This window comes from Myotis nattereri (assembly GCF_964212035.1).
Source record: "Myotis nattereri genome assembly, chromosome: X".
Taxonomy (NCBI): domain Eukaryota; kingdom Metazoa; phylum Chordata; class Mammalia; order Chiroptera; family Vespertilionidae; genus Myotis; species Myotis nattereri.
In genome coordinates, this window is record NC_138078.1 from 154,463,293 (window position 1) to 154,535,381 (window position 72,089).

The 72,089-nt window shown below is 40.8% G+C and overlaps 1 protein-coding gene and 1 pseudogene across 2 annotated transcripts; one reads left to right on the top strand and one right to left on the bottom strand.

Moving 5' to 3' along the window:
- The first annotated feature begins 2,005 nt into the window (after positions 1 to 2,005).
- RPGR (retinitis pigmentosa GTPase regulator) lies at positions 2,006 to 56,618 on the top strand. Its single transcript, XM_081081536.1, has 18 exons — positions 2,006 to 2,225; positions 3,859 to 3,984; positions 4,815 to 4,907; positions 6,560 to 6,622; positions 8,933 to 9,091; positions 11,647 to 11,796; positions 14,162 to 14,320; positions 18,427 to 18,582; positions 24,350 to 24,474; positions 28,384 to 28,566; positions 30,401 to 30,569; positions 33,174 to 33,268; positions 33,595 to 33,660; positions 36,123 to 37,064; positions 48,352 to 48,609; positions 50,224 to 50,281; positions 52,690 to 52,781; positions 55,970 to 56,618. The coding sequence occupies exons 1-18, from the start codon at positions 2,063 to 2,065 to the stop codon at positions 56,174 to 56,176; spliced, it is 3,264 nt and encodes a 1,087-aa protein (XP_080937662.1). The 5' UTR covers positions 2,006 to 2,062; the 3' UTR covers positions 56,177 to 56,618.
- On the bottom strand, positions 4,201 to 4,544 carry LOC308511122 (large ribosomal subunit protein eL42-like; annotated as a pseudogene). The gene has a single exon. The product of its transcript is annotated as a large ribosomal subunit protein eL42-like (transcript).
- Positions 56,619 to 72,089: the final 15,471 nt, after the last annotated feature.

The window sequence follows — 72,089 nt, forward strand, 5'->3', positions numbered from 1 at the left end:
CATGTGGCCTGTGGGCCATAGTTTGAGGACCCCTGTCTGGGCATGGGGGAGAATGCCTCCCTTTCCATGCTACTGTCCCTCCTACCCCAGGTCCAGTGTCTTCCTCTGTTGGGAAAAGATCTAGGTGCTCAAAGGCCTGGTCTGGAGGAAAAGCAGAGCAGGTGGTCCCTTCATGGGGTGTTGGTCTCTCCTGCTGTGGGCGAGAAGGAGGGTGGGCAGGTGCACTGCATGCCAACACTCAGAGCTCCATTATTTCCTCAGCTGTAGGGTAATGGGAGGCAGGGGTATTCCCCAGTCTCAGCAGCTGAAGGGCCTCAGGGATCAGGTTTCCAGGGTAGTACCAGAGAAGCAACTAAGAGCAAGGGCTCCTGAGTGCGGCAGAGCTGCTGGGAGGAAGGGTGGACTGCAGTAAGGTTGGTCATTATGCAGGCTGAGCTGAGAGAAGTAGGTGACCATATTCTCCTCCGACAGGAACTGCTCCTGCAGGGGCTCCCTCATGTCCAGGCCTCAAGGAGCCCCTGAGGCAGCTCGCAAGGGATGTTGGGCCAATCTCACTCCAGGGGCTGCTGAAGGATCATTGGGGTTTGGGGTCCTTTTGGCAGAGGGGTGGGTATCTGGGCTAGAGGGGTGGAGCTTCGAGGGCATGGCCACACAGGAGAGGTGTGGCTTTTTAGCTGCATGCCTCAGCAACATCCCCCCTCCCGTGCTACACAGAAGATGAGCGGCTCACCTCTGGAAGGCAGATCTGCTCGACGGGATGGGGGAGGGCTAGGGTTAGTCCTGTCCTGCCTAGGGGATTATAGTCAGACACAATTTTTTGTTGAGTCTACATCCTAAAATATTTTCAAATCTGCCTGCTCCTCTCTAGTGCCAATGCCCCTTATTTCAAGCCAGTGTGACTGCTTATGTGTTGTTCCCCCTCAGCCCCCCTCCTTTCCTTGCTCCTCAGTCGTTGCGGGGCGGGAGGGAAGGGGGCGCGCCTACAGCTCAGGCTCCACTCAGGCGGCCGCTGCCAGGGACTCTTCCCAGACGGGGCGGCCCGGAGGCGGGGCCTAGCCGCCGGCCTCCCGCGGACCCTCCCTCTGGGCCTGCGGCCACTATGGCAGGCGCCACTCACCGGGCACTACTTCCTCAGGTTCCCCCATGTCGAGGGCGCTCCGGGAAATCCGCGTCTGGGCCGGGAAAATGGCAGGGGCGGTTCTGTTGGGCCTAAGGTAGTACCCCAGGCAGAATGATTCTAGGAATACACATAAGTGGTACTATCCATCCACTGCTTGAAAGCCCTCAGTGGTTCCTCATTATCCTTAGGATAAAATCTCAGGATGTGGAGCCTGACTGAAGAAAAATATAGCATCTTTGAGGAAACTCTAGAACAATGATGTTCTGCTGATGGTGAAATATCTTTGAACCTGTTCATGCCACAGATTGTACACCTCAGCCTTCTCCTGTTGGAGAACACAATGGGGCCATTCAGCATACAGGCTGGACTGGCTAAAGTGGACCCCAGCTCTCCCTTGTATAATCTTCACAGGCATAAACAGTGGTATCATTAACTATGATACAGGGCTGTAGTAGGGCTGACTTATTTAATAAAGATTTCATGAGCATTAAGTATATGCCAGGATTTGGCACAAATAAGATTTAGGATGTTTCGCAGACTAGTTAGAAATGGCGGCCATCACTAGTATTATTACAGTTGTGCGTTGATGTTTGCCTGTGTCACAGAGCTGGTGTGAGAGCAGGTGATATTCATTACATTGTCACTATTCGGACAAGGTGCCTGCAGGGCCTGGACCTCCTCTGCCAGAATTCAGCTTGATGAGCACTCCCAGGCATCGCTGCGCGGCGTGTCGCTCCTCCCCTCCGGGCCACCAGAGGGCGCGCGGGCACTTCCGACACGCCGCTGCATCTGCGCCTGCGCGCTAACTGCCGCCCGCCTCCGCCCCCCTCCTAACGGTTCCCGCCCCGCGTCGCCTCGCCCCGCCTCCCCTCGCGCTGGAACGCTCCTCCTCGGTTGCCCTAGGCTGCCGTTTGTTGACTTCCTAGAACGCGGAGACTTCAGATGCCCAGAGTGTCCCTATGGAAGCCCGAGGGGCTTCCACGGCCCCAGTCGCGGCTGGGGTACTACCTTAGGCCCAACAGAACCGCCCCCGCCATTTTCCCGGCCCAGACGCGGATTTCCCGGAGCGCCCTCGACATGGGGGAACCTGAGGAAGTAGTGCCCGGTGAGTGGCGCCTGCCATAGTGGCCGCAGGCCCAGAGGGAGGGTCCGCGGGAGGCCGGCGGCTAGGCCCCGCCTCCGGGCCGCCCCGTCTGGGAAGAGTCCCTGGCAGCGGCCGCCTGAGTGGAGCCTGAGCTGTAGGCGCGCCCCCTTCCCTCCCGCCCCGCAACGACTGAGGAGCAAGGAAAGGAGGGGGGCTGAGGGGGAACAACACATAAGGGTGTGTGTGTGTTTTGTTTTTAAAGAAGCTTTCTGTGAGTTTCTCGAAGTTAACGACAATTTTTAACCTCCCTGTAAACTGCCCAAAGGACCTCCTTAGAGGTCCTCAGGTTCCAGTTATGTACTGAGTACCTCAGAGTAGGCGATGAGGGGCGCGAGGTAAAATAGGGTGGGAAACGGCTTAGAGAAAGGGGGTGAAGAGGGAGTCCTTAGCGAGTGGTGATTTTCTTTTAAGACTTCCCCCCCGCCCCCCCCGAGCCTTAAAATACATTTGACATTGTGACGGCATACATACGTTACCGCGTACATAGTGTAGAGACATTTCATGAAGAGTACCTTAACCACTTGGGATACGCTCAGATATTTTCTATAATACCTTTAAAAATGCTTATCATGACCCACTAAACTGATATTGTAACCCACTAATCATTCACGACCAACAGTTTCAACAAAAATACTGGATTCGAGCAGAATCATGCATTCACTATAATAAGTACTGCGTTTTCTGCCATGCTCTTGACTTTAATAATTAGATTCCTGTCCTCTTGGGGTTCACAGCTTAGTGAGGGACACAAGATAAGAAACAAAATGACAGTAGATGGTCAGGGCGCTAGAACAGAGCCACCAAACCCTGACTTAGAGTGCAGATATCAGGGAGCTTTTCCTGGGAGCCACAGCAGGAAAAAAGTTAAAATTATTCATTCTACGGAAACCCCAGAGCCTGTTCTAGAACCTGGCTTACCACTTCCCAATTATCAGTTACAAATGAGATGACTCGTAATTTGTTCTCAGAAGGTTTTCCATGTGTCTAGTCTCTTTTGCATTAATATTGATTATAAATACTTATGTTCACAATTTTTCCATTCTGGTACCCATTAGTTTATGTGTGATCCTTGAGATTTCCTCCAAAGCTGGATCTGGCCTCCTGTTTGGGGTGTGCATGTGTATTTAAATGGTTATTAGTAACCAGTAGGGGTTTTTGTTCTCAGAAATGGTATTGGATCAAACATCCTGCATCCTGGTGATACTAATGATGAAACTCAATATTGTCTTGTTTCTGTGTGTGGACAAAAGCCCGCAGTCAAGGGCTACACCATTAGGTGTTAACCAGAGTGAATAGGTCTACTTGGTGACAGCAGGACTATTTGTAATTGAGGACTACCCTCCTTGTGATAGTATATGTCTTACTTTATAACACTACATGAATAACATATACTTAATTTAGTATATTTCATAATAAAATTAGAGTGAAGTCTGGCAAGTAACACTGAATGAAGGTGGAGGAAGGAGGGTGTAAACAGTGCTATACCAGAGGCAAAGTTATCATGAGACAAGGAATCTGAATAAATTACTGGAAAAAACTTTAGTAACAGCCAACTAGGAAAAGTTGTAAAATAGAAACTGTCATATATTTACAGATTCGGGTGCTGTGTTTACATTTGGAAAAACAAAATTTGCCGAAAATACTCCCAGCAAATTCTGGTTCAAAAATGATGTACCTACATTTCTTGCATGTGGAGATGAACATACTGCTGTTATTACCGGTTAGTATTAAAATCCTAAATATTATAGATGCACTGTGTTTTAAATATATTGAAAATAATAAAGTGTTATTTTTCCTTTGCCAGATAATTCTTGACAATTTGATTCATCAATTGAGTCTTTTAAATTTTAAGTTCCCTTAGTATGTTGAAATATGATTTTTTTTGAAGTGAACATACCATGATTTTATTGTCATATAATGAAACAAAATATGAAGCTTAGAACTGGATCACTTGACCCTTTCTCTTCTTACCTCCTCCCAGTTCACAATGCTTGCATCTCTTAATAGCCAGCATTCTCTTAGATCTGCACTTAGGTTCAACGCATTCAAGCCTCAGCACAATCTTCTTTGTAGTTTTAGCCTTTTTTTTTGGAAAATCAGCTTAGTCTGCCCACCATAGCCACTTTGCTTCCTGTCATTACGCCGCTTTCCCTGTGCATACAGAGAATCTTCCCCTTCTTGTACTGTGTTACTTTGTGGGGTTGTTGCTTGCCACACTTCTTACAGATAGTTCGGCGGGTTTTAGGAATAGTCACCATGTCTGCGAGAGCTGTCAGCAGGGAAAGGCAAAATATGATTTTCAATACAACTTTCTTAGAGTAAATCTATTTTAATATATCTGTATATAAAAAAAACTGTTACCATATAATCTTAGACACTGTTTTACACCCAACAGAATCTGCCTATATGTATATGCACAAGGTAACCTGTTTCAACATGGAAAATAATGACACCTTTTAAGTGTAGCATTTTTATTTGTGATGACTTCATCTCACATTACTTTATGTTTAAAATGCTTCAATTTATTATTTCTTCTTTCCTTTCCACCAGGAAATAAGAAACTTTACATGTTTGGCAGTAACAGCTGGGGCCAGTTAGGATTAGGATCAAAGTCAGCTGTTTGCAAACCAACATGTGTCAAAGGTTTGGGGTCTTTTTTTCTTTATCACTTTAAATACTTAACAAACCAAAATACTTTTATATTGATTGTGTAGTTCTTTAATATCATATTATAAATAATAAAGTATTTAGTTCTTTATTTTCTGATATTTACTTGAGCATTATTGACATTTAATTTCATTTTTATGATATGTTAGGGTCTAAAAATCATATTGATTTTAAATCCAGATGCCACAAAGAAAGTAATGATTCTACTGTATTGCACTTGAATATCCTCCCCCCCCCATTTATAAATGTACTTAAATATTACTATTCTGTATATATAGAGAGAACAAAAAATATAATGTTAGAATTTTGGGCTCTGTTTCATTTGTTAGATTTGGGGACATGGTTTTATGTAGTTTCTGGTTTTATAAAATACACTTTACCCTTCTGCATTTGGTGAGTAGATGTACTAAACAAAACATCAGGATTAGTCGTTGATTAGTACTAATGTTCTTCTAAGAACAGGACAAAATATTTTAAATCAGAACTGTCCGCCAAAACCGGTTTGGCTCAGTGGATAGAGCGTCGGCCTGCAGACTGAAAGGTCCCTGGTTCGATTCCGGTCAAGGGCATGTACCTGGGTTGTGGGCATATCCCCAGTAGGAGATGTGCAGGAGGCAGCTGATCGATGTTTCTCTCTCATCGATGTTTCTAACTCTCTATCTCTCTCCCTTTCTCTCTGTAAAAAATCAATAAAATATATTTAAAAAAAAAAAAAAAAAAAAAAGAACTGTCCCAGAGAATAGGGGGCTTATAATATCTTTACGAAGTTTTTCGCTGTTATGTGCAAAGCTTCTGTTTAGGTATAACCTGTGAACATCAACTAAACTTGAATGACAATGGAGATTCCTTGGGATATGACAAGAGTAGCATTCTTTATCTTCCTAGCCAAATTTTTAATTTTAGCCCCAAATTTCAGTGTAATTTATGATATCCATGCCATTTTATAGGTGGTGTTATGGAATTTTAAAAGTATACTAAATTGGTCAAAAAATATTTATTGGGCACAGTCTGCTAAACCCTTGTATGTATTCACAATACCTATGACTCTTACTCTCACATCTAATAGACAAGCTAGCAGGAGATCCTTGACACCAGGGATTCTTTCTTATTGTTCTTTGCAGCCACTATGCTAAGCACTTAGGATATGTTCTATAAAGGTTTTTTGAATGTATAAATGAACAGATGAACAACTTTAACAAAGGTTTATGTCTATGAATATTGGACTTAGTGTTTCTTTGAGGGAGGTGGAAGGTGAAATTGATGGTGATGATAGATTACGTAAAAGATCACATTGATATGGAGACAGCATAACAAAATGCAGTGGATCTCAGCACATATTATTTACCTGTGGAGTTTTTAAAAATATATAGAAGCCTTGGCCTTACCTCAGACCGACTAACTCAGAGTCTCATGGGGTGGAGCTAAGCTATGTGTATTTTTCTCAGAGCTACTCTGGTTATTTTGATGCATGACTAGTTCTGAAAACTTTTGTTTTAGTAATTAAGAACATCGACGTTCCACTTAGACAGGCCTGGATTTAAATCTCTGTTCTACTACTTATTTACCATTTGATCTGTATTATTTATCACTTTCATAATCATATCATATTTTAATTGTCATATTTTTAGCTTTAAAACCTGAAAAGGTGAAACATGTTGCCTGTGGACGGAACCACACCCTAGTTTCAACAGGTATGGTATTCAATCTATATGACTTCCTGCCCAGTTTGAAGACTGAGATCTCATTCCAGTACATTCATGAGTTTCTAAAATTAATAGAAGTGATACCTTGGCAACAACAGTAAGATTAGGATTTTTTAGATTGTAAGTAGTTAGTACACTTGCTAGCCTTTTGAAAATATGCAGGTAAGTGGTAAATGATTGAAGAAAAAGATAGTTTCCTTGGACTACATCAAGAGGCAACAACTCCTTAACCATGTGCACACCTCATGGGGCTGGTTGTTCCTGTTCTTGCTCTTCCTTCTTCTTTTCTGAGGGTGAGTGGGAACCACCCCCTACCTCACATTAACCCCTATTGATGTGAGTCAGCACAATTTCAATCAAAATCCAAACAGGCTGTGTGTGTGTGTGTGTGTGTGTGTGTGTGTGTGTATAGAAGTTGACAAGGTGATTCTTTTTTTGTTGTTCTTTCTTTTTTTCTTTTTGTCTTATTTTGTTTTGAGTCTTAAGTTTTTGTGAAAAAGCAAAGGACTTAGAATAGCCAAAACAATTTTGAAAAGAATAAAACTGGAGGACTAGCACTACCTGATTTCAAGACCTACCGCAAAGCTACAGTAATCAAGAGAATGTGCTGTTGGCCAAAAGACAAAGATTAACAGAATAGAATCCAGAAATAGGTGCACATGTATATGCCTAATTAATGTTTGACAAGGTGCCAAGGCAATTCAATGGAGAAAATGTAGTCTTGTCAACAAATGCTGCTAGAACAATTAGACATTCAGACCCTGGCCTGCCACCCAGTCCTCCTTACCTCCTTTCCCCTCCACACAGCTGTCTTTAGGATATTTTCACTGCCTTGGCTTCTCCTCACCTCTCTGCACTATGGAGACTTTTCCCTTGCTGGAATGTCTTTTCTCTTCCTCAGATTCTTTAAAGATGCAGTATTAGTGTTACTTCTTCCATGGAACTTTTGGTGACTATTCATTCAACTTTTTACTCATGTGGTTCTCTGAACTATGCTAACTATTTCACCAACTCTGGTTTACTCCATATGTATAAATTGTGTGGTCCAATTCCATGTGGCCTTGTAATATCTTCCATTTGAAAGCTAGTCTTATTTCATATTTTTAAAAAATAATCTCCTTTTTAATTTTTACAGATTCAAACTGATTTTGCCCTGTTTCCCCTATTTAGCAAAGCTTTAACTTCATTTGCATTTTTATGGTGGATTTCACTAACTTTTAATATGCATATGTTTCAAAAAATCTTTATTACTTCAGAGCTTACTGGCAATGTTTATTATTTAGGCATGATATACTTCTTGTTTAAATAATAAAGTAATTAACAAATATTTATAGTGCTTCTAATGAGCCAAATGCCGTTCTAAGAATTTTACAAATGTTAACTGATTGAAACTTTATAACAGCTCTATGAAGTAAGCATTATTATTATTCCTGTTTTACAGATGAGGAATAAGTTAAGTACAGCTTAACCCTGGATAGGTTAAGTACAGCTTGCCCAAGGTCTCACAGCTGATAAGAGGCAAGCCAGAATTTGCACCCAGGAAATATGGCTCTTGAGTCCTTTCTTCTAAACATAATACTATATACTGCCTTTCTAGTTAGCTATAAAATTAAAAGAATTATACAACATAGATTCTTCATGTTTCTAATTATATTCTTCTTGGGTTTATATCATTTTACTTATTGGTTACTTATTATATCTTAGCTTTAATGGGTATGGAAGTTAAAATTAATGAACCATATATTTCTTACATGGTTTGATTTAGATTTTAAACTAATTTGGAAATTACTTCCTCTTTTCTGCTCTAAGTTAATAAAGTGCTGCATGAATAAGAAAATACGTTCCACACATTCTATGCATTTTAGATGCTACTGGGACTCTGGAATGATTTCTAAGATCTTACAAAAATGTATATAGCAGGGCTCTTCAAACTTTTTAGACAGGGGGCCAGTTCACTGTCCCTCAGACTGTTGGAGGGCCGGACTATAGTTTAAAAAAAAAACTATGAACAAATTCCTATGCACACTTCACATATCTTATTTTGAAGTAAAAAAATAAAACAGGAACAAATACAATATTTGTATTTGCATGTGGCCCGAGGGCCGTAGTTTGAGGACCCCTGGTATATAGCCTTGCTTATTTTGCTTCATTTTTGACAAATGTAGCTGTGCACCAAATTATAGGATAATATCAGCTTTCAGTTTTTTTCACTGTTAATAGAAAAAATATCTTGTATACACCGGCCTATCTCATAAAGATGATGACTGTAGTATACAATGTTTTCTTTTCTGTGTGCAGAAGGAGGCAAAGTATATGCAGTTGGAGGAAATAATGAAGGCCAACTAGGACTTGGTGACACTGAAGATAGAAATACTTTTCATTTAATTGAATTTTTTACATCCCAGCATCAGTTTAAGCAGCTGTCTGCTGGATCTAACACTTCAGCTGCACTAACTGGTAAGACTTTTTTCCATTTCAAGCTAGGGCACATCCCTTTCCTTTAGAACAGGATATACCAACCAACTCAGTAAACTGAAGACAGCATTGCCATTTAATTTTCTTTCATTGATTATGTGTTTTCAGAAGGCATTTAAAATAGAACTTTAAATCATGACTTATGTTACAATTGTATGCTTATTTAGAGTTAGATGTCAACATACATTTTGAAGGTATTCCTATCTAATAAAAGAGAAACATGGTAATTAGCCGTACCTCCGCTACCCTTCCCATTGGCTAATCAGGGCGATATGCAAATTAACTGCCAGCCAAGATGGCGGCCGGCAGCCATACAGCTTGAAGCGAACAGGAGGCTTGCTTGCTTCAGTGACGGAGGAAGCCAACATTCCCCGCCGGCTGCTGCCGGCCTCTGAGCTTGCAGTTTGAAACATTGTTACAAATATAGAATCTGAACAAACTCCAGAAACCTGCTTTCAGCCAGCCAGGATCTCAGAGCTGGAGTTGAAACAGTGTTTCGATTATAGAACCCAAACAAACCAGATACCTGCTTTCAGCAGCCGAGGCCTCAGAGCTGGAGCCAAGCCTCAGAGCTAAAGCTGGCCCAGAATAAAAAAAAAAGAAAGAAAAAAAGGAGCAGTTGGGAGCTTCAGTCACCTGCCAGCCTGAAAACAGCCCTCAGCCCCTCACCCAGCCTGGCCAGGCACCCCAGTGGGGACCCCCACCCTGAAGGGTGTGTGACCAGCTGCAAACAGCCATCAGCGCCTCACCCAGACTGGCCAGGCACCCAAGCGGGACCCCCACCCTGATCCAGAACTCCCTTCAGGGCAAACCATCCCGCCCCCACCTGTGCACCAGGCCTCTGTCCTATATAGTAAAAAGGTACTATGCCTCCCAGCACTGGGATCAGCAGAGCCGCGAGGCCTCCCGGCACCAGGATCAGCATGACCGGGACAGCGCCCAAACCCCCTGATTGCCCTGTGGCTGTGTGTGACAGGGGGCGGGGCCACAACCTCCCTATCCGCCCTGCTCTGTTCGTGACAGGGGAAGGCGCCCCAGCCCCCTGATCAGCCCTGCTCTGTGCCTGATAGGGGGGAGCTCCCCAACCCCCTGATCGCCCTGCAGCTCTGTGTGTGACAGGGTATGGCGCCCCAACCCCCTGATCGGCCCTGCTCTGTGTGTGATAGTGTGCGGCACCCCAACCCCCCTCCCCCCACGGGCCCTGCTCTGTGTGTGACGGGGTAGAACCATAACCTTCCCATCAGCCCTGCCCTGAGTGTGACAGTGGCGGTGCCCCAACCCCCTGATCGGCCCTGCTCTGTGGGTGATAGAGGGCGGCGCCCCAACCGCCCCCCACGGGCCCTGCTCCCTGCTCTGTGTGTGACAGGGTAGAGCCATAACCTCCCCATCGGCCCTGCCCTGAGTGTGACAGGTTGCGGTGCCCCAACCCCCTGATCCGCCCTGCTCTGTGTGTGACAGGGGTCGGTGCCCCAACTCCCCTATCGGCCCTGCTCTGTGAGTGACAGGAGGGAGCTCCTCAACCCCCTGATTGGCCCTGCTCTGTGCGTGACAGGGGGTAGCGCCCCAACCCCCTGATGGGCCCTGCTCTGTGCGTGACAGGGGGTGGCGCCGCAACCTCCCCATCGACCCTGCCTTGAGTGTGACGGGGCGGTGCCCCAACCCCCCAATCGGCCCTACCCTGAGTGGGACTGAGGGTGGCATCGCAACCTCCCGATCCGCCCTGCTCTGTGCATGACAGGGGGCAGCGCTCCAACTCCCCAATCAGCCCTGCTCTGAGCCCGACCAGGGGCTGCACCTAGGGATTGGGGCTGCCCTCTGCCACCTGGGAGCAGGCCTAAGCCAGCAGGTCGTTATCTCCCAAGGGGTCCCAGACTGCGAGAGGGCACAGGCCAGGCTGAGGTACCCCCCCCCCCGAGTGCACAAATTTTTGTGCACCGGGCCTCTAGTCTATATATATAAAAGCCTAAGCGATCATTACGACTGGACAACCAGAATGACTGGAACTACCAGTCGACCAGTCACTATGACGTGCACTGACCACCAGGGGGCAGATGCTCAATGCAGGAGCTGCCCCCTGGTGTTCAGTGCACTCCCACAGCCAACTTCCTGCTGCCATCCAACCTCCAGTGGTCCCTCTCCCCGGCCCGCCAACCTCCCACAATCCTTCCCCCTGGGCGGCCAGCCCTGATCTGCCCTTATTGGGGCTGGCCAGCCAACCTCCCTTTGTCCCTCCCCTGGAAGGATGCTTTAAGCGTTAAGCATCTGCCCCCTGGTGGTCAGTGTGCGTCATAGTGACAAGTCAGTCTGCCGTTTGGTCGATTTGCATATTAGCCTTTTATTATATAGGATAGAAACATTTTATGCTAGAAATTGAACTGTTAAGTAGCTAACTGGTATAAAAGTCTTAGGAGTACTTTTCTTTTAATACATAATTTTTCTAAATTAAAAAATAAATGGGCTGTTGGAAATATAATACAGTAACTTCGTAGATCTGCCACTTTTTAAAACCCTTTTTCCTCCTTGTGTTTTCTTGATAGAGGATGGAAAACTTTTTATGTGGGGAGAAAATTCTGAAGGGCAGATTGGCTTAAATAATGTATGTAATGTGTATTTTCCTCATGAAGTGACTGTTGGGAAACCTATTGCCTGGATCTCTTGTGGATATTACCATTCAGCTTTTGTAACAAGTAAGACAGAACATTTTGGATTCATCATATCTCCCATTTTAAGTTATTAGTTAATCATAAAGTGATATAGTATCCTACAGTTCCATAAAAATAATGCCATAGTAGTCCATGTAATGGAATAATTTTGGTCTGTTTTAAAATAGTATTTCTTTGTTTCAGTAATGAGAGTTTATAATCTCAAACTCTACCTGACTTATTAACTTTTTAATGAATATTGGGTGTATTAGAAAAACAAAATGTATATGTTAGAAACCCTTCTAAGTTCTGGATCTCAAACTTCTTGGAATCATTTGGCATAAAAAACTTTACCTGTAGGCCACTTTCCTTTGAATCTACTTGTCTCTGTTCTTTTATGTATTCTACTCTTGTCCTGATAATTTGTTTTTATTGTTTCAATAAGTAAGGCATAGACTTTCATTGTGGGAACAGGATAAAGAGTAGATGGAAAAAGAAAAGAAGTCAGTATGGGATATGATTTCCTTTGGTGGTACTTTTCTCAGCATCCTCAATTTCTCCTTTTCCTTGGTTCACTGGCTACTGTTTCTACCTTAGTTAAAATATTTGAAATATTGGACTGTATTATAGTCTGCATCTACACTATGAACTTGGTTTTCCATCTTATTGATGGTTTTTCTAATAGTAAAACACCTAGAGGAAATAGTTTTGTGGCCCCTCAGAGACATCCCTCTAGATTTTTGCTTTATACATTTACTCCTTATTCCATGCACCTCAGATTTAGTTTTAGAAAGTGGCAATTGACTCATCTCAGTACTCCTCAGAATTACCAGTGAATTGGTAGCAGCTTGGTACCAAGAGTTGGCAAAATCTAGCTTGGTTGGTATTGTTCACCACTACATCAGTTTGTGTCTTGAACAAGCTGATAATAAACATTGTCGGATGGGGGAGTAAGTGAATGAATGACCAATTGATTGTGTTTCTTGGGGAAGTACTACCTACCAACTTATTAGTAACTCTAGGGTCCTAGGTTGGTATAGTCTGTGCTCACTTTGTTCGTAAAACAAAACAAAAAAGGGGAAAAACACAAATAGAAAAACAAACAAAAGCATTGTCTTATGGGTTTTAATAAAACTGCCAGAATCACTTTTATGACTAAACTCTGCTATAGCCAGTAGGGGAAGAGGTGGGGTTGTTCATCTTAATCAACATGTGTTAAATTGAACTTTTTGCTTTGTTTAATTGTTTTAATGCCTTTTAAAAATTGCTTTTTTGAGATATAGTTCACATGCCATACATTTCACCCATGTTAAGGTATGCGAAGCAGGAGGAATTTATAGACAGGTGGAAAGAGACTCTTCATATTCCCAGGGGTTTGGTCAGTGGTCCATCATGGTTCTCTTAGAGACATGCAATTAATAAGTAACAAGACCTGCTGTTACCTCTTTCCTCACACCAGTGGTGATATGTTCTGTGTCATTCTTTAGATTAGATTATATATTTACAAAGATTTAAAATCCCTACTTTATAGAACTCAGTTTAGTTCATAGAAATGAACAAAAGAAATTCCTACTTTCAACAAGTTCATAGTCATATTATAGTGTGGTAAGTATAATAACAGAAGCAAGTCAACAGTGTTGGTATTGCCAAGGCAGTGGTTAAATGTCAGGGGTTCCTTGATAGTCTTTCTGGAGGAAGTACCATCTAACAGTAAAATCTGTTATCTTAAGACTCATATATTTACTCATATGTAAATGAGTTTTCTGAAACAAATTTCATAAAAAGCAATTAGTCATTTATTCAACAACTATTCATTAAACACTCTGTATACTAGACACTGCTAGGTTTTTGGAATACCTTAATGAGCAAAACAAAATCTATGTCTTTATGGGGGTTTAATGTCTAGTCATTCTACTTTATTAAAAAGGGGGGAAAAGGAGGAAGTAGAAGTCAGCCGGCTGCAGTGGCTCAGTGGTTGAGCATCGACCTATGGACCAGGAGGTCATGGTTTGATTTCCATTCAGGGCCATACCCAGGGTGTGCAGGAGGCAGCCAGTTGATGATTCTCTCTCATCATTGATGTTTCCATCTTTCTCTCCCTCTCCTTTCCTCTCTGAAATCAATAAAAAGAAAGGAAGCTTTTTTGTTAAGCAGCTAAAATAATTTTCTAGTTTTTTCTTAGTAGTGATTGTTGAGAATTCTTCCTGAAGATATTGAACTAGAATAATCAAAGGGAAAATAAAATCTGGCTTCATTTCCTTACCATACAGTAAAAATATCTCAAGAAAGGTCAAATTTATTAAGTTGCCATTTTCTAAATTTTTTACTGCATATGAGAACATGTACTAAAAAGACCGGTATCTTGTCCATATTTATGCTGTCATTGATCACTGTTCTTTTCCTTTAATAGTGGAGGGAGAACTGTATACATTTGGAGAACATGAGTGTGGAAAGTTAGGTCTTCCCAAACAGCTACTGATGAATCACAAAGTGCCCCAGCTGGTACCTGGAATTCCTGAGAAGGTGATACAAGTAGCTTGTGGTGGAGGGCACACAGTGGTTCTCACAGGTATGTGTGGGCCCTGCTGCTCTGTTTCTTGCTCTCTGTGGTGGCTAATGAAAAAAATTATATTCCTTTTTTTATTGTGGTAAGAACACTTATTATTTGATTTACCCTTTTAAATTATTTTTAATTGCACAATACAGTATTATCCATAGCTTACCTTGCATACCTGAAACTTTTATACCATTGATTAGCAGCTCTCCTCTTCCCCCTCCCAGCTCCTGGCAAACCACCAGTCTAGTCTCTTGCTTCTAAGAGTTTGCCTATTTTAGATAGCTCATATAAATTGACCTTCAATCTTTTTCAGTTAAGATCCTCACCTTTTATTCCTGTAGTTAATATATATTTCTGGCCAATGGAAGAATTTCTTAAGTAGAAAAAAATTAATCTTGTTGAATTATTTTTGCTAACATAATTGGTATTTTCATGTTCTTAACACATTTATTGGCAACAAATGACATTGCTTTTAGCTAATTTTAAGGGCAAACTTTTCCATATGTGTATGGAAATATATTTTTTCCATATATATGCATATATATATATTCCATATTTATCTAAAATTGACATGTTTTTCTGAAATATTTTCTTTTGGAGAAGCTCCCTTTTCATGCTATTTTCTACAGTCATTGATAATTCTTTTCTTTGTGACATTCACCACATATAACTTGGTGATTTCTTTGTGATTTTTATTTTCCGTTGTAGTTGTTCATTAAAAAGTATTAAGATTTTCAATTCAGGTAATAAAGAAAGTTAGAACCATAATAGTAATGTCACTTTTGGCTTCTGAATTTTGTATTTGGCATGACATGTCATTTCTCATTATTCTAGTTAATACATTAAGATATACATACTCCTTAATAATATGCTTTCTAAATTGGTGTTCCTAAATTTGTATAGCATTAGCTTTATTTTAGACTAGGGGCCCAGTGCACAAATTTGTGCACCTTGAAAAGAACTGTGGGCTACAAGACTGTGGTGGGCACAGGGGCGGGTCTTGGCCCTTCCCCCGCATCCCCGCCTGGCCCCTCCTGCTGCGGCCCCTGGTTCCCGGTTGGCTGCCAGTCCTGCTCCCGCCACCACCACTGCTCACACCCACTGACAGTGTGGAGCGATTGAGGCCGGTGCTGGCTGCAGGTGCAAGAGGCGGCTACCAGCCCCCATCGCCCCTCAGGAGCAGGGGGAAGTGGAGAAGCCCTGAGGGGCAATCAGGGCTGGCAACTGGCGCTCACACCCACTGACAGCACTGAGCGATTGGGGCCGGTGCCAGGCACCAGCAGCAGGTGCAAGCAGTGGTTCCAGCGCCAGCAGCAGGTGTGAGCACCCGGCAGGACTGCGGTGCGCAGGAGCAAAGAATTTTCAGTAACCACCAGAGACTCGCCCCGATGACAGTGACCGGCGCCCCACCTTGGTCTGGCACCCCTGCTCACCTGCTCCACCATCCCACTGTGGCTGATGCCTGCCATGTTCTGCGCTCTGCCACCTGCTACCGACACCTGCCATGTTACGCGTGTGCCCCCTGGTGGTCACTGCACATCATAGCAACCAGTTGTTCGGTTATTTGGCTGTTCTGCTGTTCGGTCTATTTGCATATTAGGAGTTTATATATATATAGATGAGTAATATAGAGGTCATATAGTTAGGTAGTGAATTATGATTTTTTTGGTTAAAAAAAATGAACAGTTTCAGAAATCACCATTAATCTTCAGTAACTCAAAGTTAAAATCATTCTAGGCAAATTTTGAATAATATCCAATTCTCTTCCATATTAAATATTGATTGAACAATATTTTATCTTTAGATTTTCCTCTTACATAACTTTTCCTTAACTTCTTATTCTAGTCCTTGTCATGCTTATTAGCTATGGTTTACCAGAATTATACTTTCCATATGGAATCTTTTTCCAAGTTGGAAATAATTTTTTTCAAGATTTCCACTCTAAATTTGGAAATAATTTTGACGTTTAAGATTGTTTTGAATTTTTGCCAACAATATGAATTTTCAAAAATATTTATTTTAGGATTTAAACTTTGAAATTAATCTTTATAAATTATCTGAAAATTCATTCTGTAGGCAGAAATGCAATTTATGCTTTATGTTACATATTTTATGTAGTTTATACAAAAATTACAGAAAGAATTTAATAGGTGATTGAAAGTTCTAAAGGACACTATCCTATATAATAAAAGCCTAATATGCTAAGTGTCTGGTCGTCTGGTCCATTTAACCAATCAAAGCATAATATGCTAATGATATGCTAAGGCCGCTCAACCACTCGCTATGACATGCACTGACCACCAGGGGGCAGACAGTCGACTGGTAGGTTAGCTTGCTTCTGGGGTCCGGCTGATCGGGACTGAGCAAGACAGGCCGGACATGCCCTGGAGCCTTCCCGTGGTCCCTCCCTGGCTGGCCAACCTCCCGTGTCCCTCCCCAGCCCCGATCGTGCACCGGTGGGGTCCCTCAGCCTGGCCTGTGCCCTATCGCAATCTGGAACCCCTTGGGGGATGTCGGAAAGCTGGTTTCAGCCCTATCCCGCAGGCCAGGCCAAGGGTCCCCACTGGTGCACGAATTTGTGCACCGGGCCTCTTAATATAATAATAATGTCATTCAACCATACATTATAAAATATTTTCATGTAAAATGAGCACCAAGATCATCTGTGGTACTTTTAGCTTCCTGTGGACTTTGTTTTGTAGTTAAAAGCTATCTTGCAAGAAATAGATTGTTTTCCACAGACTTTTGCATACTTTGCGATCTCACAGACCAATAAAGCTTTTGTATTTTATGGTTTTTGTTTTATAAAATATGAAGATGAATATATGGTTGCCAGCTTTTAATTTTAATTTGACTAAATATGGACATTGCAAAAAATACAATGTTTTCACAATTATATCATAACATAAGGGGGATTTTCAGAAAAAAATTTAAAAGCTCTTAATTTTATAATAAAAGACACACCCTTAAATTGTATAAATTTATGTGTATGGTAAATTCACTACTTTGCCTATTTTTCACATTTCTCCATGAACCTGTGAGAGCTTTATTATGAGCTAGCCCTGATGAGAAACCTGTATTCTGGAGCACAGTGTGGACAGAAAGGTTAAATATTTAGTCCTAATGAAGAAATAGGCTTGGAAGAGAGGATTGACCATTAGTCTTATTAAGTATTAGATGAATACCTAGGAGTTATAGAATGCTTTGCAAGACCTTTAAGGAAAGAATAACTAACCATCTGTTCTAAACTATTCCCTTCACTAAAGGAAAGGGCCTGGATTAGATGATTCTATAGGGGCCTTCCCCAGCTTTATTTTTCCTTATGCCTATATCTTTGGTCTTAAGATCTAGTTAGGTATCATTCATTAAAATACTTCAAAGATAATTTAAATTAGTTCATTGTTGATGGATTTATTTAAACGTAGTATTTAAATGTGACTATGACAGATTAGAAAATACAACTACTGGTTGTAGTGATGGTATGATTAGTTTCTCCTTAAAATAAGGGAAACAATGGACTGCTGTTGAGAAAGTGTCAGACTGGAACTTGGACACACTAAATGAGGCAGAGTGTTAGATGTGATCTTGTATGTCAGTTACCAAAAGACAAGAAAGGCCTGGTTATAAGATGGGGTCCTCAATGAAATATAGATCCCAAGAAAAATAAGAACTTAACTTCTCTAGATTATGTTTGGACAAACTTAAGATCTCTATAGGGCAACAAGTTACTAGTCATGAAATCAAAATGTATCCTGTGAAATTAGAGTAGTATTGATCTGAAGCTAACTAATGAAATCTGTTTTTATAATATTGTATTATTTATTAACATTCAATTACATTGTTAGATTTTACAAAGGTGATGTGACCAAAAATTATATTAGTTGTGATATACAATGTTTTTAGATGAAGGAGGTTTTTTTTATAATTGTGTACCTTTACATTTTTCTTCTTCCTTCATCATTGAGAAATGCATAGTTAGGTATTCTTATTATGGGCATTCTTTCAGAGATATTTAACCTTCATTGTGAAAGGTTGAATATCACAGTTTTTCTAGATATAATGGTGACAGCATCTGCTTCCCTGCAATCCTTTTCTTGTACTTGCCCCTTCCCTTTCAGAGAAAGCTGTGTACACCTTTGGGCTGGGACAATTTGGTCAACTGGGTCTTGGCACATTTATCTTTGAAACTGCGGAACCCAAAATCATGGAATCTGTTAAGGACCATAAAATAACTTATATTTCCTGTGGAGAAAATCACACAGCTTTGATAACAGGTACAGATCAGATTTCTGGTATATATTTATAAAACTGGGTATATTTTATTATAAAATAAATACTATATGGAGTTAATGTATAACTTAAAGGAATTGATAACTGAGAAAATTGAATTCCTTGTTTAATATGCCAGAATATAAAGTTGTAAACTCCTTTTAAATTTTAATTCAGTTTAATGTCAATATAAATGATTCAAAGATTAAGAACCACAGAATATGTCATCAGTGTCAGAGATAAGACCATAGTATTATACTTTGGCAGAAATCTGGAATCATTTTGAAACTGTATCAGTTTGAAAGTTCTTAACTCTACTTGGACCAAAGGGAAAAGTCTTATGAGAAAAAAACTTGTTTTGTGTGTATCCACATATCTATTATTATTATTATCTTAATTTTTATTAAATTTATTGGGGTGAAATTGGTTAATAAAATAATATGGATTTCAAGTGTATAATTCTATATTTCCCAGCTCTATTCACCAGGAAAAAAAAGAACTTATTTCAAAATATTCTCCCTATTCAATCTGACAGCTATTTTTAGACTGAGTAAATTACTTACTTTTACTCTTTATTGTTGAGCGTATTACAGATGCCCCACCCTTTTTCCTCATTGTCCCCCTCCACCAGGTTCCTGTCCCCTCTCCAGGCCTTCACCACACTATTGTTTGTGACCATAGGCAATGCATATCTGTATATATAAAAGCCTAAGCGACTGTTACAACCTAATAACTGGAACAACCGGTTGACCAGTCGCTATGATGAGCACTGACCACCAGGGGGCAGATGCTCAATGTAGGAGCTGCCCCCCGGTAGTCAGTGTGCTTCCACAGCCAACCTTCCACAGCCCGTCCCGCCCAGTCAGCCTCCTTTGGCCCCTCTCCCCGCCTGGCCAGCCCCCCCGCCCATAGGCCCTGATTGGAGGCTGGCCAACCTTCCGCAGCCCCGCCCCCTGGCCAATCTCCTGCAGCCTCTCCCCCCACCCAGCCCCCCCCCATCAGCCTCGATCAGGGGTCCGGCCGGCCAACCTCCCAGGGTGCCGCTCTTCAGCCGCTGGCCCCCCAATAGGCCTCGATCACCGGCCAGGCCGAGGGATCCCACCTGTGCACAAATTCGTGCACCGGTCCTCTGCTCTATACTAATAAAAGGGTAATATGCTAATTAGACTGGATAGACCAGATGTCTTCTGGAGAAAGCCACGGTGGTGGGGTCCGAGGTAGAGGTAGTTAGGGGCGATCAGGCAAGCAGGCAGAGTGGTTAGGGGCAATCAGACCAGCAGGGGAGAGTGGTTAGGGGCAATCAGGCCAGCAGGAGAGAGTAGTTAGGGACAATCATTCAGGCAGGGGAGAACGGTTAGAGGCCATCAGGCTGGCAGGAGAGAGCAGTTAGGGGCATCAGGCCTGCAGACAGAGGTGGTTAAGGGCGATCAGGCTGACAGGCAGAGGCGTTTAGAAGCAATCAGGCAGGCAGGCAGAGGTGGTTAGGGGTGATCAGGCAGGCAGGTGAGTGGTTAGGAGCCAGCAGTCCCAGATTGGAGAGGGTGCAGGTCGGGCTGAGCCCCCCAACACCCACCCCCGTGCACAAATTTCGTGCACCAGGCCTCTAGTATGTATATAAGTTCTTTGATTAATCTCTTCCTGCTCCCCTCCCCACTTCCCTCCAAGATTCATCAGTCTGTTCCATGCTTCCATGCCTCTGGACCTATCTAGTTTGTCCATTTATTTTGTTGATTAGATTCCACATAGAAATGAAATCATTTGATATGTCTCTCTCTGCCTGGATTATTTCACTTAACGTAATGCTCTCTAGGTCCCTCCATGTTCTTTCAAAGGATAAGAGTTTCTTCTTCTTTACTGCTTCATATTATTCCATGGTATAAATGTACCACAGCTTTTTTATCCACTCATCTACTGATGGCACTTGGGCTGTTTCCAGATCTTAGCTATTGTAAATTGTGCTTCTATGACCATGGGGGTGCTTATATTCTTTCTGATTGGTGTTTTAGGGTTCTTAGGATATATTCCTAGTAGTGGGATCACCGGGTCAAATGGCAGTTACATTTTTTTTTTTTTTTTTTTGCGGAAACTCCACAGTTTTCCATGGTGACTGCACCAGTCTGAATTCCCACCAGCAGTGTACTAGGGTTCCTTTTTGTCCACATCCTCGCCACTAAATTCTTATGATGCTTTTGCCACTATGAGACATTTTCAGGAGTGACCCACAGTGATAGAAAGGTACCTTCAGGATCACTAAGTGAATATCTGGGTCCTTTAGATCTTCCACTCTGTACTTTCTCTATCCAGGGAGATGCTGCATTGGACCTTCATCAGTTTAAGAAACTAGGTGCTGCTAATGTAGGACTCAATATAAGATCCTTCCCTAAAATGACTAACTCAGTTACTTGTAGGTAATTGATATACTCCACAGATGTAATTGCTTTAGAACAAAAGACTCTATAATTTCACTATTTCCAGCTCACATTTCTATCTAAAAATAAAGCATTAAAAAGTTAGAAATCATATAGTATTTTAGAATAATACAGATATCAGTATTTCTACATTTTTCCTTTTAAAAATAGTATCACATAAAATGTTGAAGGGTATTCTTTAAGAAGAGGGAGAATATAAAAAAAGAAGAAAAATAAAAAATATGAACAATAAAATGGCAATAAATACATATCTATCAACAGTTGAATCTAAAAATAAACAAACAAGGAGCCTAATGAACAAAATAAACTGATGAATAAAATAGAGACATGGAAACAAGCTGATGAATCTCAGAAGGAAGGGGGGAAGGGGGGAGAGAAGAGATTAACTAAAGATCTTATATGCATATATGCATTACCTAAGGACATAGACAATAGGGTGGGGAAGGCCTGGGGCAGGGCGGGAATGGGTGAAGGGAGACATTGGGGGGAAAAGGAGGACATCTGTAATACTTTTAAAAATAAAGATTTTTTTAGAAAAACAGCTACTGCTATAGTGGAGTTCATCTAATGGTATCTGATTAGGGGAAATAGGATCAGTACTTGAAAATGGGCAGGTAGGTCTCTTTTAAAGGTTCTTTGGGGAAGAAGAGACCTACCTACAATTATCAAGTACTGACCTTTTTAAATATAGCATGAAATAGAACATGTATATTCAATGTAAAGAATTACTATTTGTTCATAGTCCTAGGATTATTCTTGAACTGTATGTCTCACTTGCAGGATCCTATTCTCAGTTTCTCTGCCCTTTCTACCATTTTCCATCAATTCTAAATTGCCATTGATGGTAAATATACACTTTTTATGGGTCATCTAACATACAATGAGATTATTTGGTTAAACTTTCATAATACCTTTCCTCCTGATAAAAGAAGTTATAGCACAAATAATTAAACATTAACTTTGTTTGCCTTTTTGCTCATGAAACCTCCCCAGGGGACATGTGTTGCGAATATTTTTTTTCCTACAGGATTAATGTAGTGAGTTATCTGTAAGTTCTCAGTTCCACATTATAGCCAGTAGCTCATGTTTTAAAAATATTTTTGAGGTTGGAAGTGGAGTCAGAAGGCTTGGATCAGAGTCTATTTTTTCCTGGCTAAAGATAATCGAATTAAAAGGGCAAACCTTTGTGCCAAGCCTGCTCAGTAAAGGGTTCCGCAAACCTGAGTGAGGGTGGTGAAGGATGGAGAAATGACAGACAAAAAGAATAAGCTGGGATCTTCCTGTGCCTGGCTGAGGCCACAGAGAGAGATCCAGAGGCAAGCTGAGCCTTTATTTTATAGCCAGAGGTAAACAAGGTAGTGGTCACTATAGTTACAATGTTCTTGTGAGTTTCACTTGTTTTCTCAGCACTTGCTGCATCTCCCTCAGCCCATTAGCTGCCCAGTTAAGATCTAGGGAGCATCATAAGGTCAAGCCTAATTATGCTAAGAGGACTGTGCCCTCTAAGCTGGGACTTGTTTGTGGCTTTGCCAACAGGTCAGACTGAGGCTTAACCCTATAGCCACGCCCTACATCCTTTAAAACCATTTTGGATAAATAAATCAGGGTCAAAGGAAGGGGGGAGGCAAAAAGATGATAAGGAATATATATATATATTTAAGAAATAAATACCTAATAGAATTATGAGTGTAAATTTAGTTTAAATACTGGTTATTGCTGATTTGTAGGGAATCTATTTATTTTTGTATATTAATTTTTGAACTGCTTCATGTATTATATTTTTTCTAATCATTTTCAGTCAGTTCTCTTGGGTTTTCTTAGTAATGCAATTACTTTGCTATCTTAAACTAGAAGTTCCCAATGTGCTCTTATCATTCTCCTGCTTAAAACTATTCATTGAGCTTATTATTGCCCTTAGACTAGAGTTCAGAAATTCTTAAGATGAACCAACAAAATCCTTTATGTTGTGGTTCCTTCTTACCTTTTCAGACTCATCTCATACCACTCCCCTTGTGCTATAGGCATGTTGGTTGCCTTTCACCTTCCTGACTATGCTATGTTTTTTCTTGATTCAGAGCTTTTGTATGTACTGCTGACTCTGCTTAGAATATTCTTTGTTCCCTTCTTGCAGCTAAACTCTAATCATCCTTTATGCTCCAGTTTGAAAGCCTTCCATAATCCCTAGACTAGTGGGAGATCGCTCTCCTCTGTTCCCATCCTGGCACCTTTCCCCTTTACTTTTGCTTCCATGGTACTTACTCCACTTGAGATGGAGGTTATGAAGGAAGAGCTTGAGGAGTGAAGGTTCAGAATAGCTGCTATGGCAGTGGGAGAAGCGACAAGATTACTCATCATCATCATGGGTCCACCTATATAGAGGATACCCAGTATTGGTATAGGGCAGGGGTGGGCAAACTTTTTGACTCGAGGGCCACAATGGGTTCTTAAACTGGACCGGAGGGCCAGAACAAAAGCATGGATGGAGTGTTTGTGTTAACTAATACATGTTAACACTGCTGCTGGTGAAGGAGCAGAAGGGAGAACAAGAGAACCCTCCACTCTTTCGGCTCCGCGGGCCGATAGAACAGCCGAACGGGCCGGATCCGGCCCGCGGGCAGTAGTTTGCCCACGGCTGGTATAGGGGTTGGTGGACATGGTTGGTTTATGGCATTTCCATCAGCAGTGTTCCACATCCCAGGAGCAGAACTAGTAAAAGAGATAGCTGGATTGATCTTTGCCAGTAAGTTTTCTATCAATGGTGATTTTTGTCCCCCCAGGGCACATGGCATGTCTGGAGACATTTTTGATTGTCACAACTGCAGAGGTGGGGTATTCTATGAGCATTTAGTAGATAGAGGCCAGAGATGTTGCTAAACATCCTACATAGGACAAACCCATACAATCAAGAATTATCCAGCCCCAGTGTCAGTAGTGCCAAGGTTGAGAACCCCTGATTCAATCAATGAACTGAGATAAAAAGGAAATAGTTTGTATTGGGATATAGGGGATCAGAATACAAAAACTCTTTCCCCTTGAGAAGATGGTATATATTCATGAGATCTCAGGCTAGATTGCTGCTGCTTCACACGAGGCCTCACACAACTGGGTTTCAACTTTTAAACCACCAAGGGCTTAGTGATTTATTCTCAGAGTATCTATTGTCTAATGTTATGTGCAGGACCACAGAGACCGTAGAGGGTATGGAAACATTAATGGATCAGGGAAAAGTCAATGCAGAATGTGAGGGGGAAATTAGAATAAAAATGCAAATTAATATATTAGTTTATTTACCAATAAATCATATAAATAACACTTAAATAATTCTCTCTTCTTTGCATTTTAGATATAGGCCGTATGTATACTTTTGGAGATGGTCGATATGGAAAATTAGGACTTGGAATGGAGAATTTTACCAATCAGTTTGTTCCTACATTGTCCCCTAATTTTTTGAGATTTAAAGTTTCTTTGGTAAGGGTATTGCATTTCCCTGTTTATATTTTCATATTCCTTTATTTGAATTTTTCAGTATTTTATAGAAAATAAGTACTTTATATGAAAGAATATCATGGCTATATCTAATATATATACTCGTTTCCTAAAAGCCAAATGTCAGACATCATGTCAGTCTGAAACTCTCTCTTTCCTAATTTTCCTCCTTTAACACCTTCCTTTTTGCCTTAATCTTGACTCTTCTATTTTAATTTCATATGTGTCTTTAAAGCCAGGATCGTGTCATGCCTGACAGCTTTATGACTTGCTATAGCACCCATCAGAGTACCTTACAATAGTCCTCTATAAGTATTTGTTGAATTAGATATTACTAAGACTTTCAAATTCTCCATAAGAGAAAAATCTGATAATTCATGAAGTTTTGAAAGTATGTTTTGTTGACCAAATGTTATTTGGATAAGAAGGTACTGTTTCAGTGTTATCCCCAGCAGTCATTTTGTATCTGTTGTTTCTAATACTTTTGCCAATTAAGAGCTACAGACTTGAAAATTATGTTTCTTTGGTGATGATTATATCACTTGAAATTTGTTCTCCAAAAACTCAGTGCCTCATACTATAGAACATTTCCATTCTTTGATTTGACCCGTTTAATGAACCTCTGCTCTAAACAAGATACTGACTTAGTATAAGGAATAAAAAACATACTGGGATGAAGAAAATAATCAAATCCTCATTTACTGAGCTTATAGTCTTATAGGGAAGATAATTTTTTAAAATGCTGTGTGAAATATATAAATTTTAACTTTGAAAAAGGAAAGGTTCAGAATATGCTATTCTTATGCCACCAGGTACACTATAAAGTTGCTAAAAATCTGTATGTTATAAATACTATACATGGTTTTTTTAAGCACTTTATTGAAAATTATTTCTAAAAATCCTTTGAATGTTGATTTTTTTTTATTGTTCCATCATTTTAAATGCTTGCATTTTGCTCTAAGGACTTTAAAAAAATGTTCATGCAAAGAAAAAGGGCTGGTCCTGGCTGGTGTTGCTAAGTGGTTAGAGCACCTGCCTGAGCACCTAAGGGTCTCGGGTACAATTCCCGGTTAAGGGCACGTACCTAGGTTGCAGGTTCAATCCCCGTCCCTAGTCTGAGCACATGCAGGAGGCATCCGACCAACCAATTTGTCTCTCTCACATTGATGTTTATCTATCTATCTACCTATCATCTATCTCTATCACCACCACCACCCCCCGGCCCCCCGGCCCCCCGCCCCCGTGCCTTCCTCCCTGCCTCCCTTCCACTCTCTCTAAAAATCAATGGAAAAAAATATCCTTGGATGAGGATTAGCAACAATAACAAAAGTCTTGGAGACATAATTAGCCCAAGAGACTGATTTATTCTTGGATCATCTTTTTCCAAGTTGAATTTTTCTGAGTAATTTTTTCAAGTAATTAGCATGTTGCTCTCAGATTAAAATAACATTTTCTAACTTGTAAGAATTGTAACATTACATTTAGTTTTTTCTCTATACTATCAAATATTTTTTTCTCTATACAATATCAAGTTGAAAGTATGTAAAATAGTGTTAAACTTGTTCTAATTTTCAATCATAGTGTTTAAAGAATATGCATTTGATGGCTTGAACAACTCAGGGATTAGGGGTACCGACCCTGCAAAGTTGAAAATCCAGCCCTAGCTGGTTTGGCTCAGTGGATAGAGCATTAGCCTGCGGACTGAAGGGTCCTGGGTTCGATTCCAGTCAAGGGCACATGCCTGGGTTGTAAGCTCGATCCCCAGGAGGGGGCATGCAGGAGGCAGCTGATCAATGATTCTTTCTAATCATTGATGTTTCTGTCTCTCTCCCTTTTTCCTTCCTCTCTGAAGTCAATAAAATATATTTAAAAAGAAAATCCATGTATAACTCTTGACTTCCCAAAAACTTAACTACAATTATCCCTTTATATTTGCAGGAGATTGGTTCCAGTTTTTGTGGATTTTGCCACAGATACCAAAATCCACAAAAACTCAAGTCCTTTATGTAAAACTAGAGTCCCAGTGCACACATTCATGCACGGGTGGGCTCCCTCGGCCTGACCAGCAATTGAGGCCTATCGGGGGACCGGCCGACCATGGTGAGGGACCCCCGGAGGTTGGCTGGCCAGCCCCCCACCCCTCCCCGATTGGGGCCTGGGGGGAGGGACCACGGGAGGTTGGCCTGCAGCGGGTAGGGGCCATGGGAGGTTGGCTGTTGGAGCGCGCTGACCACCAGGGGGCAGCTTTTGCATTGAGCATCTGCCCCCTGGTAGTCAGTGTGCTTCATAGCAACTAGAGGCCCGGTGCACAAAAATTTGTGCACTCATGGCGAGGGGTCCCTCAGCCCGGCCTGTGCCCTCTCGCAGTCTGGGACCCCTCAGGGGATGACCACTTGCTGGCTTAGGCCTGCTCCCCGGGGGATTGGGCCTAATATGGCAATCAGACATCCCTCTGGCAGCCCAGGAACCAATGGGGGATGCCCACTTGCCAGCAGGGAGCAGACCTAAACTGCAATCAGACATCCTTAGCGCTGCTGAGGGGGCAGGAGAGGCTCCCACCACCACTGCTGTACTGGCAGCCATCAGCGTGGCTTGTGGCTGAGCAGAGTTCCCCCCTGTGAGAGCGCACTGACGACCAGGGGGGCAGCTCCTGCATTAAGTGTCTGCCCCCTAGTCGTCAGTGTGTGTCATAGTGACCAGTCATTCCCAGTCATTCTGCTGTTAGGGTCAGTTTGCATATTACCCTTTTACTATATAGGATAGAGGCCTGGTGCACGGGTGGGGGCCAGCTGGTTTGCCCTGAAGGGTGTCCCGGATCAGAGTGGGGGTCCCTCTTGGGTGCCTGGCCAGCCTGGGTGAGGGGCTGATGGCTGTTTGCAGGCTGGTCACACCCCCTTCAGGGTGGGGGTCCCCACTGGGGTGGCTGGCCAGTCTGGGTGAGGGGCTGATGGCTGTTTGCAGTTGGTCAGACCCCCTTCAGGGTGGGGGTCCCCACTGGGGTGCCAGGCCAGTCTGAGTGAGGGGCTGAGGGCCGTTTTCAGGCTGGTGGGTGACTGAAGCTCCCAGCCTCTCCTTTTTTTCTTTTTTCTTTTTTTATTCTGGGATTTATTTACCTTCTATAACTGTCACTGGAGCTGAGAGCCGGCTCCAGCTCTGAGGCATGGCTGGCTGAAAGCAGGTATCTGGGTTTATTTAGCTTTTATAATTGAAACATTGTTGCCATCACTGCCGCTCTAAGCTCTGAGGCCGAAGCTGGCTGAAAGTAGGTATCTGGAGCTTGTTTAGCTTCTATAATTGTAACTTTGTTGCTTAGAGTATAGCTTAGAGCAGGCCGAGGCAGGCGGGGAACCTTGGCTTCCTCCATCACTGGAGCAAGCAAGCGTCCTGTTCGCTTCAGCTGCGTGGCTGCTGGCCGCCATATTTGTTGGCAGTTAATTTGCATATCCTGCTGATTATCCAATGGGAAGCGTAGCGGAGGTATGGTTAATTACCATGTTTGTTTATTATTAGATAGGATGGCTAGAACAATGCATACAGTCAGCCCTCTGCATCTTTGGATTCCCAGCTGTGGATCGGAAATACTGTTTTCAATCCACAGTTGGTTGAATTCACAGATGTGAAACCCAGGGATATGGAGAGCCAACTGTCTATTTACAAAAAAATAAATAAATAAACATATAAGTGGACCTGTGTAGTTCAAACCTGTGTTGTTCAAGAATCAACTGTATATTATAAATTGTGTGTGTGTGTGAGTATGTGTATGTCCAGAGAGAGAGTCATTCAGCATAGAAAGTCTACCACTAAGTAAATGTTTTGTGCCTAAAAACTGTTAAAAACCTACTTGTGTTTGAAGCCAGTGTCAATTAAATTATCTGTCAATTTATGCTGCAGGTTGCCTGTGGTGGATGTCACATGGTAGTGTTTGCCACTCCACGACCTGTTACAGAAAAAATTGAACTTGGGAAAATTCGTGATTCTCGCATACCTGCAGCAGCTTCTCTGTCCATCAGTGACCTGACCTCAAGAAACATATTGCATAGAACTTTATCAGCACGTATGCGCCGAAGAGAGAGGGTATGATTGTGGCCTAATCTACATAATAGTATTGTCTATTACTACAAAGAAAACTGGAAGAAAAAGATCCATTTTCTTTTTAAATCTATGAAGGGACTTGCCAGAAACATTTACTAAATAAAATTATTAGAATTGAGGTTTTATAAGCTTTTAAAGGGAACTCATTTAAACTGTTAAACATAAAAATTAGAAAATTTAAATTATTCTGAATAACTTTGGCTAATATCACCTCAGATTGAATGTTGAGAGTTGTTTTCTCAACTGCATGTGAATTGACTTTTACTTTGCTTTTATCTTTTAGTTATATCTCATGAGCAGTGGAAGGTTATATGCTATAAACAATGAAACATGGAAAACAAAGAAATAAGGACTTCAGTTTGAGAAAGGGGATATTTTTTCAATTAAATTGAGAGAGTCTTATTCTGGCCTTTAAAATTATTTCAATGATACTAAAATTTTTAAAAATATTTTCTTATTGATTTCAGAGAGAAAGCGAGAGGGAGAGAGAGATAGAAACATCAATGGTGAATGAGAATCATTGATCGGCTGCCTCCTGCATGCCCCCTACTTGGGATTGAGTCTAAAACCCTAGCATGTGCCCTGATCGGGAATCGAACCGTGACCTCCTGGTTCATAGGTCTATACTCAATCACTGACCCACACTGGCCAGGCGAGACATTCCTTTTTTAAAAAATTGGTTTAACTTGCAAAATGTATTCCTTTTGAGGTAAAAGGTTTAGTTTGACTTTTTTATGGAAGAGTATCTATGAAAAGATTGATATATATCCCATAAGCATTTTGTAGTTGTTGTTTATGTCTCATGAGTAATTTTTTGTTTCTCAAGGAAGGCAGAGAAAACAAATGTATATTTCACCATCATATGAAAAAGAGGCATGCAAATTGACAATTTAAAGCAACTTTGATACAGAGTTAACAAAACAAAACATTTTGAGCTCTTGGGGATTATATAAAATGAACTAGAGGCCCGGTGCATGAAATTCGTTCACAGCGGGATGAGGGGTCCCTCAGCCCAGCCTGCACCCTCTTCAATCCGGGACCCCTTGAGGGATATCCAACTACCAGTTTAGGCCCAATCAGGCCTAAATTGGCAGTCAGACATCCCTCTCACAATCCTAGACTGCTGGCTCCTAATTGCTCATTTGCCTGCCTGCCTACTTGCCCCAAACTGCCCACCCCCGCCATCCTGATCGCCCCTCACTGCCTCTGTGTGCCGCCCTGATTGCCCCTAACTGCCCCCTGCTGGCCTGGTCGCCCTTAACTGCCCCCCACTGCCAGCCAGGTCGCCCCAAACTGCCCCCTCCCTGCTGCCTGGTCACTTCTAACTGCCCCCCCCGCCAGCCTGGTCACCCCTTACTGCCCCCTCACCAGCCTAGTTGCCCCTCACTGCCCCCCCTGCCAGCCTAATTGCCCCCAACTTCCCCCCTGCAGGCCTGGTCACCCCCAACTTCCCCCCATGCTGGCCTGGTCACCCCTCACGACCCCCCTGCTGGCCTGGTTGCCCCACGCAACCTGCTGTTCAGTCATTTGGTGGTCCCTCACTAACCCCCCTCCTGGTCACCCCATGCAGCCTGCTTGTTCAGTCGTTTGGTCATCCCTCACTAACCCCCCTGTCAGCCAGGTCGTAAGCAGCCATCTTGTGAGGGCGTGAGGGTTAATTTGCATATTACCTCTTTATTATATAGGATGGTGTGGGATGTTGGTCAACTTTGAATTCTCTCTCAAGTATTTTTATCAACCACAGGGCATTTGGTGTCTGTATGAAATGTATAAAACATCTAACAATTTATTTAACTATTGTTGTTTTTTAAAAAAGGAGAAATTCCCAGATTCTCTTCAAATGATGCAAGCGCTACCTCCAATTAAAGGGACTCTTGGGTCATCTATTTGTTTTTCCCCAAGTTCAGTTCCTTTCTGCATATTTACAAATAATCTGCCGGAGAAAATGACTGAAAAGGAGGACTCCATAAAGCCCATGGAACCAGGTAATGTTTGATATTCTACCTGCTCTGAGAAAAATATGTAGCTTTTATTCCTGTTGTTTTCATGTTTACCTTAAGATGTTTTCTTCAATTAAACTGTTTTCTTCCTAAAGACTGACATCACTCATTTGAACTCAAATCAAATAGCAAGCAGTGTTTGGCATGCATAGTACTTTAGCTTACATTGTCTCCTTTAAACCCTGAAGCAACTCTGTGAATTAGATAGGAGTTATATTCTTTATTTTTATAGATTGAAAAAAGAAAGGGTTGAAGAGATTGAGTGACTTGTCCAAGATCAGCTTATAAATGAAGTGAATGGGTTTGAATGCAGGTCCTCTGGACCTGTGTGAAGTTCTGCATTTAAGGTAGTATAGCGTAGTGGTTAAGAGCTTTGGTGTATGAAGTTAAATTGATCTGGAGCCAGATGATAGCTCTGATATTTATTAACTATGTGACTTGTTAATAAATTGAGGCTTGACTTATAAGCCTCAATTTCCCTATCTTTGAAATGAGTTTAATAATACCTATTTTAGAGAGTGATTGTGACAGTTAAGTGTAAGGCATATAAAATACTTAGCATTTAGTCTAGAAACCCCTTAGTAAATATATTCATGGTTATTATTAATACCTCCACCTCACTACCTGTTAAATATAGCTTTTATGTTTTAAATTGTAATCCCAGCTCTTTAGCTATTACATACCTCTTCTAAATAATTTTGTTTACAGACATTTGTGTATCTTACAAGTATGTATATGTTACTTCAGGGCATGTGCTTGGATGATAGAGGCAGGACAAGAAGCCAAGACCAGGAGATCAGAGTCATTAGTAGGTTTCTAATGAAGAAGATATTTGGGATTAAGGACTATGGCAGAGATAATTTTTAGTACAGTGGGGCCTTGACTTACGAGTTTAATTCGTTCCGTGATGGAGCTCGTAACTCAATTTACTTGCTTGTCAAATCAATTTTCACCATTACAATGAATTGAAATGCCATTAATCCGTTCTGGACACCCAAAAAACGAAGTTTTGCAAAATAACTGCAAGCACAAATACAAGCACAACACTGATGCTTCAACTAAGAGCTAACTGCTTAAAGTGAACGAGTGAGACACGTGATGCTGGGCTGATGTTGTGGCTTTCACTGTGACGTTCGCTGCGCCAACTAGCGGTGGGGTATCTGAAGCTGGCTCGTAACCCGAATTTTAGCTTGCAACTCAAAGCAAAAAATCGGCCGAGGGACGGCTCATATCTCGAAAAACTCGTTAGTCGGGACACTCGTAAGTCAAGGCCCCACTGTACTCTTGACAAGAGTAGTTCAAGGGGAAGATCAGGGCAGAATCCAGTGTTAAAAGTTGAGGTATGAATGGGAAATGAAGAAATGAAGTATAGATAGGGTGTGTGGATAAATTCTTTTGCATATTTTGGTGAGGAAGAGGAGCAGAGGAATCAACTGGCAGCTAGAGGGAAATGTGAGGTCAGTGGGAAATAGTAGAGCATCTTTATATACTAACTAGAGGCCTGGTGCACGATTGGCTGGGCGGCTGGGAGGAGGGGCCATGGGTAATTGGCCAGCTGGCCCTGCCCTCGATCAAGGTGGGGGGCCAATTGGGGTCAGGGCAGCTGGGGGAGGGGCCTCAGGAGGTTGGCCAACTGCGTGAGGTTGGCTCTGGGAGCACACTGACCACCAGGGGGCAGCTCCTGTGTTGAGCATCTGCCCTTGGTGGTCAGTGCAAATCATAGCAACCAGTCAACCAGCCATTCAGTTGACTGGTCGTAAAGGTCGCTTAGGCTTTTATATATATATAGATAACCTTGCAGTTTTCCATGAAAGTTTCTAGGTGCTTGTACTAGTTATCTGTTGCTACATAACAAATAACTCTGAAACTTATAGGGTTAAAACAACAAACATTTATTATCCCACACAGTTTCTGAGGATTAGGAATCCAGGAGCGGTCTAGCTGAGTAGTTCTGGCTCAGGGCATTTCATGCAGTTGTAGACAAGCTGTCAGTCATCTGAAGGCTGGATTGGGCCTGGCAAATACTTTTCCGTGCTCACTCAGATGGCCATAGTCACGGGGCTCCACTTCCTCAGCACATGGGCTTCTCCCTAGGGATGTTCACAACATGTCTTCTCCCAGAACAAGTGATCCAAGAAAGAAAGAACATGTGGGACCAAGACACAACATCACAATTATGTCAGCTTTATTTTACTGGCCATACAGATTAATCTCATAAAATGTGTAAAGATACCACACTGAGTTATGCATATCAGGAGGATGTGGGTCATTGTGTCCCTTTTTGCGGACTCACTTCCACAGTGCTTGATATCTGGGTAGTATTGATCCCAAAGGAATAGTGTTTTCCTGTTCATATGGATGCAGCATTTGTTATCTCATCAGTGTCAAAATCTTCAAATTTGCAAAAAGAAATTTTAAAACCAATTATCACTGGAATGAATTCTATTCAATTCCCTTAACACGTGGTTAAAGGACCTTCCATAAAATTACATCTGCACTTTATATTACAGAATAATTTTGTTTATTATCCATCTGTCTTTCACTTTTCCTTTGAAATCTGTTTTTCTCTTTTATCTTTTAATCATTCAGATTATTTTCAAGATAAAATGACCAAAGTGAAGGATATAGACAGCTCATCAGTGGATTCAAAAAGCCTTGGAGAAACTACTGATGTGTTAAATATGGTAATGGCTTTCTTATTTATGTATCTAGATATAAGTTTGAATTTCTTAAGGTATTTGTATGTATATGTATTTCCTATACTGTTCTGTTATATGCATAGAATGCTTTTGGTTTTGGTTTCCTTTTGCTATTTTTAAATCAGGTTTATTGAGGTATAGGTTACATGCAATAAAATTCATTTCAATCCTCACATTATAAGTATTCAATTGTGAGTTTATTACTATCTGAGCTGTTTTGTATTATTTATATAATAGAATGTATAAATATATAATTATATATATATATAGTCTTCATTGTTTTTAGAACATTTATTTTTTATTTATTTCAGACACATATGATGAGCCTAAGTTCCAATGAAAAGTCTTTAAAATTATCACCAATTCAAAAACAAAAGGTATAATATACAGAGTTATTTTTATTATGGTGGGTAAGAACAGTTTAAATTTTTTTTCTCTGAAAGGTTTCTGGAAAGAACACAAGAAAGGTAAGCATTCACTTTAGAATTGAAAAGACAGGAATATAATGTAGATCGCCTTAATTTGGGCTTGTTCTGTTGGTGTGTATTTTCTGTGATGCAACAAGATTGACCTCATTTCCAATGCTGAAATTTGCTCTTTGCAGTCGCTTAACAAGTCAGAATAGCCATTATTTCTTGTCATAAAGGCAAAAGAGTATTGTTGTAGTTCTTAAGTATTGGAAGAGCCTACTATTTATCAGCATGGCTCTCTGACTTTACTTGAGTATTGCTTTGCTATTGCTTTGGATGAGTAACTGTTCTGACCTTACAGAATTATATTGACATCTTTTGTGTGGTTTTGGTGAAAATATTTAATGGCTTTTCCAATGTTTGGAATAGGCTTTAATTTATTAAGGAATTGGTAGCATAAAAATAAAATTAAACATTTGAAAATTAGTCAGAAACTGTGCATGATTGATAAAAACAGACCTTTAATGAATAACAAGTGAATAACAAGAGGAAGGAATATTCTGGTTATCACAGCTGTGGAGAGATAAAGGTCTCCCCTAAAATCACTTGCTTTTCCTAGTTTTATGGACCAGTGTGGTGAAAGTATGAGGAGTTTGAGGATTAGAAGAATAAATTGGAGAAAAATAAATTGAAGAAGGCTATAGAAAACATTTCATTTATATTTTTAGTGCCATTTACACATTGTTAAGCTAACAATCATTAAAAGTAACTGAAGTGCAAGAGCATCTTGCTAAATTATAAAAATTTAGTATTAATCTTCATTAGGTTTATCTTTATTTTACTGACAGAGACAAGGTAAATAACAGCATTTTTTTTCTATATGGGAGAGCTGTTTTAATACAGTGGTGGAAGCTCAGTGAATGTTGACTGATTTTGACTTCCAAGCAGACATCTTTTCTGTGTTTTTCCTTCCTTTTGTCTTAGACTTTGGGCTCTGCCTCTTCTGTGCTGCTTTTTTTCTCTGGGGGAAAAAAAGGCATATACGTTTAGGAATCACATCTGGCACATGGGCCTCTGTCTCTCTCAGGGCTCATGAAAGAATTATGACTTTCTAAAGAATAGGACCTAGAACAAACAGATAAAGAAAGATTTATTTTTTAATTGATAATATATTTTATACTTCACATACTCTTTTTAATTAGAAGCCCTATCAGGCTTACTTTGGTAAATAAAAAGAAATTTATTATAGTATTTCTATATATTAATTTTTAATTTGTGCTTTTTAAATAATTTCTTTAGCAAAAAAAATTATGACCTCTTTCTGAGCCTAACACTTATCACAATTTATAAAACTTGATTTAGTGAGGTTTTACTACCCAGAGATTCAAATTAATGAAATATTCAACCTATTAGCTTGCAAATTTAGGTCAACAGTTTGATTTTTGCCTTATTTTGTTATTGGTTTCAGAGAGGGAGAGGAGGAAAGAGATAGAAACATCAATGATATGAGAGAATCATTGATTGGCTGCCTCCTACACTCCCCACACTAAGGATGAAGCCCACAACCTGGGCACGTGCCTGACCAGGAATTGAACCATGACCTCCTGGCTCATAGATCAATGTTCAACTACTGAGCCATGTGGGCTGGGCTTCAATTCTTAATGTATCATTCAAATATCAATGTTTAATTTTATAGTTTTAATTAAAATCTTACATTTTAACCTTAAGTATTTTCCTTGTAGTGGTTTTTTAGGTATGCAAATTATTATAATTAAAGAATATAATAAGAGGGTCAAAATTTTGAAAACCCAAGATTTTGTTTTGAAAAGAAAATTATATTCATTATTATTTAGTATGTTGATTTCATTTTCAGTTTTTATCCCAGCTATTTTCTTCTATTTCTTTTTTTTTTCAATTTTTAGAAATTTCACATTTTCATTTATTTTCTTTAATTTTGTGAAATTTATGGAATTGAAAGACCAATCAAAATTTGATAATTAAAACAATAAGAAAGGTAGAAAAAAATAAACTGAACTGCACTGCATGCAAGAGAAGTATAAATTTTATACAATATTTTGCAAAATCAATCTGAAAATGTATTATATTTAAGAATTTATTCAGATTTAGAAAAGGGTCAGAGAATAAATATTGATGGTACTGCAAGTAATGGCAAAATTAAAGCAAGTAGTAAGAATTTGAAAGTTAAATACAGACAAATGTTACTAAATCAAAATTAAATGTACCGTAGACTTAGAGAGCAGCATAAATTATCCCCAAAGAAAACAAAATCTAGGCAAAATGTTTGGTAAAACTGGACATTTTTGTTCTCTTAGTGAAACTGATAATGTGAAATTTTGGCAGTTTTTGTAGTAAGTAAGTTACCTTTGTTAACTAATAGAAGTATGACAATTACTTCAAAAAATTTACAGAAGCAAGAGTCAATTGAGAAATTGAAGCAGCATACAGCTCATACTGAAAATGATGATAGCAATGAATATGAAAGTGAAGAGATGTCTCAAAAAATGAAAGAAGGAAAATCATATGAACAAATGTTGGCTGAAGGAACATTCATGGTACCAACAACTGGGGAGCTGGAAGCATGTTCAGATGAGGATATAGGTCATGACTCAGGACAACCTGGGCCTCAGGCTGATACCAATGAGAAGGGCTTACAAAAAAAGACATCTAGATTTAAAAATAGTATTTATCCACTTGATGATAAGGAAATAGAAAATAAAAGTGATGGAGAAGGCAGTCAGAAAGATTCAGAAGAAAGAGAAATGGTCTCTGAGAAGGAAACTATGCTGGCAGAAATGGCAGGTCTGAAGGATATAAGAAAAAGTGAAGAGAATATAAAAGATATTAATAGATCCCTTGATGAATTGCCAAATAGAGTCATGAATATTGATGAGGATTTTGAAGAAAATTATTTTGTTAAAGAAAGGAAAAGGAACAAGCAAGATGGGATCTTTGACAATGAAAGAGAATCTATAGAGGAGCCATATAGTTACTTGGAAGGTGAAAGTGAAAGTCAGCACAGTACAACTGATGGCTTCGAGTTGCCTGAGTCAGTAGAATGTAGTAGTGGAGAAAAAGATGATGATGAAATGGAAACTGACCAAAACTTATGGTATAGCAGAAAATGTCTTGAACAAGCGGAATATACTCAACTCAAAATATCCGAATTCATGGCAAAATATGATTTTAAGTCTGACCACTTGCCAGAAATTCCAGAGGAAGAGGAAGGAGCAGAGGATTTAGAAGAAAGTGGAATAGAGGAGGAAGAGGGAGAGGAAAATGTGGAGATGCCTGGAGGAAAGGAGGAGGAGGAAGCAAAGAGCCTATCAGATGACCTTACAAACAGAGCAGAGGTGAGTGAAGGCAATGGAAAGTCAGGGGGAGAAGCAGAAGATGTGCATGAAGGTGGATGTGAGGGAATCTGGAAGGAGAGTAATTCACAAGTGGAACAAAGGCAAAGTGAAAAGGGAGAAGAGGAAAAAGACAGAGGAGGAGGAGAAATGGAGAGCCAGGGTAAGGGAGAGAACAATTTAGAAGAGGAGAAGAAACAGGAGCAAAAAGAGAGGGAACAAGGCCATCAGGAGGAAACAAACAAAGGGATAGAGATTGAGGAAAGGGAGGAACAAGGAGAGGGGGAAGGAGAGGAGGAGGAGGAGGAAGGGGATAAGGAAGGGGGACAAGTGGGACAAGGGGAAGAAGACAGAGAAGAGGAAGAAGGGAAAGAAGAAGAGGAAGGGAGGGAAGAGGAGGAAGTAGAGATGGAAGACGGAGAGGGGGAAAAGGAGGAGGGAGAGGGGGAAAGAAAAGGAGAGTGGGAAAGGGAGGGGGAAGGGGAAGAAGAAAAGGGGGAAGGAGAAAGGGAGGAAGGAGGGGAGGAGAAAGGGCAAGGAGAGGGAGAAGGAGAGGAAGGAGAGAGTGAAGAGGAGGAAGAAGGGGAAGGAGAGGGAGGAGGGGAGGATGGAGAGGGGGGAGGAGAGGAAGGACAAGGAGAAGGGGAGGAAGAAGAGGGGGGAGAGGAGGAAGGAGAGGGGGAAGGGGAAGAAGAAGAGGGAGAAGGGGAGGAAGAAGAGGAAGGGAGGGAGGAGGAAGGGCAAGGAGAGGGAGAAGGAGAGAGTGAAGGGGAGGAGGAAGGGGAAGGGGAGGAAGGAGAGGGGGGAGGAGAGGAAGGACAAGGAGAAGGGGAGGAAGAGGAGGGAGGAGAGGGGGGAGGAGAGCAAGGAGAGGGGGAAGGGGAAGAAGAAGAGGGAGAAGGGGAGGAAGAAGAGGGGGAAGGGAAGGAAGAAGAGGGGGGAGAGGAAGAAGGGGAGGGGGAAGGGAAGGAAGAAGAGGGGGGAGAGGAAGAAGGGGAGGGGGAAGGGGAGGAAGAAGAGGGGGAAGGGGAGGAAGAAGAGGGGGAAGGGGAAGAAGGGGAGGGGGAAGGGGAAGAAGGGGAGGGGGAAGGGGAAGAAGAGGGGGAAGGGGAGGAAGAGGAGGTTAAAGGGGAAGAAGGGGAGGAGGAAGGGGAAGAAGGGGAGGGGGAGGGGGAAGGGGAAGGAGAGGGGGAAGGGGAGGAAGAAGAGGGGGAAGGGGAAGAAGGAGAGGAGGATGGGGAGGAAGAAGGGGAAGGGGAGGAAGGAGAGGGGGAAGAAAGGAAGGAGGAAGGCCAGAAGAGGGAAAGGAAGGAGGGGGAAGTGGAGAAAAGGGAAGTGGAAGAAAACAAGAGAAAAGGGAAGGAAGGAAAAGAGGACAATGAGAAAGAGGATGGGAAATACCAGGAGACAAGCAATGGTGGGAGTGAAAGGCTGGGAAAACAGGGTGAAGGAAAAGAATCCAGAAAAGTGAGCAAAATCAAAGGATCTGTGAAATATGAGAGAGATAAAACATATCAAAAAAAGGGGAAAGAACATGAAGTACAGAGGTTCAGAATGCCAGTGCATTCAAAGCAAGTTTTAGAAAATGGTTCTAAAATTTTTCTGAACCCACCAGGTTCCAAAAAATTCTGGAATAATGTATTACCACATTATTTGGAACTGAAATAACAAACTAAATTTGACCTGATTATGTCTAGACAAAATATTTGATCGCCTTACATGTAATAGTTACTCAATACATTTTATTAAATTGATTTTATGTCATGGTTCAGTACATGTGGTACAATAACAACTGATAAAGACAACACAAGGAACTGGTAAATTTTGGCTTCTCTTAAACTATTATCTTGGTAAATGTTTTCCCCAAATTATTACTCTATAACTAGAAAACATCAAAAGGTCCAAGCTGATAATTAACATTACATATTCCTCATTAAAGATAGTTTTAGCCAAAACCAGTTTGGCTCAGTGGATAGAGCGTCGGCCTGAGGACTGAAAGGTCCCAGGTTCGATTCCAGTCAAGGGCATGTACCTGGGTTGCGGGCACATCCCTAGTAGGAGATGTGCAGGAGGCAGCTGATCGATGTTTCTCTCTCATCGATGTTTCTAGCTCTCTATCTCTCTCCCTTCCTCTTTGTAAAAAATCAATAAAATATATTTAAAAAAAGATAGTTTTAGAAAATAGGAGTACACTATAAGAATATTTTGTTTGTGTATACAAAAATGGCACAGATCATTAGGGCTATAAAGATATCTGATTTCTTTTTTAAAAAATATATTTATTGATTTTTTACAGAGAGGAAGGGAGAGGGATAGAGAGAAACATCGATGAGAGAAGCATCGATTCAGCTGCCTCCTGCACACTCCCTACTGGGGATGTGCCCACAACCAAGGTACATGCCCTTGACTGAAATCGAACCTGGGACCCTTCAGTCCTCAGGCCAACGCTCTATCCACTGAGCCAAACCAGTTAGGGTGACATCTGATTTCTTATAAATATTTAGCACACTTATTTTCAGTCTGATTATAGTTGACCTACCACATAGAATAATTTTATAAGAATCAATGGTATTCAAAAGCTAACATGAGTAATTCACATTTTAAAGAAATACTAGTAGTGCTGTCTTTTCTACCTTTTATGTGTCCTTTTTGCAGCAATCTACCAAGTGACAGTTGGATCCAGAGCTCAGATCTTAATAATGTAGTCTCTTTTAGATACTGTCTGGCAGTATATATAATGAAATGGAGATTAACTTAAACCTATAATTAGGAAGTATGCAAAACATTAAGTATTTCTTGGCCAGGCAAAGCTACTCATTAGGCCTCAATCTTCTCATCTGTAAAATGGAGTGGGTTAGATAATATTATAACCATACTTCTAACCCTTAAATTCTTTTATTCTTAGGCTGATTTACTCTATCATATGCATTGTTGGCATAAGACATTTTTAAGAAAGAATTGTATTTTTAAATTAACCTAGTTTTCTATAAACTATTGTTCTTTTCTCTTAAAAAGTTATGACAAGTTTAATGTCTCTTGTCTTCTGTAATTCTGTATTTCTAAACTATAATTTCCACGCTTTAACTGTACTGTGAGAAACTTCATTCTCAGTAAATATTTTTATGTACTCTCAATGTATTCTTCATTGACTATTCTGTAATTCTGTTTGTTGCTTGTCAGATGTTTCAAGTAAAATAAAAATTAAATGTGCACAGTCACTAATTATTTGAAAAGAGAAACTAATTTTAGATATTGAATTTTAGAGAGGCTAGATTTCTACTAGTGTAATTTCAATCTTCCCTTAACACTTTCAGTGCAGCTATTCATAACTCCCTTTTCAACTGATTTCCTTCTCCAATCCCTCCTATATCTTGGACATGAGGATTTCTTTTACATTCTTTTATCAAGGAGGATTTTGGAGTAGACTTCCTATGAGTTTTGTGTAGTTGAGTTCTTTGCACATTTGATTCTCCTTGAATGAGAAAGAATGTGAAGAGAAAGACCAGAATATGAGGTGAAGAAATTCTAAACGGTGTCTACCTCATTATTTGAACTGATCGAGATAACAATTTTTTAGTTATCACTTCTTACCCATTTCTTCACATTTCCCTGTCCAAAATCTTTTTGTGCTGTTTTAGAATCAATGATTTGTGTGGCATAGTGTTCTTGTCAAAATACAGGCCTGGCCATTTTCAGACCTGAATTCATATTTGGTTAAATAAATTGGAATAACTAGTTCCTTCATTATGCTCTCCATCTGCTGGTCAATCAAGCTTTTAACTGTAGTTTATCGGTGATCATTTCTGAGGCAAGTGTGGGTAGTGTGTATAGAATCCATTGAGTTACTTTAAAATGTTGACTCTGGAAGAAAACTACTTTAAGGTAAGCTATAAAGGAGTGTGACCAAAGGATCTACTGCTGATGAACATCGCTCTTGAGGTGAGTGCAATTGAAATGTCTGTTGTTATTTCACTTAGAGATAAACTTGCTATACACATATAAAAAAGAAAATGCTACCATGGAGGAAGGTGCTGTAATTCCTTCATTCTTTCCATTGTGAAAAGTAAATGTGATATTATATGCCCAGTACCTGACACATAACTTAGTATTTGTTACATATTATTCATTCAACAAATATTTATATACCAAGCACCAAAAATAGAACAGTAGCTTCCCCAAATCAGGTATATCTCAAGAAGTGAGGGCTGCTTACAGTCAACCTTCTGTGGTCTTCTTTCCACAGGAATGTTAGGTAAGTATAGATTTCTTGAAAGAATACCAGGTAAAAGGAGTTCCTTGACTCTGCCTTAACTGCTATTTTAACAGTGTCCATTTGTTTACTTTTGCTCCCATGTTCTTAGCCAGGACTGCCCGAAGATAAAAATGGGATCTTTTTAAAAAATATATATTTTGTTAATTTTTTTTACAGAGAGGAAGGGAGAGGGATAGAGAGTTAGAAACATTGATGAGAGAAACATCAATTCAGCTGCCTCCTGTACACTCCCTACTGGGGATGTGCCCGCAACCAAGGTACATGCCCTTGACCGGAATCGAACCTGGGACCCTTCAGTCCACAGGCCGGTGCTCTATGCACTGAGCCAAAGCGGTCAGGGCAAAAATGGGATCTTAAAACCCATATATGGCTTTCCCACATTAAATACCTTAATAAGAAGAAAATGCTTTTGTACCTTGGTTATGCAGAGAGTAAGGTGTGGCTCCTGATCTCAAGGAACTCTTGGTTATTTCTACAGGCTGACCAGAAAATTTACAAGTACAATAGAGTGCTTTAGGAGTGGTACTTCAGCTGCCATAGAGAAAGGCTAGGAAAGGGCTTCCAAGGAGCCGTGATGAAATGGTAACTGAGTCATGAAAAGTAAAGCCTAACCAGGAAAAGGGAGTGTGGCGAGCAGGACTTTCCAGGCTGATGGGAGCTATGAGAGTGTTTTGCTATCAGTGCAACCTAGTGTCCTTTGGTTGTGGATAGAGAGGTGAAGGGCCTTATGTGTTTGTAAAAGATGTTAAACAAGAGCAAGAGGCTAACACTTGGTATTTTGTAACATCATTCTGCAGCAATACAGAGGGTGGATTGAAAGGGAAGAGGACCAGAGGCAGGGGTGCCAGTTAGGAGGCTGTTAACAGTAGACCAGGCAGAGACTGAAGTGCAGTTGGACTGGGGCAGTGGGGCTGGAGAGTTTGGGACATATATTGTGAGAGATGTAGAGATAGAATCGGAGGGCTTAGTAAAGTGATGTAGTTTTGAGGGTGGGAAAAGGCCAAACTTTTCTTGTTTCTGGCCTGGAGAACTAAGTGGAAAGAGTGCCGTTCACCAAGGCTAAGAACACAGGGGTAGGTTTGGGAGACTGCTTGTGGTTTGTTGTTTAAGGAGATGTTCCCCAGTCAGATGCACATCTGAGTCTGGAGCTCAGGGGAGATTGCTGAGCATCACCAGCACATATATGTAGTTGAAACTGTGGAGTTGAATGAGAGGCAGCATTCATAGTGTGAAAAGAGAACTGAAAACAAAATTCAGGGAAACTTCAGCAGGTAAGGGGAAGGTGAGAAAGGGAAGTCTAAGAAGGAGGTGGGGTGGGAACACTTTCTAGGAAAGAGAGGTGCTGCCCAGACCATGGAAGAGGAGAGGTGAGGGCTGCAAAGAGAGGGCCTGTGAGAGCCCCAGCAGAGGGCCGGGCAGAATCCATATTGCCAGCAAAGAGTGAGCTCCAGGAAGTCTATCTGTAGAGAAATATAATCAGAATTAGACTTTGAAAAATAAATATCAGACAGAGTGCTACTGGCATATTTCTCAATTTAGGAAGGGAGATATATATTCCAGAGCCTTTGGTACTCTGGGAAAAGAAAGTCCTAAATGTTCAGTTGCTATTACTATATACAGTGGTATATAAGAGTACAATGTTATGGAAGTGAGCTATCAGCATAAGATTCTGCAATGCTTTAAATATCAGTGTGTGTGTATGTGTGTGAGGGGGGGTGGACTCTGAGGGCAGGCATTATGGTCCTCAATTTATTTGAGCAGAGTTGGGTAAAGAGCATGGGCTCCGGAGTCCAGTAAGCCTAAGTTCAAATCTCAGCCTTTCACACTGATTAGCTCTGTGGACACTTGGAGAAGTTATATATACATATATTTGATTTCCAAGAGGAAAGGAGAGGGAGAGCGATAGAAACATCAATGATGAGAGAGAATCATGGATCGGCTGCCTCCTGCATGCCCCCTAATGGGAATCAAACCTGCAAGCCTGGCATGTGCCTTGACCAGCAATCGAACCCTGACCTCCTGGTTCATAGGGCAGCAGTCAACCACTGAACTGCACTGGCTGGGCTGGACAAGTTTTTTTCTTAACCTTTCTGAGTCTTATTCCCCTCTTTTAAAAAAGGGAAACAGGGGGTCTTTTGATAATTAGTTAACACATGAAACATGTTTGGGGGTAAGCAACATAACCTCTTGAATCTCCAAGTCACTGATTGATGTGCATGAATTTTTTCCTATGAAACCTCACTTTTGTTTTGATATAACACTAGAGGCCCAGTGCATGAATTCATGCATGGGTGGAGTCCCTCAAGGTGGCTTGCAGAGATAGGGCCCCAGCTCGTGCCCCCAGCCCCGCAGCCCCGCAGCCCCACCTGGCACCCTGTATTGGCCTGGCACTGCCCCCTCACCTGCTCCACCACCCCGCCTGCAGGGCAATGGGTCGGGGCCGGGCCCCCCCCCACCCGGCTCCCTCAGTGCCTGGGAGCCAGGCAGCAGCCCTCCCCCATCCAACCCCCCGCCGCCACCACTGCTCTCTGTCTGCAATCAAGCCCCCAGCTTGCACCCACTTTGTCCTGGTGCCGCCCACTCACCTGCTCCACCATCCCACCACGGTCCCACTCTCATCGGGGGGCCAGCAGCACCTCCACTGCTGCCCGCAGTGCTGCGTCACTGACGCCCACCATGTTCTGCGCTGCCCCCTGGTGATCAGTGCACATCATAGCAAGAGGTTGAAGGACCGCCCAAGGGGACAATTTTCATATTAGGCTATTATATAGGATAGTAACTCCTAAAAATTGGCTTATGGAAATAGATCTGTGGGAATGAAGTGGATTACGATAATGGTAACCCTTAAATTTGGGGTAGAGTGGAATTCCACCATTACACACCATACATGGGTCAAATATTGCCCCTCAACATTTGAAGCATGATGAAACATGATGAAAGGCTGACCGCAGTCACATGGTTAACCTAAAATTTAGATGTTGGTGCTGTTATGGGGACCATAGATTTTTCTGTGTCCTAATGTTTTTATCAAAATAGTTAAAAAATAATTCACACATGAAATGTAATCATGTATCATACATTTGTTTGAGGTGAAGAAAATAAGTTTTCTAAGGAAAAAGAACGGGGGAATAATAAAGAGTAAAAGTGAAAATGAGAATAAAGCTATGTACCAGCAAGATGTTCTATACCCTGAGCATTATATTTATTTTTGCAAGCCTGCTAATGAAAGCCAAATTGTAATGTATTTGGTGGTCAAAATACTGATTAAGAATGAAATAAGGGATTGGTATATACAAAGAAGGAAACGTTTAGAATTTATAAAGTAGTGTTGTTGGAAGCCAACAATTGGGAAGTCATACTTGGCAACCCATGGATGCAGTCTGACCTGCAGATTTATTGTTTAGTATACATAAGCATGTGGTTCTGTTGCCAACCTTTAAATATCAGGATATTTTACATTTAAAAATGTTTTGTGGACTTCTGTTGGAAACCTGAGGGTCTGTGAGCATTGTGCCCTATGGCAACATTGACCTGCAGCCCAGGTGAGGGCTTTCCTCCACTTCCTTGCCATTCTGGCTTGCTCCTGACAGGCGTGCCGCCCTCTTCCCTTGCTCTGTCTGCTGGGCTCCTGGCAGAGAATAAAGGGATGTGTGCAATAGGGTAGAACAAATGAGTGAACTTTTAAATGAACTGTTTCCTAGTGACAAGATCTGGGAAATTATGGCAAACAAGTGTTAACACTAAGGACTCTTTTTATAGAAGGGCCTTTACAAAAGCACTTATATTTACATACAAATACTGTTTGCTCATGTTTTTTGCTTCATTGTTAATGTCATTTTCTCATTTTACAGATAGAGACTGTAAAGTACATTAATAAGGTGTCTTGCTCAGACTGTGACCTATGGAGAAAGGCTTGGAAAACAGTGCTTAGGTCTTTTATTTAATGCTCTTCCCCATCTCTACTGCTTCATTGATTTCTAGTATAATTAAAACATGAACTTACATGTTAAGTCTTCTTGTCCTAAAGAAACCTTGAAATTAAGATGAAAAAATATGCACTTCTCCACCTGATACGACTTAGATAAAGTATGCTCTATTAGCCTATTTGGAAAAAAATTTCTATACTATATGACATTAGCTTAAAAGTTTATGCTTTATAGTATTTTTAAAGTTTAAAACAACTCTTGTGAAGTTATACATACATCAGAAAGAATATATCATGTAGCTCAATCTATATTCCACAAACTGAACACACCCATATAGTTAACATCCAGATCAAGGAAAAGCACAGTGTTGGCTCCCCAGAAGTTTCCCTTCAACCTCCTTCCATAATTTCCTATCCCTTCTCCCAGGGTGACCACTAGGCTAACTTCTGATAGCAATCTCTAGGTTTTAAAGCACGCAATGTGATCATATTCTTAAGGAAACTCAGTGTTTGAAACTGAAAGAAGAATGTTTGGTTTTTTATATTTCCCATAAGAAATGTTAAAAGCAATGCCCTGGGCCAAACCAAAGGCTTCAGCTATTCATGCTGTCTGACCAATGAAACAAGGATCCTTTTTGTGGGAGCCAGGCCCATTTACTTCTTTACTGTGATCTCAGCACAGATGCATTTCCACTGACCACTCAAGACTACCTCTTTACTTCTTATGTGGTTCTGGTGATAAGAATGTATTTAGCCCAGCCCGTGTGGCTCAGCGGTTGAGTGCTGACCTATGAACCAGGAGGTCACGATTTGATTCCTGGTCAGGGCACATGCCTGGGTTGTGGGCTCGATCCCCAATGTGGGGCTTGCAGGAGGCAGCCGATCTCATCATTGATGTTTCTATCTCTACCCCCCACTGAAATATATATATATATTTTTAAAGAAAGAACGTATTTAAACTTTATCTTTTCTTTTATAAAATGACAGTATTCTGCCAATCTCTCCTAAATTGTTTCAGTTTGAAGGTAAGTGCTGTATGTGATTTAAAGTAGTTGTCCAAATGTGTATTAAATAATTTTAAATGTGTTTAATAAATGCAAAGTGTTACAATTGATGTTGTGATTTCTAGTACAAATGTCATTTTCTGAAAGCTTTTTCAAACTTAGAAAATGATGTAGTTCTAACGGTTCTTCATTGTCATAGATTTTCATAAAGTTAATGAGTAAAATTGTAGTTCAATATTAAAGAAATTAGTGTTTTTGCTTATTTATAAAATAATGTAAAGTTCTGTGTTTTCTTTTATAATAGCATGATATCCTGTACTTACATTAATGCCTTAGTTAACTAGCACAATTGGAATTGACCCCGACTAGATTAACCAAACTCTGCAAGCAATGAGGACTTTGCTTGAGCATAGCTCACTGATGCTCCTTCTGGGATAGAGTAGGACTAAGTCTGAAATTCTGTTAGGAGCACTGTTATTCCTAGTTGACCTTCATTTATATACACTTATGAATATATCTGTTTATGAACAAAAGTCTTAAATCTAGTAATCTTGCTTCGTGTTCCCTTCCAAAGTCAAGCTGTCTCTGATCATTTTACCTATCTATAATGTGCACTTGACTAGGCCTAATATGTAAGTCATTCAGAGGGGAAATTATGCAGGACAAAAGAAAGCCTTAGAAGTTCTTGGTAAATAGTAGCTACCTTGTAGTTAACCCTACCCAACCTAAGCATTTCTACCCTGGTACCCTGTTCCCCTCTTGCATGCACTGCCTCATGACTTTCGATTTACCCAAGTCAAGCCTTCTCAGAGTAACTTCCAAAACCCTTTTTTAAATCTCAAGGCTTCACTTCTGGATTGCTTGTCCTTGGTGAGAATGCTTTTAGGCCACAACCTTAGTGCTGCTGGCCTGCGGATTCCACTTAAATCTGTGACTAAGGCGTCAAATATAAGCATATCCTCTTCCTAGTCTTAACTCTCTATCATTTTTATTTTTGCCAGAAGAAAGATGATTTAATTATTAGAGGCATTGTTTTTAAACCACCCATTAAAGACTCTATTAGGTATCAGGCTTATCCTTAGTCAAACAGCTGCTAGGAAATTGACCACGAGAAGGTAGATAGTGTTGAAGAGATATAAAGGACCTATATGGTTTGAGACAAATAGGGCCAAGATGAACTTTGTAAAAATGTTCTATGAAGAAGTGAATGGCATTAATCGCTTACTGCTTCATGTATTTTAGAGGTAATTTTACCTTTAATGAAGTGCATAAACGAAAAGCGTAAGAAAAAATCCAATAAGGAGCTTAATCGCCTCATGACAAAAAAAATAAGCAGTATTCCACCCCAAATATGAAACTGCAAAATAAAAAAAATCTCAATATAGAAATAAAGATAAAACTAATATTTTCTGCCTGTCCTTAATAAACATTACATGATTTATTCTCAGTCTATCAAATTCATAGGCTGTTTTATAAATTGGATTAGTTGGACAGGAATCAGAATAAGTTCTGCCTCAGTTTGGTTTTCACTTAAACTGCTCATGTCTCTTTATCTTTTTCCTGGAATGTAATTACACTTACCTCTTATGAATAAGTGAATTGTAGTTTTGAAATGATTGTAAATCCCTGTTTTGGAAAATAAACATAATAGATATGATTATGTTATAATGTGCCAGTAGATAGAAAGCGTGTGTGTGTGTGTGTGTGTGTGTGTGTGTGTGTGTCCCATAGAAAGCTTTTTAACTTCTTTAGAAGCATTCTTTAGAGACAGCAAGACAGCCCTGGTAGCAAATTTAGTTTCCATATTAACCATTTCATAGATAGGTGCTAATATAATTTTGGGAATTCTAGTCATTAAAAATGAAATAGAGCAACAGACACAAAATGCTTGCTAATATAGTAACTTGATATACAGCATGGGTTATGCAGCATTTATTTCTTTGACTTAAGTATTTGAACTCATATCCATGTGTTCTTTGAGATAATATGAGTTATGACAAAATTTACAAGTTATGACAAGATTTACAAAATAAATATCTGTTTTTTAAAGAAAACCTAACTCTTTCTTGATTATCAATTTTGCCATAGAATCGCACACTTCCAGAAGACAAGGCAGAGGAAATTAATGAACATCTGGAAGACAGGAAGAAATCTGTGGGAGACAATAAAAATGTTTCTGCAGATGACCTCAGTGAAATCAGCGACAATTCAAATGTTCCTGCAGATGACCTCAGTGAAACCAGCGTCAATTCAAATGGTCCTGCAGATTACAACAGTGAAACTAGTGTTAATTCAATTGTTCCTGCGGGTTACCAGAGTGAAACCAGAGACAACTCAATTGAAAAGGTATTGACAACCATTGAAAAGATATGATGATATGCGTTTAAATCCTATGATCCTGCCTAAGAGAAAGCATATGGGTTCCTTGGTCTCTGCAGAAGGCAGATTCCAACTTCCATTGGGAGCAAAACTATTTCTATGAATAACTTTGTTCATGCAAATTTATGAATGAGGCACACTTTGTTTCTAGCTCTCTTTCCATACTTCTTGCTAGTTTTCTGTTCCCTGCATGAGTGGATATCAACTGATGTGGGTCTTTGAAATAATGAAAATACAAAGTTAGGGGCACTGTATTGGTGGCAGAAATGGAACGTGTGGGTGCCTGCATACATGTGTTAATTTACATATATAGGGACAAGCTAAAGTTCACAAGAGTGTGATCCGTTCTGCAGAGATGCAGTCTAAAAGAAATTATTTATGGGAGGAAGAGAAGGAGGTATCACTGAGGAAGAAAAAGCCATCCTAAAGATGGAGCTAGAGACATCAAAAACATCTCTTCCATTTGGCAGTTTTGCCTAATAATGACCCCGCTAAGAGACAAATGGAAGTTTTGAAATAATTAATTTGCTAACACTAACCTGGATTAATTTCAAAGATATCTAATTCAGAAACCCAAATTGAATGACACTGTATTGATTCATTTTTGTTTTCATTTTTTGGACCTCTTGTACAAAACAATGAGTTAGTCATGCTTTCTCATTTATGAAATACTATTATCATTGGTCTGGGCAAAGCTCCTCTCTCTTTATTCAAATTGATCCCTTTTTAGCCCCATTCCCCTTCACCCTAACATGGACAATCATTGAAACATGCTTGTCCTTTTATTTGAATCTGTACGTGTGAAACATGTATTGTTTGTAGTTTTGTGTGCATGTATTTTTTATGTACAAGATGGTATTGTGTATAGAGGTCATTTTCTTTTCTTTTTTTAACATGTTTTTATTGATTTCAGAGAGGAAGGGAGATGGAGAGAGAGGTAGAAACATCAATGATGGGAGAGAATCATGAATCGGCTGCCTCCTACACGCCCCACCTTGGGGATTGAGCCCACAACCCTGGCATGTGCCCTGACCAGGAATCAAACCATAACTTCCTGGTTCATAGGTTGACACTCAACCACTGAGCCAGGCAGGCTGGGAGTCATTCTCTTTTTTGATTCTTTCTTTTTCCAAGACTCCTTCCTCTCAGGAAAAAAAAAAATGTTTATTAGTTGTTGCTTTTTTTCTTTTCCCCAGAGGGAGGGAAGGATTATGTTTATAAGGAGCATTTATGAGTTACAGTTAGGGTGGTCCCTACAATTCTTCAACATAGAACACATTAAACTCCAATTTGACATTGTAAGATGCTAAGCTAAATCATATACCGATTAATATTCCTGAATGTTCTTTTAGTAGAGTTCTTGAATCATACAATATTTTTTGAATCATACAATTTTAAGCTAAGAGTGACCTTAGCAAATCACTCAGCATTGAGGCAACAGCCCAGCAAAGTGAAGTAATTGACACATATTTCTGTTAATAGCTAGAGGCCGACTCTAGAACCCTACTTAAAAAGCAAGACTAGGTTTTCTAGCACAGAAAAAATATGTTTTTTATTATATTGTTTCTTTATTGTTTATAGGACAAAAAAAACAACCAAGAGGAACCGGCCATTTCTGAATACAATGAAAATCCAAAAGGTGTGAGCACATTTGACTTCAAAAGTATGCTTTTAGAAAAGCTAGATATATAACATACATACATATGTACATACATATATATGCATATATGTGCCTTTATTGAGTAATTAGTTTACATACATATACTCTATTTTATACTTTTTACTGTTACATGACTCATAACAAGCTATGAAATATGTGACATGAGCTTATTTGTTCTCATTGATAGCCGCCACAGCTTTTTCACACAAAAATAATCATGCTACTCCTAGCTGCTCATATGTCATTTTCAAGTGGTTTAGGACAGCCTTTTCACTACCTTTTTTTTTCTTTTCAACCAGTAGTTTTAAGTTAAGCTTTTGCCCCAAATTTCAATTTGTATCTCTGGTGAGCACTGCCAGACTCCATTGCCGATGACCAGGCTGGCCTAGAGCCACAGCAAGCCTTCCAGCTTTCCCCCAGGTCTCAGACCTAAGTCTTTGATCTTACCACAGATATTTAAGAGGAATCCTTTCCCAGGTCTAGCTGTTGGTGTCAGAGAACAAGTGCCACAGCATAGAGGATACCTACATTTTCTACACCCAAATCATCTGTGTTTTTGCTGTACAACCCCTATGTTACATTTCCATACCATCACATCACAGTGTGCTTTTTACTGTGTTCTCATTAAAAATACCTGTCATAATGGTAGATATTTTATCTGAACTTTAGCAGAGAAGTAGTTCCCTTGTTACTTTTTCCCTTCCAACTTCTGCAGATAGACTAGAAAGTTTTAGAATATTTTAAGAAAAATCCTATGTAATAATAAACATGGTAATTAGCCGTACCTCTGCTACCCTTCCCATTGGCTAATCAACGAGATATGCAAATTAACTGCCAGCCAAGATGGCAGCCGGCAGCCAGGCAGCTGAAGTGAACATGAACATGAGGCTTGCTTACTCCAGTGATGGAGGAAGTCAACGTTCCCCGCCTGCCACAGCTCAGCTCTGAGCTCCGGATGAAACAATGTTCAATTATAGAACCTAAACAAACCCCAGAAACCTGCTTTCAGCCAGCACGACCTCAGAGCTTAGAGCAGCCAGTGATGGCAACAGAGTTTCAATTATAGAATCTAAACAAACCCAGGTACCTGCTTTCAGCCGGCAATGGCCTCAGAGCTGGAGCCTACTCTCAGCTCCAGTGACAGCTATAGAAGGTAAATTAATCCCAGAATTAAAAAAATTAAAAAAAAAGATAAAAGGAGAGGCTGGGAGCTTCAGTCGCCCACCAGACTGAAAACAGCCCTCAGCCCCTCACCCAGACTGGCCAGGCACCCCAGTGGGGACTCCCACCCTGAAGGGGGTGTAACCAGCTGCAAACAGCCATCATCCCATCATCCAGGCTGGCCAGGCACCCAAGTGGGACCCCCACCCTGATCCGGGACACCCTTCAGGGCAAACCAGCCGGCCCCCACCCGTGCACCAGGCCTCTATCCTATATATAGTAAAAGGGTAATATGGAAACTGACCCTAACAGCAGAAGGACTGTGAATGACTAATCACTATGACACACACTGACCACCAGGGGGCAGACGCTCAATGCAGAAGCTGCCCTCTGGTGGTCAGGGTGCTCTCACATGGGGAGCTCTGCTCAGCCACAAGCCAGGCTGACGGCTGCCAGTACAGCGGTGGTGGTGGGAGCCTCTCCTGCCTCAGCAGCGCTAAGGGTGTCCGACTGCAGTTTAGGCCTGCTCCCCGCTGGCAAGTGGACATCCCCCGAGGGCTGCTGGGCTGCCAGAGGGATGTCTGATTGCCATCTTAGGCCCAATCCCCTGGGGAGCGGGACTAAGCCAGCAGGTGGTCATCCCCTGAGGGGTCCCAGACTGTGAGAGGACACAGGCCAGGCTGAGGGACCCCCCCCCCCAAGTGCACAAATTTTTGTTCATCAGGCCTCTAGTGTTAAAATAGTTAACATCTCTAAGTATTCTTAGCATATAGCCTAAAATGTTAAAAAGAAGTTGAATATAATATTTATAGTTGGTAATATAAATTAAAATAATGCATTACTTCATGAGTATCCTTTAAAGATCATTATTTAACTATATAACATGTGGATTAATTTGGAACACAAAAATAATGTCCATTTGAGTAAAAGGGATTTAATTATAATTTTTTAAAACATAATTTATATTTTACAGAAGTCTTTCCTAGCATGTACTGTTACCTATGTAGCCTTCTGAACTTTTACAGCATTGGTCAGGTCATTCTTGGCTTTTTGCCTTAACTCAGTTTTTCAGGAAATGTGCAGTTTGGACCTTTTCCATTACTCCAGTGGTACGGTCTTTTATTATTACTCTATAATTCAGGATTGATAGAGTTTCACTGAAAGCATCAGGACTTTTCTTTTTCTGATTAGTTAGGAAAATTTTTTCTAAATATATTCTATTGTAGGAAACATATGTGAGCTTGCAAAGAGCAGTTCTTCAGAAATACTGGAGGATAGTAAATCCATACCAAGTAAAGATAGGAAAGTATCGAAGAAGGTAAGTGAAATGAACTTCTCATTTTAATATTAAGACCAAAGTATTGAATTGCTCCTTCTACTTTTTATGTGGTGATTCACATAATTTAACTTCTTTAATATGAGTTTTTATGCCCAGAAACATGAAGAATTTCAGGTGATGTTTCACATTTTTAACGTGTACATTTGTTTGTTTATTGGACTTTAGATTATGAGTCAGGTAGTTCTTCCAAAATTTAATAGCATATTTTTTCAGTCATTCCATCCATGCTGATTCATCATACAAAAAAAGATTTGTAAAATAACTTTATTGCTTAAATTATAAGTGCATAATAATCAAGAGAGTCTAGAAGAGAGTAAGGCAAAGCCATGAAATAGGATGAATGAAAAAATAAAGATGGTTGTGTTTAGGAAACATTACAATATGCTACTTCAGTCTCTCAGGAGATGACTAATATATGTTTTGGAGTTGCTGAAAGTCAAAGGAATATGTTTCTTCTCCTTGAAAGTAAGTTTCTCTTTTCACTTTCAGAACTTGCTTTAATTATGAGACCATATTTCAGGGTAGAAGAGAAAACATGGAAGACAAGACAAATGAAAGGCCTTCTTAGTTCCTAGTCAACCTTCAGGTCTCAGCTTAAATGTAATTTCCATATACAGGCCTTTTATGACCAGCAGCACTTATGTAAATTATTATAGCCCATTATTATTGTCTCACATAACACTTTTCTTATCCTTCTTAATATTCATCACAATTTGCAATTACATAGTCATTTGTATATCTATTAGCTTTATGTTTCTATCCTCCCTCCCCACTGTCCTTCAGTTCCATAGGGACCGAAATGATAATCTATCTTGTTTTTCAGTGCATCCTCATCACTTATCACAATTTTTGGTATGTGGTAAATACTCAGTAAATATTTTTGGTTGACAATGAGTTGTAAAATATAAGGAAGTAAGAAAGAGGAAAGGGTGAAGGTATAAAAATCAGGAACCACACTTAGAGTTAACAGCCTGTCTTTTGCCAGCTTTGGAGGTATATGCCACTCTGAAATTCCTTTCAGAGTTACTTTAGAAATTTCAAATGCTATTTGGCCATGATGCCCATATTGTTATCTTTTGCTAAAAAATAATTTATGACTATTTTTTTCTTTATAAAAATTATTTGATAAATTTGGATTACTATACCCAAAAGGTAATTGCGACCTGGCTCAAAGGACACTTTGAAGTGGCTTTAGAATTATATCAGATGTATCATCAGAACATTTGATCAAGGTTTAGGAACTTTTTAAATGCTCTGTCTAGTAGACCAGGACATTTAACAGATAGTATACTATGCTTCATAGCATTCCTGTGAATACTTTTTCCAATTATAAGAGTTCAGGGAAAGCATCTGGGGAAAAAATTAAATATGAGGGAGGAAGGTGAAAAGTGAAAGAGCCGGCAGACATAAAAACATAAGGAGAAGAAAAGTGAAGTGAAGCTGCCAAGAAAAAAAAAAAAAGATTATTGGAAAACATACCTCTGACCAAATGAAACGCATATTCTAGAATCCATGGTCAGATTTCAGTGGCTGTTCAGGCTGTCCAGTCTTCAGCATTGCCTGTAGGTGGCAGAATTTAGATATACAGTACAAGAGAGAGGCCCAAGCCAGGGAAGGAATGCTGTGCGGGAGGCAGAATAGCACACACCTATAGAAGCAGACCAAGCAAGGTGCCCGAGTGCCAGCATTAGTGAATGGGACAAAGGTAAGGTTAGGCCAGGACAAGTGCCAGACTGAAGAATTCAGTCTTCAACTTTGATTCTGCTTAAATTCTCATTTATACCTAGTAGAAAAATATATTTCAGTACATACACATTTCCTTGGCTAAAAGAAAGAAATAAAAGATAATGAAAATTATATTAAAAAATCATGAAGTAATAAGTATATTCCCAACTTAAGGAATATGCTGTTATTCTACATATTTTTAAAAAGGAAATCATTTGAATGAGATTTTTTTTTCAATCATTCTCACATGACATTTTTATCTACAGTGTCTCTCACCTATTTACATTATCCAAGCCAAACAAACCAAACTGTTTTTAAAACTTGGGAAAAGTAGTTCATTAACACATCCTATATAATAAAAGACTAATATGCAAATTGTCCCTTCAACTAGGAGTTCAACCGGGAGTCCAACCAGGGGGCGGGGCTAGCCAGCCAACCACCCACGGCCCCTCCCCCTGGATGGCCCTGCCCCCCGATTGTCCCCCTCCCCCTCCAATCAGGTGCAGGGCCAGCCCACCAACTGCCTGTGGCCCCTCCCCCCAGCCAGCCAGGCTCAATCAGTCCCGATTGGGGGTAGGCCAGCCGGACCCCACACATGCACAAATTCATGCACCAGGCCTCTAGTATAAAAATAAACATGTGTTTGAGATTTTGTATGCCTTCTTCTTAATTAAACAAATACTTTAATGATAATCTAAAAAAGAAAAAGAAAGAATTGCATTCTTCTACAAGACAGAATTCACCACTGAATTTTGTTTTCATAATTTTAAATGATGCAGATAGCCAGGTTGGCACCTATGGTTTTCATTAACAGCAGAGATCTTTTGGAAGGTGATTGTTATATTTAGAAATTACCAAATATTGCTTTTATAAACTATAGTCAATGCTGATTATTTGGATCCACAGTTAGACACTCAGAAAATTGTGTCATTGGCTTGATTTCCTTCCACCCTAATAAACTGATTAAAAAAGCGGTAAATTTTTCAACTATTAAAAATTTATTTTCATTGTGGCATTAGTTCATTCTTGTATTTACTTAGCATATATTAATTGGGCATCTCTTGTGTCCCAGGCACAAGGCTAGAGGCTGCAGATACAGAGGTTAAAGATCCAGTGCCACTTTGAAGTCAATAGATTTTTTATTCATTGTCAGTCCCATAAATAAAAGTCTGAGATGAGAATTTTTCTATCAAAAGTATGCCTGTGTATTTTTGCCTTCCTGGCAACTACCTTTTCTCTGCCATGTTCTAGCTAGTTTCTCAAGGAGGAATCATGATTGTCATTGGTAAAAGAAAAAAGGCTTATGAATGCTAAGAATATATATATGGTGTCCCATAAAGATGTGATGAAATAATGTTAAGACTTGTTGAAAATTATGCACCCCCCCCCAATACTAAGTGAATATTTCACTTACTGAAATGAATTTTTTGTGTTTTTTCTAGACTTACCTTTTTAAAAGACTGTCATTGATGAGTATGAAAAGTATGCCGAATAATAATGAGCCACTTCCAGAAATTAAATCATTAGGAGATCAAATAGCTTTTAAAAGCAATAAGAAGGATTTCAAACAGAACCACATTGGGCAAAATAATCAGGATACGTCACCCCCAAATACTGAGAAGACATCAAAATCCTGTGTACTACTTTAAATATATATTTGTGTGGTCACCATGCACATTGTAATTTATACTTGAAAAACATGACTTCTTAAGGAATGTTTCTGGTAACAAACTTGAAGATATAATTTAATAATATGTTTTATTTGGTTTGAATAGTATGACCAGTTTTGATATTTATTTATGATAATATTTTGACAAGCAATTTCACAGTATGTGTATCTCAAACTCTCTAAGTGTTGTGGCCTTAACTGTTCAGTGTTCCATAAAAATATATTTTTATATGTGAAGATTGAATTAAGAAATTTTACAGTTTTAACTAAACAGTTTTACATCTTATAATTTCAAGAGGCAATATTTACAAACTCAAAAACTATTATAACAGTTTTTAATGTATTTGCAATTTTTAAAAACTGTCAAAATTGTTTTTAATGAGAATATTTTAATAAACTATATCTGGTCAGTTACACTGTTTAAATAGGTGACGAATAAAATTTGGGGGTACTTGGACTTATCAATTGACAAAACGGGGGCAAAAAAACTAATTTTAAAATATTGAAAGCTATAAAATGCTTTTATCTCTAAGGAAATTTCTGTATAACTGTAAACAGTACATCTTTATAGAGAAACTGTGTTGAAATTTCTTTGCCTCCCACTCCTTTCTTCAGGGAAGCGATTTGGCATGAAGACATTGCAGATTATGTGGATCTAGAGTCTTTGACCACAGATCCCCACCACAGCAGAACCAAACATACCCAGTCTTCCTATTTCAGCTGTTTCTAGCATTGACAGTTGGCTCTAACACACAGTGCTCTGCCACAGGTATAGAAAGGTGCTGGGGTCCAACCCCAGCAGGTCCAGGGGTCCCCAAAGGTGTGGACGGAGTCGGCGAAGAAGGAATGACACGGAGACAGTGTTCAGTTGATCAGCAGCCTAGCCAGGATCTCCAGCCAAGTTCTGGTCTTGATCTCCAGAGAGGTTCTGCTTAGGATCTCCAGCCAGGTTCTGTGTCCATGTTGTCTTGCTAGGTTCTCCAGCCAGGTTCTCCAGGTTCTCCAGCCAGGTTCTGTAGCCAAGTTCCCTCGCTAGGTTCTCCAGCCAGGTTCTGTCCAGGTTCTCCAGCCAGGTTCAGTCACCAGGTTCTAGTCAGGTTCTCTTGCCAATTTCTGTAGTCAGGTTCAGTCCAGGATCTTTTGCCATGTTCTCTCCAGCAAAGTTCTTCTGTCTCTAGAGAACGTTCTGTGTAGGTTCTGTCTCTCTCTGTCTTGTTACATCTGTATTTATACCAGTTGATTCAATCCTATCAATCTCTATTACAAAGGTTAGGGCGTTTCTTATCTCCATTCCAGGGAATAAAGATTATGTAGCTTAAGCATGATTGTTCATAGTTAAAGTGATTAATTACCCGCCTGGCACTTAATTAAAAGGTTTTATTCCCTCCCTAACTTCAGGGGAAAATCCCTACCTGGGGAAACAACCTTTCTCAGAGACCTTGGTTAAAACACATAGTGCCAAGAAGGTGAGCAAACATTTTAAGAACAGTATGCCATATATGCCAGGTCCCTTGAAACAGCAAGGATGGACCAGCTCCCGGCAGAAAGGGTAAATCTATTAAGTCTATACCAATAGAGACATTGCTTTTCTATGCTCACAAATGATGCTTATTTAATGGAGCAAACTACATTCATCATCCCCATTCTAGCTTCTGAACATTTTCTTCTTCAATCACAGTGGTCACTGTCCCAGTTAAACAAATAAAAAAAAACATCATCTTTGTGCTTTATTCACAAGGGTTGTGAGGGTGATAATTTAGAGTAGATGTGATCTTAAAATCTTATAAAGTAGTGTTCTGTGTAAATATTTAGTTAAATTCTAATTTTATTAAAGATAAATTTAATAAAATGTTTTGCTATTTCCACTTATAGTAATAGCACAGTATTGCAAAAATACTTTGCCAAAATCTAAACTATAGGAGCCAAGTGGAAATAAAGCTCACAAATAGGACTAAGACAGGCCAGTTGTGGTAGGCAGAATTCTAAGATAGCCCCAAGGTTCCTGCTTGTTGGTATACTTGCCCTGAATAATCCCTTCCCCTTGAGTGTGGGCGAGGGATTATGGAGAGATATCACTTTATTACTTAGGTTACATTATATGAAAGGTTTTACAGATGTAATTAAATTTCCTAATCTGTTAACTTTAAGCAAAAGGGAAATAACAGGAGGTAGGCCTGGCCTAATCAGGTCAGCCCTTTCAAAAGGGGCTCTAGAGCTCAGAGATGGAAGAAGTCAGAGAAGTAGAGATGATTTTCTGTTGGCTTTGAAGAAGCAAACTGCCATGATATGGAGAGTCATGTGCCAGGGAAAATTGAGAAGTCTCTAGTATCTGAGGGCCTCCATCCTACAACTGGAAGGCACTGAATTCTGCCAACCAGTGAGCCTGGAAGAGAAACCCAGTCCTCAAATGAGACCACAGCACTGGCTGAAGTCTTATGAGGCCTTGAGCAGAGGACCCAGTTAATCAGTGCCCAGACTCCTGACCCATGAACACTGTAGTTTTAATCCACTGTTTATGGTAATTGTCATGCAGCAATAGAAATGAATACCACTCTTACTCTGTGGAAGGGTTTCTCCATATGGCGGCTTCCTTCATCAAAGAGTCAATAGAGTCTAATAGCAAGACAAGTGTCAGAAAGATAATCATGGAAGTGATATCCCATCACTTTTGACATGTTCTGTTAGAAGCAAGTCACAGGCCCCTCTCACACTCAAGATGAGGGCATGACACAAGGACGTGAAGACCAGGAGGCAAGGATCACAGGGGTCATCTTAGAGCCTACTTGCCATACCACTCGTTTGGCTGCTCATTATAAAGTAGAAAGGGAAGGATTAAGTCAAAGCACTTGGAAGAGGCGAACATGAGACAAGCATAAACAAACAAAGTATCCATGTTTTGTCAGAGGTGTCAGAATAATTCACCCTTTTTAATAAGGTGCTTCATTGAGGATCAACACTGAGTCATTTTTCATAGTACTTTTATAAATACTTTTATAAAAATCATTGTAAAAACATCATACCAGCCATCTTCCCTTGGACTGTGAATGCTTGTATTATATTTATTTTCCAATTTTGGTTTCATATTTGGCTTTTACAGTGAAATACTGAACACTTCCTACATGCCAGATACTATACCAGAAACTAAGAAAATAGAAGTCCCAGTTATGGTGGAGTAAAATGAAGAAAACACATCATCATTTAGAGATATTAGGGTAATTTAAAAACCCAAGTTTCCTGATTGAATGAAAAGGAGATTAGTGAACACTAAACTTCACACAAACAAAAAAGCTAAGCTAACATATTTAAGAATTCAAAAAAAGAGAAAAGATCATGTTATGCCCAGATTTCAGGATCCCCAAAAGACCACCAGAGAGTCAGCCGAGCCCGATGCAAAAGCAAAGAGTCTTTATTCGAGCTAGCTCGGCTCCCCGACCACACTCACCGACTCAGCGGCAAGCAGCAGAGAGTGAGCTCTGTGGGGAGAGGGGTATTATAGGGGGGTTGGAGTAAGGGGTGGAGGGAGGACTGTGGGCCCTGCCGATTGGCCAGGCGCAAGTCGGTGTCTTGTTACACAGGATGTGGTCGTATCTATGGTGCGCACGTCCCTTGATTATCATTGGTTAGTTTAAAGAAATCCTAGGTGTGGCTAGCAGAGGCTTGGGCTTCCCGGAAGAAGCTCCTTGCCGAGCACATGGCTAAGGCTGCTGCCCAAAAATGGAGGATCCGGGGTAAGATGGAGGGCGTAGCCCTCGCCATGGGTCAAGATGGAGGGCGTAGCCCTCGCCCTTTCATTCCCCCCTTGTCTTGAGACTTTCGGCTCAATCATGAGACGGACTGCATTTCTGTTTCACCATTGCTAGTGGCCTGCACTGGGCGTGTAGAACTATCAACTGAACCACTCCTATATGCTTCTTGACAAATTGGACTAGTCTGTTAATAATGCAAGGGCTGAAAGTCAACAGCATTAGGAGGACTACAAGGGGTCCAGTGAGGTCCGCTGTCCTCCTGAGGGTGATCTGTAGTGGGTGTGTTTGGTTAGAGGTCATCTTCCACTCAGGCTCCCTGCTGTCCTGGGCATAGAAGGAGCTGGGCTTGTGACTGGCAGAGACAAACTATAACAAATGGTCTGGTGGAAGGGAAAGAAAACATTTCAGTTTTAACAACTTAAACACAACAAGAATGGTAACTGACCACCTTCCAGGACAGCTAATACATAGCTATAACAATGTCCCTCAGTGTGGGAGACTGGACACTTGCCAGTTACTCCCAAAGAGTACCAAGGATTGTAGACCATCACCGGTCTACAGCAACTGCTGGCAGCTACAGCTACATTTAAACCTGTAAGAGAATCAAAGGTTAATACAACATATTAATACAGTGAAACATAATATTGGCACCATGGCCACTTCAGGCAGCCAAATCCTCTGCTACTAAACATGAGATATGGCAGGGCTATACAAACATCTTAGGGAGGTGACTAAAGTCCATTCCTGACCCTCCTATATAAGGCAAAATTGTCCTCGTCTCTCTGGAGCCATGTCCATGAAGATGCAGGCATCACCTGAGTCTATTATACAGTTTTCTGCAGGTCACTGTCAGGGCTGTGCACTGTGGCCAGTTCTTTCTAGCAATAAACACAGTCTGTCCAATTTCCTTAAAATGTATTCTGGCACAGGAGAAAGTTGTTTTGCTGTACACAGGTAGCTTAACCCCTATACCACTGGGCTTGGACCTCTGCCCAGCAAACTGCAGTCTACAAGTTCAATACGCAGCCTCTGGTTCTCCTAACCCAATGAGGTTTTGGCCAGTCTCTGAGTCAGACTTCTCCTCTTCTTGGAGAACTTCAAAGTCCCGATGGCTTCCATGTCCAGGGAGAGTGCCCCTTTGCTAACCCTGCCCATCAGCCACAGCGCTCTGCTCTCCTGCCTTTCCACCAGTTCCCTTTGTGGCAGAGCAGCAACCAGGCCTCCTCCATGAGGATTCTAACAAACAATTGAAAACAAGTCAAACAAAACACAGTCACAGGCAGGGTTAGGAATGATAGGGGGTGGCCTGCCAAACATGATTTCATAGGGAGTAAAGCCCAGGGTGTAAGTTCCTTACCCGGTAAAGGGCATACGGTAGGAGAGCCACCCAGACCCCACCAGTCTCCATGGTTAATTTGGTAAGCGTCTCCTTTAGAGTTCTGTTCATCCTTTCTACCTGCCCTGAACTCTGGGGCCTATAAGAATTTCCAATTTGCCCCAATAGCCCTGGCTACTACCTGCGTTACCTGTGAAATAAAGGCTGGTCCATTGTCAGATCTTATCATAACAGGAAAACCATACTTGGGTAAGATGTCTTCCAGCAGCTTACCATGAAATGAAAATTTTGGTTAATACCTTTTGAATAATTATCTATTTCAAGTTAGCCAAATTTAATTAATTTGAAAACTTGACAACTATTTTACTGTCAAATTTAATACTCTAACAATAATTTTAATTTATATTCTTGTGAAGGCTCTGAGCATTCCTATTGTTAGGCTAGATTTAGACATAGGGTCTGTTAGCCAAGCCTCTGTTTATCTGGATTCTGATTTCAGCTGGACCAAATCTCTTTTGTTCCTGATCTGGGCTGGGCATGGGAAGCAAGAAGTAGCCATGGGGACAGGAGACCTTCCTCAGAAGGGGCGAGCATTCAAGCCCCTGCACCATTGGGGGGGTGAAGATCTGTGGCCCACCTTTGTTGAACCCCAAGTTCTCTCCTACTGGCCCCCCTGACTGTGCCTGTCTTAGGTCGCCCCTCCCTGAGAGGTCTTACCCGTCATTGACTACCAGTCATCCTCTGGGCCAAGTAGGGTGATGTGAGGTTCAGTTCTGTCTACTTGTTAACTTATGTCCCTCTGGCCTCCATGCCCAGCACCTGCCTTTGGATCCCCTTACCTGCTGGCGGGGCCCCGGCATTGATCATGGGGAACCCAGGTTTCTTCTCCAGAGAGGGCCCAGCTTATGCCATTGGGCAAGAGACAGATCCATGGTACCAGCTTTTTATGATTTCAGCTTGAACGGAGAGCTTAGCTAACAGCTATAGACATTTGGTATCCTCTTGGCAAAAAAAGGTCAAGAGAGGTCAATACAGAATGCTTAAGTAACTTCCCCAGGGGGCCCTCCACACAGTGGAAGGGAATAAATCCTTTCCTGTCCTTAAAATATTCAAAGGATTCATTTGTAAGTTTGTTTGGGATAAAGCATCAAAAAGAAATATATTAATGACCATACTTCACTTTAGAAATTGGATTATTGCTATCAGTCCCTTTTAAAGACTTTGACATAAGCTACTTAACTTTTGTTTAGGGAGGGAACATATAACCTTTAATTGTCCTTAGTTTAAGGAAAGCAGGGTTTTCTACATTCAAGAGATTAGCTTAAAAAATAGTATTAAATAAATCTGCGAGGCAATCACACTTCCTGCCCCATCCACATTTCTGTAGTAAAACTCCGCCATAAAACTCCACCCCTGAAATCCCATCCTGCCTCAGTAAGCAGACATTCCTTTTGTGATTGGCTAAGTCAGAGGGAGGGGCCTTTGCTGTTTCAAGATGGCGACCACCAGGGGAGCGGCAAGCCATGCGGCCAACATGGCGGCTGCCAAGTCATGCAGCCCAACATTGTGGCTGTCTAAACTGTTCTCTGACAGAAAAGATGATTTCCTCATTCTCACAATAAACAAGGGAAGAGCAAACCAAAATCCCTAAAAGATAGATGGCCAACATTATATTGCAGACAAACAGAAATCTCATTAGCTGTTTATACCTTTTATAATTATCTTAAAGAATATCAATTAAATTTAAACTGGTTTTTGTCTTAAAAATTTCAGTTGAGGTCATAAAATAAATCCTCTTTTTTTAATCAGACCAATAAGCAAAGGCATTTAGCTACCATAACACACAATTTCTCCCAATTCAATCCGAACCTTAAACTTTTAGCTGGTAAGTCAAATATTTAGCATTTCTCAATCAGTAACATTTTTTTTTTATAGTATGTAATCCTTTTTTTAAAAAAAATTAAATCTTTATTGTTCAGATTATTACATTTGTTCCTCTTTTCCCCCCCCATAACTCCCCTCCTCCCAGTTCCCGCCCCACCCTCCGCCCTCACTCCCCACCCACTGTCCTCTTCCATAGGTGCATGATTTTTGTCCAGTCTCTTTCCGCATCTCCCACACCCCTTTCACCCCCAAGAGTAGTCAGTCCATTCCCTTTCTATGTCCCTGATTCTATTATGATCACCAGATTATTTATTCACTTGATTCTTAGATTCACTTGTTGATAGATGCATATTTGTTGTTCATAATTTGTATCTTTACCTTTTTTTTTCTTCTTCCTCTTCTTAAAGGATACCTTTCAGCATTTCATATAATACTGGTTTGGTGGTGATGAACTCCTTTAGCTTTTCCTTATCTGTGAAGCTCTTTATCTGACCTTCCGTTCTGAATGATAGCTTTGCTGGATAAAGTAATCTTGGTTGTAGGTTCTTGGTATTCATCACTTTGAATATTTCTTGCCATTCCCTTCTGGCCTGCAAAGTTTCTGTTGAGAAATCAGCTGACAGTCGTATGGGTATTCCCTTGTAGGTAACTGGGTTTCTTTCTCTTGCTGCTTTTAAGATTCTCTCTTTGTCTTTTGCTCTTGGCATTTTAATTATGATGTGTCTTGGTGTGGTCCTCTTTGGATTCCTTTTGTTTGGGGTTCTCTGCGCTTCCTGGACCTGTAGGTCTATTTCTTTCACCAGGTGGAGGAAGTTTTCTGTCATTATTTCTTTAAATAGGTTTTCAATATCTTGCTCTCTCTCATCCTCTGGCACCCCTATAATTCTGATGTTGGTGCGCTTGAAGCTGTCCCAGAGGCTCCTTACACTATCTTTGTATTTTTGGATTCTTTTTTCATTTTGCTTTTCCAGTTGGGTATTTTTTGCTTCTTCGCATTTCGAATCTTTGACTTGATTCTTGCGCTCCTCTGGTCTGCTGTTGGGTGTCTGTATAATATTCTTTATTTCAGTCAGTGTATGCTTAATTTCTAGTTGGTTCTTTATCACAACATCGAGGGTCTCATTAGATTTCTTGAGGATCTCACTACATTTATCGGCGGTCTCACCAGTCTTTTCGAGGGCCTTACTAAGTTTATCGGCAGCTTCTAGACAGTTCTTGAGAGACCTTAAAAGTGTGGTTCTGAACTCAATATCCTCCATTGACAGTTTTGTCCTGTTTCTTTGTCTCCGCATTTTTTATGCTTTCTTGGTGAACCCCCTAGTGGTCTTTGTCCGCAGTCTTGTTGCCTTTAAGCCTTGATTGATGTCGGCAATACCGGGGGTGATTTGACCTCCAGGCTAACTGGCTATGAGAGTCCGCTGTGTCTGCAGTGGGAGGGCTTCTGTGCTGGATCTCTAGGGCGGTGCTAATCTAGCGTTTGCCTGAGGCTATCTGGCAAATGGCTCTGTGCAGGGCTTGGGCGGGGCGGTCCCCGGGGATCTACAGGGCAGGCGAAACAAGCAGTTATGGCTGCTCTCAGTTCCTTCCCCAGGGGCTCTGCCTCTCAGAGTCCCAGCAATGGCTGCAAACCTCGGAGAGAAAGCTGCCTTCGAGTTCCGACCGAAGCCAGACAGTCCCGCTTCTCCCGTTTGAGTCTGGGTCCCCAGAGACTCGCCCGGATCTGGAGCTCAGAGTCTGAAACTCCCTCCCGATTGAAAACAACAACCGCGCCCTCCGCTGCCAGCCCGCTCCGTGCGTGCACACTCCGCACCTGAGTATTTCACTTCAGCACTGCGCCTCCTCTGAGTCTGGGTATGATATTCTCTTTCCTCCTAGTTGTAGAATTTCCACTCAGCCAGCCTTCCTGTGGTTCTGGATGATGTCCGTTCTGTCCTTTAGTTATATCTCTGAAGTGGTTGTTCGAGGCAGCAATCTCTGGCGTTAACCTATGCCGCCATCTTGGTTTCTCAATCAGTAACATTTTTTAAGAATAAACTTCAAAAATGTGGCCCAGCCTGTGCACGTGCAGCAGCTGCTGAAGCTCAAGCACCAGACTGTGCAGCAGCATCAGGCCATCCAGCCACAAGCTGGCAGTCAGACATCCCCCGAGGGTCCCAGACTGCAAGAGGGTGCAGGTCGGGCTGAGGGACTCACCCCCCCCCCTCCCCGTGCACAAATTTTGTGCATTGGGCCTCTAGTAAAGTATAATATTAACTTTTTCATAGGAATAAATGACTAAATGGAGCCCTACCTGGTTTGGCTCAGTGGATAGAATATCATCCTGTGGACTGAAGAGTCCCAGGTTTGATTCCAGTCAAGGGCACATGCCCAGATTGTGGACTTGATCCCCAGTGCAGGGCATGCAGGAGGCAGCCAATCAATTGTTCTCCCTCATCAGTGATGTTTCTATCTCTCTCTCCCTCTCCCTTTCTCTCTAAAATCAATTTTTTAAAAAATCACCAAATGGAGTTTATCATAGGAATAAAAACTAGTTTTAACATTCAACATTAAATCAATGTATTTCACCACATTAACATACCTAGGAAAAATTATATAAGAATATCAAAATAAAAAGTATTTGACAAAATTCAACATCCATGCCTGGTAAAATTTTTCAGCAAACTGAGACTATGAGGAAACTTTTTCAACTCAATAAAGAACATTTATTTACAAAAGAACTCCAGCTGATATCATACTTAATGGTGAATGACTGAATTTTTTCCTCTAAGATCATGGTGTCCACTGTTGCCACTCCTATTCAATATTGTGCTAGAGTTCTATCCAGTGCAATCAGGCAAGTAAAATGCCGGAAGCCGGTCCATCCTTGCTGCTTGACACAGTCGCTGCAGGAAAGAAACATCTGCACAGCATATGTTTCAAGGGACCTGGCGTATATAGCATACTGTTCATAATATGTTTGCTCCCCTTAGCGCTGTGTGTTTTAACCAAGGTCACCTCTCCGAGAAAGGTTGTTTCCCCAGGTAGGAATTTTTCCCTGAAGTCAGGGAGGGGATGAAACTCCTTAACTAAGTGCCAGGCGGGTAGTTAATCACTACAAACAATCATGCTTAAGCTACATAATCTTTACTCCCTGGAATGGAGATAAGAAACGCCCTAACCTTTGTAATAGAAATTGACAGGATTAAAATCAACTGGGATAAATACTAATGTAACAAGACAATAAACAGCAGAACCTCTCTGGAGATCGAGACCAGAACTTGGCTGGAGATCCTGGCTAGGCTGCTGATCAACTGAACACTGTCTCCGTGTCATTCCTTCTTCGCCGACTCCGTCTACGCCTTTGGGAACCCCTGGACCTGCTGGGGTTGGACCCCGGCAGTAAAAGAAATAAAATGTATTTAGATTGAAAAGAAAAAAAAATAAAAGTGTCTATTTGAAGATGAAATGATTGTCTACATAGAAAATTCAATGGATTCTATAAAAAAGTAATTAAACTAGTGAACTCTCTATCCCATATATTATACAAACAATTGAAAATGGAAATTGAAATATAGTACCAGTTGTAATAGCATTGAAAATATGGAATATTTAGAGATAAATATGACCCAAATAAACAAAATCAGAAACGATAGAGGTGAAATAACAACAGACCCCACAGAAATACAAATGATTGTTAAAAAATACTATGGACAGCTCTACTCCAACAAACTAGACAACCTGGAGGAAATGGACAAATTCCTAGAAAAATACAACATTCCAAAACTAAATCAGGAAGAATCTAAAAATCTCAACAGGCCAATAACTATGGAAGAAATTGAAGCAGTCATCAAAAAGCTTCCATCAAACAAAAGCCCAGGACCAGAGGGCTTCACAGGGGAGTTTTACCAAACATTCAAGGAAGAACTAAAACCTATCCTCCTCAGACTACTACAAAAAATTCAAGAGGAAGGAACACTTCCAAGCTCATTCTATGAAGCCAGCATCACCCTAATACCAAAACCAGGTAAAGACAACACAATGAAAGAGAATTACAGGCCAATATCCCTCATGAACGTAGATGCCAAAATCCTCAACAAAATCTTAGCAAATCGGATCCAGCAGTACATCAGAAAGATCATACACCATGACCAAGTAGGATTTATCCCAGGGATTCAAGGATGGTACAATATCTGCAAATCAATAAACGTGATACATCACATAAACAAATTGAAAGAAAAAAACCACATAGTCATATCAATTGATGCAGAAAAAGCATTTGACAAAATTCAACACCCATTTTTGATAAAAACTCTCAGCAAGGTGGGAGTAGATGGATCATACCTCAACATAATAAAAGCCATATATGACAGGCCCACTGCCAACATCATACTCAATGGACAAAAACTAACACCATTTCCCCTAAGAACAGGAACAAGACAGGGATGCCCCCTCTCACCACTCCTGTTCAACATAGTACTGGAAGTGTTAGCCATTGCAATTCGGCAAGAAGAAGAAATAAAAGGCATCCAAATTGGAAAAGAGGAAGTAAAACTGTCCTTATTTGCAGACGACATGATATTATACATACAGAACCCTAGAAACTCCATCAAAAAGCTACTAGACTTAATACATGAATCTGGCAATGTAGCAGGATACAAAATTAACCCCAAGAAATCTGAGGCATTTCTATACACTAATAGTGAACTTTCAGAAAGAGAGATTATAAAAACAATCCCGTTTACCATCGCACCAAAAAAATTAAGCTACCTAGGAATAAACTTAACTAAAGAGGTAAAAGACCTCTACTCAGAAAACTACAGGACGTTGAAAAAAGATATAGAGGAAGACATAAACAGATGGAAGAACATACCGTGTTCATGGGTTGGTAGAATCAACATCATTAAAATGTCCATACTACCCAAAGCAATCTATAAATTCAACGCACTTCCCATTAAAATACCAACGGCATACTTCAGAGATCTAGAACGAACTCTCCAAAAATTCATCTGGAATAAAAAAAGACCCCGAATAGCTGCAGCAATCCTGAAAAAGAACAAAGTAGGTGGGATCTCAATACCAGATATCAAGTTGTATTACAAAGCCACTGTTCTCAAAACTGCCTGGTACTGGCACAAGAATAGGCATATAGATCAATGGAATAGAATAGAGAGCCCAGAAATCGGCCCGAACCAATATGCTCAATTAATATTTGACAAAGGAGGCAAGAACATACAATGGAGCCAAGATAGTCTCTTCAATAAATGGTGTTGGGAAAATTGGACAGATATATGCAAGAAAATGAAACTAGACCATCAACTTACACCATACACAAAAATAAACTCAAAATGGATAAAGGACTTAAATGTACGACAGGAAACCATAAAAATTCTAGAAGAATCCAAAGGCAACAAAATCTCAGACATATGCCGAAGCAATTTCTTCACTGATACAGCTCCTAGGGCACTTGAAACTAAAGAGAAAATGAACAAATGGGACTACATCAAAATAAAAAGCTTCTGCACAGCAAAAGAAACCATCAACAAAACAACGAGAAAACCCACTGTGTGGGAAAACATATTTGCCAATGTCATATCTGATAAGGGCCTAATCTCCAAAATTTATAGGGAACTCATACAACTTAACAAAAGGAAGATAAACCATCCAATCAAAAAATGGGCAAAGGACCTAAATAGACACCTTTCAAAAGAGGACATTCAGAAAGCCAAGAGACATATGAAAACATGCTCAAAGTCACTAATCATCGGAGAGATGCAAATCAAAACAACAATGAGGTACCATCTCACACCTGTCAGACTGGCTATCATCAACAAATCAACAAACGACAAGTGCTGGAGAGGATGTGGAGAAAAAGGAACACTTGTGCACTGCTGGTGGGAATGCAGACTGGTGCAGCCACTATGGAAGACAGTATGGCGTTTCCTTAAAAAACTGAAAATGGAACTCCCATTTGACCCTGTGATCCCACTTCTAGGAATATATCCCAAGAAACCAGAAACACCAATCAGAAAGGATATATGCACCCCTATGTTCATAGCAGCACAATTCACCATAGCTAAGATCTGGAAACAGCCTAAGTGCCCATCAGTAGATGAATGGATTAGAAAACTGTGGTACATCTACACGATGGAATACTATGCTGCTCTAAAAAGGAAGTAACTCTTACCATTTGCAACGTCATGGATGGAACTGGAGAGCATTATGCTAAGTGAAATAAGCCAGTCAATGAAGGAAAAATACCACATGATCTCACTCATTCGTGGATAATAGAGACCATTATAAACTTTTGAACAATAATAGATACAGAGGCAGAGCTGCCTCAAACAGATTGTCAAACTGCAGCGGGAAGGCCGGGCAGGGTTGGGGGGCAGCAGGTAGGGGGGTAAGAGATCAACTAAAGGACTTGTATGCATGCATATAAGCATAACCAATGGACATAAGACACTGGGGGATAGGGGAGGCTGGGGGACTGTCTAGGGCGGGGGGATAAAATGGACACATATGTAATACCCTTTGTAATACTTTAAGCAATAAAAAAAAGAGATAAATATGACAAAAATTCTTCAAGATCTGAATATCAAAAACAGTAAAATGTTGTTGAGAGAAATTAAAGTTCATGGATCTGACTCGTAACTATTAAAATGTTGATTCTCCCCAAACTGATTTATATATTAAATTCAATCCAAATCAAGATCTCAGTAGGCTTTTTAAATAGAAGTTAACAGAGTGTTAACGTAAAAAACCATTGAAACCTGTAAAGAATTTTTGTGAGTTTATTTGAGCCAAACTATCTGTTATGCCCAGAGTTCGGGGTCCCCAAGAATCAACCACCAGGGAGCCTCCTCCGATGCAATAAACAAAGAGTCTTTATTGCAAACCCGGGTTTGGCTCTCAGCCCCTCTACCGACGCAGCGGTGAGACGAGAGAGCGAGCCCCAGGAGAACAAAGGTTATATAGGGCTAGTCATTTGGGTGGGCTTAGGTAAGTCACATGGGTTACAGAGACTGGTCACTTTGGTCAGGGTCTTTCAGCAGGGTCTTACAGCACAGTGGTCAGGAAGTGACCAACACATTCTAAGGTTTGAGCCATCCCTCACTACTTCCTGATTGGTCAACAGCGACGCATAGGGAACAATTTATGGTATAGCCTTGTTAGGACCTTAGCTGCGTTCCTTGAGCTTCATTGGTCCACTCAGGCGGTGGTTGGGGGAGTTAGGACATTTCTGGCATTCCTGTGGTCACTCCTTGGGGGGGGGGGGGGGCGGTGTCAGGCTGAAGACCCAGCTCTACAAGTATTGGGATAGTCAGTTCTGCTTTGTTCTTTCACTATCGACATATGCCGGGAAGCAGAACCTCAAAGAATTGAGATAATGCTCCAAAGAATGGTGGGGTTACAATTGTATTTATACATTGCAATCAAAGGAGGGACATAGGTGGGTTACAGGAAGTTCATTGGTGACAGATTTAAGGAGGTGGGATTAAGCGAAGTGGGGAAACCTCTAGGATAGGATAAAAAGTAAAATGATAGACACATACTTAGGTGGGTACAGGAACAATTAACAAGGAATCTGTGGTATCTGTCCTGGGCCCAGCACACCTGGCTGTGCCCCAGGGGCTCCATAAAAAGGGAAGTCACAAGTTACCCAGAATCCCAAGGATATGTTATATTAGATGCAAAAAGACAGATAGGCTCAGTTACGGTAAAGGTTGACCTTATCAGTGAAGATATTGGCTTAAGACGTAACTGCCCACCATAACTGCTTTTAGTTAAAGTTTAATTTTGGACCATCTTTTGTGGTTATTTTAGGTCTCCGAGTCTGCAAAACTGCCATGCAGGCCTCCCCTGAGCTTGTCAGGTCAGCATGTGGCCCCTTTCGTCCATAAGACTAATTCTAAAATGAATATGGAAATACAAAGGACTCAGAAGAGCAAAAATAACTTTGAAAAAGTATGTATATGCCAGATGTGTTTGTTTCCCCCGCATCCCGTGTGGTTCAGGGTTCAGGATCTGGAAAAAGGGCTGCACACAATTGAAAGAGACTAGACAAGAGATAATAATTTGGAAATTGGGGGGCCAGGCAAGAGCCCATCCCAAGAGGAGGGACTCTGCTTGTGCTCAGGCCTGCCATCCTTTTATTCAGTTTGGGATCCACCCATAGCCCTTAGGCAGGCAAGTTCCAGTAACAGGCAGACTAGCCCATCAGCAAGGATTTACATAATAAATGGGGAAGTTCCTTCAGCTACCATTGCCTGGACTAACACTGGGTGCACAGCTCTGCCTTCAGGTTCCTTGTCCACACCTCTCTGCTAGAGAGGACAATAGGTGGCTTCCCCCAAAAAAGAATAACATATATGGGGGAATAAAACTCCTTGACCTAAAGATTTATTAAAAACTTACATTAATGAAGATGCTGCAGCATTGGCATAAAGGTAGACAAACAGATAATGAAACAGAATAGAAAGTCCAGAAAGAGGCCCAGACATATAAGGTCAGTTGGTTTCTGACAAAGGTGCAAAAGCAATGCAGTGGAGAAAAAACAGTTGTGGACGAAAGGGGCCACACGCTGACCTGACAAGCTCAGGGAAGGCCTGCGTGGCAGCCTAGCAGACTCAGAGACCTAAAGTAACCACAAAGGATGGTCTGAAATTAAACTTTGACTAAAAGCAGTTATGGTGGGCAGTTATGTCCTAAGCCAGTATCTTCACTGACAAGATCAACTTTGATCCTTACTGAGCCCATTTGCCTTTTTGCCTCTAAGATAACATTCCTTTGAAGTGTCTGGGTAACTTGTAACTTCCCTTTTTCTGGAACCCCTGGGGCATAACCAAATGTTCTGGGCGCCAGGGCAGATACTACAAATTCCTTCATTATCATGTTAATTGATCCTGCACCCACCTAAGTATGTGTCCATCATTTTGCTTTTTATCCTA

Excerpts from the sequence above, each read along its gene's own strand:
- RPGR (XM_081081536.1), top strand. The coding sequence starts at position 2,063 with ATGCCCAGAGTGTCCCTATGGAAGCCCGAGGGGCTTCCACGGCCCCAG. Across the intron at positions 3,985-4,814 it reads ACATACTGCTGTTATTACCG|GAAATAAGAAACTTTACATG; the intron begins GTTAGTATTAAA and ends CCTTTCCACCAG. Across the intron at positions 52,782-55,969 it reads ATAGGAAAGTATCGAAGAAG|ACTTACCTTTTTAAAAGACT; the intron begins GTAAGTGAAATG and ends TGTTTTTTCTAG.